The following is a 72,089-nucleotide window of genomic DNA, read 5'->3' on the forward strand; positions in this document are numbered from 1 at the left end:
GTGGTTGAAATGGCAGGGTTCAAACAGACTGTGGTTGAGGTGGCTGGGTTCAAACAGACTGTGGTTGAGGTGGCTGGGTTCAACCAGGCTGTGGTTGAAGTGGCTGGGTTCAAACAGGCTGTGGTTGAAATGGCTGGGTTTAAACAGACTGTGGTTGAGTTGGCTGGGTTCAAACAGGCTGTGGTTGAAATGGCTGGGTTCAAACAGGCTGTGGTTGAAATGGCTGGGTTCAAACAGGCTGTGGTTGAGATGGCTGGGTTCAAACAGGCTGTGGTTGAAATGGCTGGGTTCAAACAGGCTGTGGTTGAGGTAGCTGGGTTCAAACAGGCTGTGGTTGAAATGGCTGGGTTCAAACAGAATGTGGTTGAGGTGGCTGGGTTCACACATACTGTGGTTGAAGTGGCTGGGTTCAAACAGGCTGTGGTTGAAGTGGCTGGGTTCAAACAGGCTGTGGTTGAAATGGCTGGATTCACACAGACTGTGGTTGGGGTGGCTGGGTTTAAACAGACTGTGGTTGAGTTGGCTGGGTTCAAACAGGATGTGGTTGAAATGGCTGGATTCACACAGACTGTGGTTGAAGTGGCTGGGTTCAAACAGACTGTGGTTGGGGTGGCTGGGTTCAAACAGACTGTGGTTGAAGTGGCTGGGTTCAAACAGGCTGTGGTTGAAATGGCTGGATTCACACAGACTGTGGTTGGGGTGGCTGGGTTTAAGACTGTGGTTGAGTTGGCTGGGTTCAAACAGACTGTGGTTGATGATCCTCCGGGCTTTGCTGACACACCGATTGCTGTATATATCCTGGATGGAGGGAAGCTCACATCCTCTAATGCGCTCGGCTGTCCGATGTTGTTGCATCTACGGAACTAAACAGCGAAGCATCCATTTACTGTTCCAGCCCTGTTGAAGGAACCATAGTTTACAGTGATACTCCTTTCAGTACCTGCTGTTTGTCAAAGCAGAAATCAATAATGGCAATTATTTCTATAGCGTATATCTGACCATCTTTCTTTCACATGTATTCCAGACTTCATTTTCTTCCCATCCCTCTATGTGATTAATGGATATGCCCTACTGTTCTCTTTCAAACTCCCTGTGTTACTTTACCCGGCTGCCCTCGAAAAGGCGGTACAGGACCATGGCCGCAAGGACAAACAGACTGAAGCTCAGCTTCTACCCCAGGGCCATCCAGGCCCTGAACACAGCAAAGACCTAGGTTCTGGGCCCTGGACAGTCTGGACGGATTGATGGCAGCTGCTGGACTGAAAAAATCAGGTGTAGTGCTGAGGCACAAATATGTACATTTCTAGCCTGCAAACTGCGGCACTTCAAAGGAATGTGCAATAACACTATGTGCAATATGACAACCCTAGTCGTCTATCTGTACAGTATAGTATAGTGGATAGTGTACATAGCCTTTATTTATGTAAACCAGCTCCTTCCCTTCTTGTGTTTTTGTTTTGTTTTTAGTTTGTTTTTCTTTCCTAGCACCAGGGGAGCCACCCCTCCTAAATTTCGTTGTTTGGTACCTATTACTATATTACTATAGCAATGACAATAAAGACCATTCATTCATTCATTCATTACTGTACTCTAGTATGACCTTGAGTTCATACAATCATTGAAGATGTTTTCAATGTGTTGTTACCAGCTGCTTGTTTCTCTTCGGATGCCCTGACACACACACAGTTATCCAGCCTGCGTGAACGGCCTGTGTTGAATAGAACGGTGAAAGACCTTACTTCATCTGTGGCTGGCTTGGTAAACTCTTTGGGTGTCTTGAAAGACACTATATAAATGCAATCGATTATATGTTTTGTATGGCAATGATTGCATTGTGCAGTATTACTGACAATAGTCCCTAGTCATTATAAGACTACTGTGCAGAGATAATTGTATAATTGTTGATCTAGATACAGTCATCTGGCCTTCAACTATCTCTTGTGTATCTGTTGTATATTTAATCATGGACATTAAAGGCAATCAGTGTCTGCAACATAAGCACAGAGACACTGTGTGAATAGCCCCCCATGTGAACTAGGATATAAAGTACTGCAGCATTCTCGTCTTCACCGAATCCTGAATTCAACTCATGATTTTTTTTTTGCGAAAAGTGTTACGTTTATATTTTTGTTCAGTGTATATTGCTATTACCGTACTATAGACAGAGACTGAAACAAACATCACCGGTGATGGGAGTCATTCAACGCTGGAGCGGCCATTCAGTTGTTGTGCTCCAGGGTTGTTTTGATTGCACGGACGTGGACACGCCATCACAAATACATCGACACGGCTTCATCAGGAAATGTACCAACGACGTTGTCCCCACGGTCACTGTTCAGACATTCCCCAATCAAAAGCCATAGATTAGTGGCCTGGGGTGGTCCAGTGGTCCAGCACCGCGGTCTACAGTGCACACATATGCCCATGTCGGCATGGGTTCGAATCCGGCCCATGCCCTGCTGACATGACTTCTCTCTCCCTTCTTCTCCTTACTTCACTGTATCTGTCCAATAAAATGAAAAATATGAGTGGGACTGCCCCACTCAGGAAAAAAAAAAGCTTAAAAGAAAAGAGACAATTTAATTAAAAAATTAAATAAAATAAAAAAGCCATAGATGAACAGCAACACCGCATTTAACTCCAGAAGTAACTACAAGAAATCCAGATATACGACCTACGAAAAGCTATCAGACACGCTAAGAGGAAATACAGTGACAAGATAGAATCGCAATACCAGGGCACTGACAAGAGGTATGAGGCCATGGACTGCAGACGATTAGGGAGACCTGGTGGGATGTGCACTGATGCTCGAATTCCTGATGGGGTCAACACCTTTTACGTTCGGTTGGAGGGAAGCAACAAGGAGCTCCCCACAAAGGCTCCTGTTACCCGCCAGGACAATGTACTATTGATCACACTACCTGAGACACTACCTGAGACATAGGACCCACTTAAATGTACATGCTGGCCTACAAATCCACCGATGACGGCCATCGCGCTCACCCTGCACACCCTGCCCTATTCCACCTGGACTAGAGAAGTATTTTTTTCTGAGTGGGGCAGTCCCACTCATATTTTTCTTTTTTTTAACGACAGATATAGTAGAGATTATGACAGGAAGGATGGGTGAGAGAGAGAGAAGGGATGACATGACGTACCCTGCGGTACATGGTCAGCGCTTAACCCACTACGCCACCTAAGCGCCCAAAACGCTGTTAATTGACTACAGTTGAGCATTCAACACCGTAGTATCCTCCAAGCTCTTTCACCAAGCTCTTTACACCTCCCTGTGTAACTGGATCCTGGACTTCCTGACGAGCAGACCTCAGGTGGTGAGTGTTACGGTTAGTCAATGTGTTTGGACCCAGATGCAGAGCAGAACAGAATGGAAACGATGCAGGATATGATTCCAAAATAAAGGTACTCTTTATTTGAGTAAACAGTAAATAATAAACCGCACAGTAAGCGATGAAATAAACAGGGAGAAAGCAAGTCTCCTAACAAGGCAAAAGGATTAGCAATAGTCATACGATACTTATCTCCTGGGCATACGAGGAGCAATAAGGCTGCGATGAGACTAGGACAACACGCACACACACGACGCAACATAAAGTGAACAATCGACACAGAGGGAAAACACAGGGGGAACTAAATAGACCTAGACAATCACTCACAGCTGTTCACAATCACAGACAATTAGGACAGACAGAGGAACACTACACAACATAGGGGGCGCCAACGGGTCGCTCCAAGGTAGAGCGACCCCCAACCTGACAGGTGAGGGTCACAGTGGAACTACCTAGTCAGCAGCTTCAAGTTCCTCGGTGTCCACATCACTGAGGACTTAACATGGTTACATCACAACCATACAGTGATCAAGACGACACGTTAGCATTTTTGTCAGGTGGCTGAGGAAATGTGGTATGGCACCCCCATATCCTCATGAACTTCTATAGATTATCTTCCATTGTATTGTCATTGGAATGTAGTTTGGCATCTAGCCAGATGAACCAGACCAAAGACCAAATAGTGGCATGGTTGAAAAATACATTACAATGTAGACAGTGCATGGTATTACAGTATAAGGTATTACAGTGAGTATAAATAAATTGTATGAATATACATGAGATGAATCTGCATCACCAGATCTAAAGGTGGCGTCACGTGCCTTCAGCAGTGGGGAAAGTTCTTATCTGTTTGTGGATAGTGACACTGTTGACACAATGTTGATGTAATCCAGAACGAAAGAAACATAGAAGTCAAATGTCCGTGTGGTAGTCCAGAATGGCCATACTCCAGTCTGTGTTTTGAAACCGGTGCTGTAGTATAATGTCCACTCCCTCTGGCCAGATCTGAGCTGTCATCATTGTCGGTTTCACACGTTTGATGAGTGGTGTGTACTTGGGGAGTAGGAACAATGAGATGTGGTCAGATTGTCCCAGGTGGGGGAGGGGGACGGCTTTATAACCCTCAACATGTTTGGATATATACATGATCTAGAGTTTTGTCTCCTGTAGTAGCACAAGAGGCATGTTGTTGGAATTTGGGGAGTATGGTCCTTTCCAACGATAAATGCTCTGTCTGGGTGTGCAGTTTGTTGTTAGCTAATAGCAGCATGGAGTTCTTGTATTGCTAGCTCAGCATTAGCATCTGGAGGAATATGCTGCAATAACAACAGCAGCTGTAAACTCCCTAGGCAAATGCACATCTCCCGGTTGCAACACGGTGCAGCAGCTTTCAGTCACGCTGCTGCATGCTCCTGGAACAAACTCCCTGAAGAAATCAAACAGGCCCAAACCCTTAAAATATTTAAATCTGAGCTAAAAAAAAACGTCATGTTTTGCACCAGTTATGATTAAACACAAACACTTCTATCAATGTCTTTTTTTCCATTAACTATTATCTTTTTAAATTGTTTTATCTATTTACTTCTTATATTTGCTTTTATTCATTGTAATTTTTATTTTCTTATGCTCCACTTTGCTGTAATTTTAAATAATGTAAAGCACTTTGAATTGCCCCTGTTGTATGAAATGTGCTATACAAATACACTTGCCTATCACTGCCTAGTATGCTAGCTGCACTGCCTTTGACCATAAGGCTCTGCAGAGGTGAAAACAACCCAGTTGATCATGGGCTCTGAGCTCCCAGCTACAGGAGGTGCAAGAGAAAGGCTGAGAAGATCATCAGGGACTGCAGCCACCCCAGCAATGCCTTGTTCTCTCTGCTACCGTCTATCACATGGTACCAGAGTATCCAGACCCAGACCAACAGATTCTGGAACAGCTTCTATACGCAGGCCATAATCTTTAGAATACACCTTTAGTGGAGAACATTGAGCAGCTGCAGCAGCAGCAAGAGCCTGTTATCAGAGTAGCTGTATTTTGTATTCCCTAGTTGTCCTCTTATGATCAGGAGCTAGGCTAATAGAGGCCATGACTGAGAAAGCCTGGCTATAGTGGCAGCCCTGTGTCAGTGGCACGCTCCTGCGTGATCTGCTGGAGCTGCGGGACTAGTGACGGGAGCTGAGGACAACTGGCAGCTGCTGGAACCGTGGGGAATAGAATTCATTTTAGAATTCACTCAGTGACACAATAAATGGTTCCATGAAGTGATCTGGAGGAGATTAACCTTCTTGCCTCTTCCACTTCCCTGTTCATGACTAGGTCAGTGTGGGTCTAGTAGTGAGTGATGTTACTGCATGGACTACTGGCAGCCTATTGTCGCTGTCCATGGTGCTGAACCCCACCTGTCCATTAGTATTGAATCCCTAGCTGTCCAGTGCTGAACTTAATTTCACTTATTGTGTTTACTTTGTGTTTCATTATGACATATTTTATTATCTGTTATCATTGTGATCTGGAGGACACTGCAGTCCACGAGGTCATCCATGACGGGGAAAGGAATGGCACTGTCTGGGCAGCTATGTAGGCCTACATCTGATACTTGTGTGTAACATGTGTGTGTGTCTGTGACAACACCTGGTACTCTACCTGGCCTGGTGGGAAACGTCTGAGAAAGGATTGGATATAGCTTGCCTTAGCCACTATTGAGTGAATACATAGCTGTTGAACCATCCTTTGCTCTCCATATCAGATCTAGAAATGCGATTCCTTAAATGGTGAAGAGGTCTCTAAGATCTTTTGACCTCAACCCTATATAGATACATAAAAAAACAAGGAAAAACATAGCCTTGAACTAATAGAACTGGGGGAAAAATTCACATATTTAGAGCCGGTCACAAATCCGGGAAGTATTACAGTAGCTAGGTAGGTATTGGACATTCAGCACATAACATTGATTATTAGCCTATTTCCATATTAGTTGAAAATAGGTGACTGGGTCTTTTGGGGGTTTAAGAAATAGCCCCGCCTTAATATTCCACAGTCCCTATTTTTTCCCGTTATCTTTATCGCCACTGCTCCTTCCCCGTTACTGGAGGTAAACCTCGTGCGTATTGCGTAAAATCTAAATGGTGACGAGACGAGACGGATTCTCCACAGATCTCTCACAGATCTCTCATCAACGGCACCAAAGTAACAGTCTGAATCAAAGGTTTTCATGCATTTTCATGCATTTTAAAACAATGTTTTTGTGAACGTCCATGAGACCATATGACAGGTATTTTTATTTTTGCGTCGTAACTTATGCCTTGTTTTGTACACCTAGACGCGCCTGGCAATTTCGTGATGTGCAAAATGTGCCATCCACTCTGAGGAAGCGCTCAATGTCGATCTCTTTGGATAATACCCCTACCCTTAAGAGCAGTGATTCAATCAAACTTATGGCGTAAAGGTAAGTTGATCATGTTTTTTTCTGTCATCTTCACCGCGATCTAAAGCTCTGAATCTACGTGTCCATCCACTGTTAGATAAAGTGCGCCTTACTGTTTTACTAGCGGCGCATAGCCTTTTCCAAATGAGGTTTGAGATGATGGCAAGTCATTCATTTCCAATCAGTGATTCTGGCAGACGAAGTTTGAAATGATCAGAACTATTTTCTTACAGTGCGATGAGACAACCAGTGAGCCTGTTTATGATTCCATTGGCCAAGTCGTTTATTACCTCCACAACCGTGCGCTCTTCAAATGTGGGTTGATTAATCGTGCGTGACATCTTCTAGCTTTACAACCTTTACCATTACACCTAGATCAGATAAACAGAATCATTGGAGGTGATGTGTGTTTGTATTTCTGTTTGTGTGTGTGTGTGTGTGTGTGTGTGTGTGTGTGTGTGTGTGTTTGGTGTATGTGTGTGTGCGTGTGTTTAGTGTATGTGTGTGTGTGTGTGTGTGTGTGTGTGTGTTTGGTGTATGTGTGTGTGTATGTTTGGTGTATGTGTGTGAGCCGTGACTGTTCTGTGTGCGTGTGGGTGTATCACTGTCTGATTGAGTGTTTGCTTGCTCTTTTTGTTGATTTGGATGATTCTCTTCTAATGGAAATCATTTTGGCAGATTACTATAGCATTTGTTATTAGAATTTGTGCCAGATATTTTCTGGATGACCAGAGGCTGAAACATAATCCTGTGTTTTGTGTGTGTGTGTGTGTGTGTGTGTGTGTGTGTGTGTGTGTGTGTCTGTCTGTCTGTCTGCGTGTGTGTGTGTGTGTGTGTGTGTGTGTGTGTGTGTGTGTGTGTGTGCGTGTGTGTGTGTGTGTGTCTGTCTGTGAGTGTGAGTGTGAGGGTGTGTGTGTGTGTGTGTGTGTGTGTGTCTGTCTGTGAGTGTGAGTGTGAGGGTAGGGTGGCTCGCTGCTTTCCTCAGAATGGTGTTCATTCTTGTTCCTATCTGCCTTTAGGAATACTGTGGCACCAGCGTTGTTTAGTAGCCTCATTATATACATAGGGTAAACCTGCACTGTGGTTAGAGTACAAACATGATCATATAATACAAGGTGGAGGTTCTGGTCTGACCGACAGTCAGCAGTCGTGATCAAGACCATGATGATGTCGTTGATGATGATAATGTTGGTGAGGATGAGGATGAACATAATGCTGTGTTGATATTGAACAATTTTGACTGAGAAATACAATGAGCGTACCCATGTGGAAAACAACAAGAAAACCCAATCAAACCACAGATAAGTATCCTTAAATGCAAACTGTAAAGAGAGAAAAAGAGTGAAAAATAATACGCTAATTGACATACATTGTCATTGTACTGTATGAGAGGTAACCCAGATGACATCTGATTGTGGAACCAACCATGAAATGAACCATGGTTCCAAAACAGATGCAGTCCGTTGCTTAAGTAAAAAAGAGTTCAAACATGTTTTGATCTGTATCGGGTTCACATGCTCATCGACACGTGCGCACCTTGGATGTGCATGTATGCTTGTGACCTGTCTTAAATTTGGTAAAAAAACTAAACAACAACAAATGATATACATATATATTCAGATGTGGCTTGTGGGCCATTAAAAACATATCCCACAGAGAAGTACTACATTTACAGTAACAGTACATAATAGAAACCAAAATCACAGTCCGTCCAGTCTTATTGGCCCAGATGGAATACAAAGTTTTACATTTGATTCAATGGGGAAACAGGTTTTTTGGCACCAGCTGCAGTCTCCCGATGGTATCCCCAGGATTGCATTCCTGATTCAGATTAACCTTTTATGTATTCATGCAACCTAAGAGGCTGTAGGCTATGACCTGGGACCCTCAAACCGTGGTGTCACAACAACCCCAAGGCCAGCAAGCACACAATCCAGTCATGCAAAAAGAGACACTGGCAAGGCAAGGCAAGTTTATTTGTATAGCACATTTCTTACAACAGGGGCAATTCAAAGTGCATTACATACAGCATAAAAAAATTGTAAACAGATTAAAAAATGATACGAATATATATATATTATTTTTTTTCTTTGAGAGAGAGAGAGAGATAAATAAACATTTAATAAGATAATGAATAAGATAGGCCTAATAGAAATGTATAAAATGGATGGAAGTGTTAGTGTTTAATCATAACTGTTGCAAAACATGACGTTTTTTTACCTTCGATTTAAATCTTTTGAGGGGTTGGGCCTGTAAGTGCTGGTAACACACTAGTAATGACGGAGGTCATTAGGTAACAAATACTAAGCGCCCATTACCCAGAAGCAGCTGTGAGGAGCAAGTCACGTGACCAGAGTTTTATGACCTTTTAGTGAAAATGAACTGCTCTGTTGACTCTTTCTGTTGTTAGCATTGTTGCGTGTGCAAACTGTACAATCAAATCGCTTTGCATCTGTAATTACAATGTAAATACATGCTTGAGTATGCATGCTACCAGCACTTGAAAGGTGAAATGACCGTCCTTTGATGTTGTGCAGAATCCATTACCTCACTCTGAGTTGTGCGTGTTATATAGATATATGGTCTCTCTAAGGTCCTCTTCATGGCTGTGTCACTCCTCTGAAGTCCCTACTGCTGCTGTTAAATGGACTGACTTATATAATTATATATTATATATTTGGGGTTCAGTGTCTTACCCAAGGACACCTCGACATGTGGTCAGCCGGGGTTCAAACCGCCGATCTGCCGACCTTGCGATCATTAGACGCCTGCTCTACCACCCTGTTGATGGCTAGCACCACTACTGATATCCCCCTCCAGAGTCTCGCACAGACTCATGGCATATTATAAATAACAATCTTAAATGAGTACCATGTTATGTTAAACAATGAGTGTGTGACTAGTATGGCACTAGAAAGAGTCATGTCATGTTTCTTTAGTTGAGACACTGTTCTTGAAGCAATATCCAAAGCCCTGACCCTGAGGCCCCGGCCACATCGAGCGATGCTAGCCGTTAATTATGGATTGAGACAATTCGTGACGTTAGAATTATAAGGTTCTATCTCCATTTTTGTCAAAATTGAGTTTTTTACATAATCTGATCCATTAAGTGTTTATTAATGCCTGTGTGGTATTATTTTTAAAATGTTTTTGAGTTAGTAATTAATAAAATACAAAGGTTCCATCTCACAAAACATAATGGAATGTAAAAACGTTGACGCTCAATATCTCTGAACTACCCTAAACAGAGATAGAACCTTATAATTCTAAGCTCACGAATTGTTTCTCTATGGGAATCATCTGTTGACAAAGTCATCTGTTGACAAACAGACAAGGTTTGTCCGTGTCCATTTCATACATCATGGATTTTTTTTATGGACCCAAAAAAATAAGAAGGAGTTCAACTTCGTCCATTTAGTCAATTAGACACAAGATTTGGTATTGAGTTGCTAGGTTACATTGTTGAGTTGCTAGGTTGTTTCAAAAGTCACGCTTGAATTCCACATATCAAATCAGATTTCATACGTATATGTTTTTTATCGGTTTTCTGATTCAGTGTGGCCAGCTCTAACCATAGCCTAATAAACCAAACAGTGTAAACAGTGATCTAGTATTGTTTATATGAACAGAGCGATGACTCAGGCTTGTAGACTGCACAGTAGACATCCCCTTGGCAGATATCCCAGCTAGTGGCAGTTATTTATGATCTCTTGTAAATACAGTAGTTGAATCAACTTCAAAGTCTGAGTCGGGCAGTCCCACTCATATTTTTCATTTTTTATTTATTGGACAGACATAGTGAAGACAGACAAAGTAAGGAGAAGAAGGTAGAGAGGGCATGTTAGCAGGGCATGGGCCGGATTCGAACTCATGCTGACATGGGCATAAATATGTGTGCACTGTAGACTGCGGTGCTAGACCACTTTTTTAATATATATTTTATTATAAAAAATGTATCATTTACATTATTTACACATAACAATACATAGGAAGGCATCAGCCCCCTATCAACTCAAAAAAAACAATAAAACAAACACAACAATTCATTCAAAATCATAAACCAACCCTCCATCCTCCCCCACAGTTACAGAGGTGCTCCTCCCTTCCCCAAACACCTTCTCAAATGTCTCCTTCTCCACATCCATCCTTATCACCCCCACATCCCTTCTCACCAGAGCCTTAAACACATCCCACACATCCACCGCCCTCTTTTCATAATGAGCCACGTTCCTTCTCGGCCTGATCGCATACCTCCCGTGACTCAATACATAATTCAACAAATTCACATTACACCCTTTCTTCTTACCCACCACCCCAAACAACCACAACTCCTTCCAATCCATCTCCTCCACATACCCACCCCAGGCCACCAACGCGCTATAGCCTAGTTGTTTCCCTACCACATGTACGTATGTTTGGACTATAGGTCACAACAACAAGCAAAACAAAAAAGAATAATAACATACCAGTTGTGTTTGCATTAGCTGATGTTGGGAGCTCATTATAAGTTGACTGGCCAGTAATTGGTGTATTGGTGTATTGGACCTGTATCCAGTGTATTCCTTCCCCCCCAGTATGTCCCAAGCTGCTCTGGGGAGCAAGGCTGTCTGTGATACGATGGCAAAGCCAAGAGTATCCATCATGATCTAGTTACAGAGTACCATTTTCATGATATCACAACAGTATGTTCTATCCAACATCCATGGAATGTCATTTCACAGGGACAATCGGGATAATGACATATTTCTTTGTCAAAAGGCGATTTTTATATATTATGTGCTGTCATCATCGTATGCCATTGGATACATTTTTACAGTAATGCTACATTATTCTATGACCTTAGACACACACAGTATAAAGCCACAGTTGGTGGACTGGTCCTTGTGATCTTTGACCTTCTGACCATCCTACATCCCCACCATACATCTGTAGTTCTGCCAGATGTTTCTGAAGGTTTCTATCCGTCTCCTATATCTGAACAAATAAGTCCTCTGTGAAAATCCTGGCCTTATCGGCTGTTGCCAGTCCAGAGATTGATGATGCTTAAAAGCAGGGAACATTTCCCTCTCTCTATCTCCCCTGATGCACTGCCAGAGCTGGTGTGAGACAATACTCCCCCGAGAGACAACGGAAGTCCTTTAGTCACAGTTAGGCTACACAGAACAGTCACAGCTCACACGCATACACCAAACACACACACACACACACACACACACCAAACGCACGCACACACACATGCACGCACACACACGCACGCACACACACACACATATACCAAACACACAGACATACCCACATGCACACACCAAGCACACGCACGCACGCATGCACACACGCACACACACACACACACACACGTTTAGTTCTGCATGACATGATGATAAACTATCTCAGGTAAAGGACATGTAAAAGCCATTCCAGGCTCTCTGACTGAATGTCCAAATGAACGTCAGTGTACAGAGATAGACAGAACCTGTAGAACAGATTGACAGAATGAGTGAGAGAGAATGGGTTGAAAGAAGAAGAGTCGCCCTCCAGAGAATTCAAATCTCTCCTCAATTATCTCAGCGTGGAGCACATTCTGCAGGCACAGGCCCATTAAATGTGACTGTGGCGGCAGGTCTAGGAGAGAGACCGCCCCCCACACTCCCACCGCCCAACCCCTTACCTCCCCTTATAGACCTTTCATCAACTGGACTAATGAAACCTTTTTAGATGAAACCTGTGCAGGCCAATAGATGGTGGCTGACACTGACAGACCAGGGGCCTCATTTATAAAAAAAAAAGTACTTGAACGTCATCTTTGACTTTCACGTAAGCACATTTTTCTAAACGGACGTAAGCATTATTTATAAAACGGGCTGCGCTTCCTTTTATAAATACCAAATATACTTTCAATTGAACGCAGGTGAATGAGGTTTGTATTAACGCCCTGTGATAGCGGCTGAATTAAGCCAAGTGCTATAATATAGGGTAGGCGTTTGTCTGGAAGCGGGAGAGGGCAGAGAAGGGTGGCTTAACGTTTGATCATGACAACTAACCAGGCAAATGCTTATACTCAAGTTGTAAAAGAAAATCAGGGGAGGTGGTGGATTTTATCATATGAGGACAATTTTAGCATCCCTTTAGCGTCAGTGACTTCGTAACTTGGTAAAAATGTCATTGCATGTGTGCATGCCTCCTCGCCCACAGTATTTTACTCAATATGCGCAAAACTAAATGTTGAAATAGCAGTAATACCACGTTCATTGATAAAATGACATAAGGGATGGAAAGGGGGGATGGCAGTGTTAGAAGGGGGATGATTTTGACCGTTTTTATTTCAGGGGGGATGCCATCCCCCCTCATCCCCCCTCAACTTGAGTGCTGCCTATACTGTAATAATATAATGGTCTTATTCTTATCAGGTGAAAATAATAATCCATTATAATTTAGCGGGTGGCCGGGCAAGGTCCGTTGTGGAACGCACTAGGCATGTTGAAGCGGAGATAGACAGCTCCGGAGGGATATAAAGGAAGACTGAAATACAATCATAAACATCAGTTCCCTTTAAATCTTGAATTAAACTCATTTTCTCGGCTGATAACAACATCGTTAATTTTATTACGAGCCACATTCACTTTGCATGAATTACAGTATAGTCAGTGCGGCTCACATGCCTGTAATAACTCCGCATAACCAGTAGGTAATGTGCGTACGCAAGGTCAATACCCGACGTAGAGCTACGATCGTTTCCACGGTCAAATTGACTCACGTTGAAATGTTATAAATCACTACGTTGACGTAGTTTTCTACGTACGACACGGGTAAGATCAAATTTGATCCAAAGTACTTTCTATAAATGAAAGGTGTATGAGAAACTACTCTGGGAGCATTAGGACATCTACTGTATGGAGCAATTGCTGTGTTCATGTTACTGTAGCATCGGCACGCTTTAAGCATGTTCCCAGAAAACCAACCCATTGACAGCTGTCGTTGAGCTTCATCGTAATTGCTATATAATTGCTATATAATTCGACAACGACAACGACAGCCGTCAATGGGTTGGTTTTCTGGGAACATGCTTATAAGTGCTTTTAAGTGCCTATGCTACAGTAACATGAACACAGCAATGTCTATCTCCCCTTCAACATGCCTAGTGCGTTCCACAACGGACCTTGTTCTGTCAAATTCATTATGACCTTTGCTAACCTTTAGCAGAACTGTCTGAGAGTTGAGTCTAACCATGGCTAGATGATGGTTCGGGGTGTGCTCATTAAGCCTATTCCTGGACGAAAAAGAAACACCGTTGTCTCTTGTCTGAGAAACCAGCCCTGAGTGTATAGGGTATATTTATGAATTGATATCATCATTCTGTACTTCCTGATCTCGTTGAAGAGAGAATGGCTAGGATACCGTCGTGATACACCTTGTTTACTCTGCAGCCAGGTACTGTGTAGGGTACCACCTGGTTTACCCTGCAGCATGTGGATTCTAGGAGAGTAGGAGAGGAGCGAGGCTCACCGGAGACACGGCTGCTTGTTAGGATGGCGCCTCCTCTCTTAATGAGGCCTTCTGAGACTTCTTACTGTCCGCCCTCAGTGTTACCTCCCTGCCTCCTTCCTCTTCCTCCCTGCCTCCTCCCTCTGCCTTCTCCCTCCCTACTTACCTCCACACCTGCTCCCTCCTCCTCCCTACCCCACCCCCTGCTCCCTCCCTGCATCCCCCTCTTCCGACCTTCCTACCTACTCCCTCTCCCTCCTCCTTCCTCCCTCCCCTACTCCATACCTACCTCCCTCTCCCTCTCTCTGCCTTCACCCTCACCCCTCACCCCTCCCTGCTCCTCTCTCCCTCTCCCTCCCTGCTCCTCACTCCCTCTCCCTCCCTGCCCCCTCTCTCCTCTCCCTCCTGATCCCCCTCCTTCCCTACCCCCTGCTCCCTCCCCGCATCCCCCTCTTCCGACCTCCCTACCTACTCCCTCTCCCTCCTCCTTCCTCCCTCCCCCTACTCCATACCTACTCCCTCTCCCTCTCTCTGCCTTCACCCTCACCCCTCACCCCTCCCTGCTTCTCTCTCCCTCTCCCTCCCTGCTCCTCACTCCCTCTCCCTCCCTGCCCCTCTCTCCTCTCCCTTCCTGATCCCCCCTCCTTCCCTACCTCCTCCTCCCTCCCTACCCCTCTCTCTCCATCTGCCCTCACTGCACCATCTTCCTTCCTCCCTTCCTCCCTTCCCCTTTACCCTTCCTCCATGGTCCTCCTTCCTTCCCTCCCGCCCTCCCTCCCTCCCTACAGTGCAGACAGATGCTGAAGCTCAACAGCTTCCTCAACGGTCTGATCTGAATTGGTATTGTAGATAAAATCACTACAGCTACCACGTTGATTTGTTTTTGTTAGTTCCTACAATTATTGCAGGCTTGAGGCTTAGTATATGTATTTTGTCTGTTAGCTCCAAATGCTTACTGTGGAGTCTATGGACGGCTAATCTATGGTAGGTCTGACCTGACCTGAACTTGAACTATTTTTATGCAATTCATCCAGATGCCTTTTGATATTTAGTTTGTGATGACGCTTGGCATTTTTGCTTTTTCCAGTATTGCCTTCTTACACAATCTGCCATACAACACAATAACACGTACAACAGCATTTGTGTACAACCGTATCGCGCAAGATAGAGGCTCAACACTACTGCAACCTCCCACGCTATATCGGGAAGGATAGCGGTTGAATACAGTTGCAGTAATAACACTTTTATCTAGATCGTTTTATTCACTGTCTTTTTATATTGTTAAATGTTTATCTATTTATTTTCTCTATATATGTATCTATTCTTCGTGAGCTTAGAATGATAAGGTTCTATCTCCGTTTAGGGTAGTTCAGAGATATTGAGCGTCAACGTTTTTACATTCCATTATGTTTGGTGAGATGAAACCTTTGTATTTGATTAATTACTAACCAAAAAAAATCAACATTTTAAAAAACCACACAGACATTAATAAACACCTAATGGATCAGATTATGTAAAAAAACTATATTTTTTACAAAAATGGAGATAGAACCTTATAATTCTAACGTCACGTCTTGTTATTGCTATGTAAAGCACTTTGAGTTGCCCCTGTTGTATGCTATACACATTAACTTGCCTTGCCTTTACTGTCAGTGCAGTGCAATTAGCACGCTGAGAACACAAACCACTGTTCAGAAACCTCAGACTATAGACGATTACATGTCATCACACCACTCAGAATGTATGATGATATGTAGAGGCTGTTTAGTGACACCCACTGTTGAGGGTGATATTGACAGACTGGCAGATCAAAAGTAATTCTGTATAATGTTCTGAATCGCTCGAGACAGGCTTTTCCTCTGCCCAGAGAGAGAGGGGTTATTCCATAGCCGTATCTATCCATCTGCCTACATGAATCTCATTTTCTGATTACACAGGATAAAATTATTCTTGGATCCAAACACACTATCACGGCCATATGGTTCTGGACCTTGAAAGGCAGGCTGCAATAGCAAGTCCTCCCTGTAGCTTGGGGATGAGGAATGTACAATTATGATCGCCATAGAAACAACACGCCCCTGTCCTTATGCGGCAGACAACAGTTTTCGTGTGGTTAATGTAGCATATCGAACCTGGGCTTCTCAGCCTCCATCTCTGATTGACACAGTCAATTATCTTTCTCTCCCTCTCTCTCTTTCTCTCTCTCTCTCTCTGTCTCTCTCTCTCTCTGTCTCTCTCTCTCTCTCTGTGTCTCTCTGTCTCTCGCTCTCTCTCTCTCTCTCTCTGTCTCTCTCTCTCTCTCTCTCTCTGTCTCTCTCTCTCTCTCTGTCTCTCCCTCTCTCTCTCTCTCTCTGTCTCTCTCTCTCTTTCTCTCTCTCTCTCTCTCTGTCTCTCTCTCTCTCTCTCTCTGTCTCTCTCTCTCTCTGTCTCTCTCTCTCTGTCTCTCTCTCTCTCTCTGTCTCTCTCTCTGTCTCTCTCTCTCTCTCTGTCTCTCTCTCTCTCTCTCTCTGTCTCTCTCTCTCTCTCTGTCTATCTCTCTCTCTCTCTGTCTCTCTCTCTCTCTGTCTCTCTCTCTCTCTCTGTCTCTCTCTCTCTCTCTCTCTGTCTCTCTCTCTCTCTGTCTCTCTCTCTCTGTCTCTCTCTCTCTCTCTCTCTGTCTCTCTCTCTCTCTCTCTGTCTCTCTCTCTCTCTCTCTCTCTCTCTCTCTCTCTCTCTCTCTCTCTCTCTCTCTCTCTCTCTCTCTCTCTCTCTCTCCTTTCATCACATCAATGTTGTTTACCATTGTTCTTCTCCGGGAGAAGATCCAACAATAAATACATGCAAATATAGGAGGGTTGATATGGGAAGCATTCGTTGTGATAACTATGTGGAGAAATAATTGCAAGGAGGAGATCAAGAAGACACAGTAATTGCTACTGTGTGATTTTGAGTTGTATTTTCAGCACAGTGAGCTCTAACCACCAGGCCAAGAAAATGGCTGCATAACGACGTCCTACTGGGCATGATGTCTAAGAGGACAAAAGATTACATTTTCTGAGAGGAATCTCAGATAGGCATTGACTTGCCTCCATCAATTGTTTTTGACCTGCCTAATTAGAGGCACGAGGCAGAAACCTAATTTAGAAAAATCCTCTATCTCACAGTAGAATCAGGCACTTTAGTTCTTATTGACAGACCGGTAGCTATCAGGTGGTGGGTTCTACTATCCTGGACTCAGATAGTAGGAGTAAGTTGGAGCTGCTTAATGAGAGCTGATAATGGGAATTTCGGCTACGGTGAAACCTCTGTTGGTTTTTAAAGGGTTAAATCTACGGGCTACAAACTCTATTCATATTTTTCTTTGTATTGAGATAGAGACGATAGAGATTTGACAGGAAGGATGAGTGAGAGAGACTAGAAGGGATGACATGCAGGATATGTCTGCGGCTGGAATCAAACTGGGAACCCTGCGGTTACATGGGCAACGCATTAGTGTGTTACGCCACCAAGCGCCCCACAAACTCTATTAGGTTGACTTAACCTATGTGTAATAAGCCTCAAATATACAGTAAACTGCTTGCACACACTTCAGTTCAACATTTATAATATCTGTGCCTTTGTATGGGGGGATGGCAGCTACAGTAGCCCTACAGTACACATCTGTACACATCCGTCATGTTGGCTAACAATATCTGCTGTCCAGCCCAGAAGCATGTAGGGGTAAAGACTGTTAGCTCCAGTAGACCTGTGAGGAAAGGCAGTCCAAACAGCAGTTCATAGGACAGCAGTGAGAACATGAAACAAGGAATCGGAACAGGTGACTAGATGAGATCGGACAGCACAGGGATTCTACACGGAGGGTAGAGGCACACACACATGCAAGCACAGGCACACACACGCACACACACACACACACACACACACACACACACATCGTGATTCACAAGCTTGGGCCCTAGGGGCAAGCTTTCACATTGGCAGGAGAATCCCTCAACAAACCTCTGTCTCCACTGCTTCTACTTCTACTGCTGAGTCCAACTAAACGTACTCATGTACACGGCACACTGCGCACTGCATAATCCCCCCCCCCCCCCCACACACACACACACACACACACACACACACACACACACACACACACACACACACACACACACACACACATTGACGCAGACCAGAAGCTGTGTCCATAATGGATTATGTGATCTGTTTTTTCAGGGACCCCTCCTCTGCCTTCGTCACTCACAGCTAATGGATGTCCTTACCCAGTATGCCTACTACAACAACAACAACAACAACAGCCTCTACGACGACAATGACACGGGCGGCTTCAACGACACGGAGCGCGAGCAGAAGCACCCGTACAACTACTACGCCATGCTCCTGACGCTGCTCATCTTCGTCATCGTCTTCGGCAACGTCCTGGTGTGTATCGCCGTGTCCAGGGAGAAGTCCCTGCAGACCACCACCAACTACCTGATCGTCAGCCTGGCTGTGGCCGACCTGCTGGTGGCTACGCTGGTCATGCCCTGGGTGGTCTACCTGGAGGTAGGACTCCTAAACACACACACGCACACACACACACACACACACACACACACACACACACACACATACGTAATGGAGGTGATGCCCCCGGCCTTGGGAAGACATACAATCCCCTTAGTTTGTATTTCCATCCGTAACAAAACAAAATCGCATTTGTGATTTATCATCATGAGGTGTGATCCGACCACAAGTACCCTTTCTAAGGAAGTGTCCTCAGTCCAGTGAGGAAGGAGAGAGGGAGGGTAAGGAAGAAGAGAGGGAGGGTAAGGACATCCAAGGAAGCCCCTGAGGTTAACTGCTGAGTCGGGCAGCAGCAACTGTGTGCACAGGTCATTAGAAGGAACTCACAGAAGAACACATACAAACACCCTTTCTGTTTTCCTCTCACACACACACGTCCGTTTTCGAGCCGCTGCCTCCTCCCCCTCGCCGCCTGACACACACACACACACACACACACACACACACACACAAAGACAGACACACATACACACACACACACACAAAGACCGATACACATACAGACACACACACACACAAAGACAGACACACATACAGACACACACACACACACACATACTCCAACTTCCTCTTCTGGAGGGACAAACGGGAGGAGAGGGACCCAGGTATCTCTGGTCTGGGCTGGGGGAGAGGCCGGGTCCACTCGGTTGGCCACACCCGGCCATCACCGGGGAAACAGATGATAGCAGGTTATCTCACAACGTTATTTCAAATACTGCCGGTATCCGGTGCTCACCCTCTACCTCACTGCTTTTCGGACCCCCCACACACTCCCTTCCTGGCTGTCTCCCTTTTCCGTGCGTCCGCCACGAGGCACAGGTGCACCGAGGCACAGGTGCACCAAGGCACAGGTGCTTGGCTAACGGGGGGCATCTGAGCACAGGGGGGGGGTAGTATCTCACCGCTATGCACCGCTGTCCAGGACCCTGAAGGGCTGTCGTTCTCCGGTCGGGGCACTTCAATTTAACACGAGGACAGCCGTGCCTATTTCACCTACTCTCAGCACCGCCTCGGGGGTCAAATGACCATAGTCTTTAGAATGGGAAGCTGCTACTTATACACAAAGACCACTAGTTGGCACCTCTGGTAAATTAGCCTGCCTCCTATACAGAACAACTGCAAAATAGCTTTATACTTAGTCAGCTTATCCTGATGTGATTTTGAAAATGTAAGGATACTGGTTGGTAGAACGCACATATCTAGGAAAAGTCATGAAAGGCCAGTGACGCGAGAGTGGCCATCTGAGACAGTAGAGTAACAATACTCCTGTCATGTGTGCCTCATTCTGACCATCTAGCTATCACATGACACGATAGAATCTTTAGTCAGACTGAGCCATGTGACCAGGGCTGTGGTTCTCAACCAGGTCCTCGGGGACAGACACTAGCCATACCACACAAAGGTTCGATTCCACAACCAACACATCTGATTCAACTAGTCAGGGGAAAGGAAAGGAGCACCACTGGGACTCTAGTCTCTAGTAGTCCAAAAAACCCTCCACACACACGCACGCACGCACACACGCAGGCACACTCACACACACACACATGTTTGGGAGGCCTCCCTGACATATTACAGGACAGCAAGGACAGTAGTGGATCAGTCCCCGCTTAATGAGTTAAGGATATACCCAATGAGATTTGATGGTTTTGGTCACAAGATAAAAGAGTTGATGGAGTGACTGTGTTTGTAGGCTGTGTTGTATGTGAATGTAACCTGTAATTGTTGTACTATTATGATTTTATGATATACCAAATATAGTGTAATGAAGAACTATGGGGGGGGGGGGGGGTGGAAGGGGTGTTATCGCCATGGGTGGGGGGGGGGGGGGGTTACTCGTGTGTTTATAGTGGGGGGGGTAAGATAAAGAAAAAAAAGTCACAATACAGTAAATAAAAACTAGGTCATTCAGCGAGGGTATGACTTTGATAAGACGACCACTGGGAGACACCAGGTCCCCAGGGTAACGCTGACGAACACTGTGAAGATATTACAAACATCATGAATGGATCCACAACATCAAAACAAACGAACGGTCTAACAGCAGAGAAACCCCAGGAGAGATTCAGTAGAAAAGCATCTCAAAGGCAATGACAGTCTCAAGCTAATTTACCCCCCCCCCCTTCCCGGGGGCCGACACTGGTGAATAATTCTTATCCCAATAATGATCTTGTAACGTGGCTTTCAAGACTGCTGTGAGGCGTATGTTGGGTAAAAGCAGGTACGGTTAAATCAATGACCAGTGACATTTGGCATAGAGAGCTGAACAGAGCCTTGGGCTAACAGCACAATCAGCCTCCTTCTTCTTACCAGCCAATCGATAAGCGGCAGGAAGTGGGCGTGTATCGTAACGACCCCTCTCTCTCATCCTATTGTACTGTTCTGTGTTCTGGTGTTATGTCTGCTGACCGCTAGTCTCTGGCCAGTGACGTGAGAGTGGCTATCTGAGACAGTAGTGTAACAATACTCCTGTCTGTCTCCTGTGTGTCTCATTCTGACCATCTAAGCTATCACATGACACTATAGAATCTTTAGTCCGACTCAGGGACAGACACTAGCCATAACACACAAAGGTTTGATTCCCACAACCAACACATCTGATTCAACTAGTCAGGGGGAAAGGAAGGAGCACCACTGGGACTCTTGTCTCTAGTAGTCTCACGCACACACGCAGGCACACTCACACAAACACACACGTTTGGGAGGCCATGTTTGACATCAAACAGGACAGCAAGATCAGTAGTGGATTAGTACACTCATAATGAGTTAAGGATATACCCAATGAGATTCGATGGTTTTGTTTATCACAAATCCTTTTTCAGGTTGTCTTCCAGTCTAACAGAGTATACAGGCATGACGAAGCCTCACAAATGTCTCCAATTAAAAACCTTGCTTTTTCTTCTGCAGCAGTTGCAACAGCTTGGCAGAATGACAACCATTGTTATTGTTAGCTTGAGAATAAATGCCTTCATGTAAATGCCTTCAAGTGAAGCTGGTCGGATCTGCACGTATTTGTGTCGGATAAATCACACTTTCCAAACATTGTCAGCGGGGGGGAAAGATGTGGGATTACATTCTGACACGCCCAAAATAAACACATTGATACATTTATGCATAAACATGCAGTTTTCTTTTTCTAGGTTATGTTAGCAATTTTACTTTTTTTTTTCAATTTCACGGTGAGACCCTGCGGATCTGTCTTTGAGGTGGCTCTTCTCGAGCTCCAGTTGAATCTACACAGCTTCTCTGAGAAACATGCCGTGCCGTGATTTGTCACAGTTTGTCACAGTAGCTGGACGGCAGCTGACTTGCCCTTTGTTCATTAAATGCTAAATTAGCATTTAATTCTGAATATCTTCACATCCAGTGGACCTGATAGCGTGTTAATGTGGGGGATTGAGAGCGTACTTCTGGCAGATGACCCCGGGGTCGTCGTGTTGTTGACTGGCTTTGGCGCGCAGCTGGGAGGACGTGCAGCCTCTCTACCCAGCGTCTCTACTGCGCTTATATCCTCTCTTCCCTTCCCTTCTTATCTCTTCTGTTCTATTCTGTTCTCTTCTGTTCTCTTATCTCCCCTCCCCTCCCTCTTACCTCACAATCTTATATTCTTCTCTTATACATTTCCTTACAGTTTAGAGAGAATGGTATCCCATTTAAATGTCAAAAAATAGAACCTCAGTGCGAATAAGAAGATACGCTGCCGTCAACATTAACATAACAATCGGATTTTTTGCTGTGACTGTTTCATTTTAACTTCATTGCCAGCAAGGCTGTTGCTATACTAACTCTGCCAAATCATTCATGTATGTGTCAGCCACTCTAACATGGTGTGAATAGAATGCTTCTGTGAAGACAGAACTACGATCTGTAGATGTTAGACTGGCCTACTAGTTAAGGGTGCTGTGAATAGGCTAGTGTGATATAGAATATAGAGGCAGCTGTGTATGTGTGTGTGTGTGTGTGTGTGTGTGTGTGTGCGTGCGTGCGTGCGTGCGTGCGTGCGTGCGTGTGTGCGTGCGTGCGTGCGTGCATGCGTGCGCGCGTGCACTTGCGTGCTTGCGAGAGTGCTTCTCATCAAGACTGTCATTTAGTTATTTAATCAGTGCCAACCAGTGCAGTACGACATCAGACATGAGAGACACATGGCCTCTTCAAGTCGTCTGTTAAATCAGAAGCCACAGCCTGAAGACAGAGATCAGTCAAAGACAGCTCGCTGAGCCTCGTACTGGCAGCTTGCCAGCCTCTGAAAGGCGGGGGTGAGAAGTAAAGATCACTGTGGCTTGACTCCTCTTCTGACAAAAAGATTAGCCTCCCCCGTCTCGGTAGTGATGTAGGGGATGTAGAGCGTAGAGGTGTGCCCTGTGACTACCAATAGGCTCATCAGCTACCTAAGGGACACAGACGGATGTGGCTGGGTGTTGAAAATCTTGAATGATTGATTTTGATGGAAGAGAGAAGAGTCAGATGTCGAGAATAATGGAGTGGTTGAAAGAGCGACGGAACAGCTGAGTGGGTGAGAACACATGCAGTGTGTGTCCATCAGGTACATAAGGTGGAATGGTATTCCATCCGCTTCCAGCTGAAGCACTGTAAACACTGATGAACTCACCTGTTAGCTCTCTAGCTCTCGGGCAGTAAACATACTGTAGGACCTTCATAATGCTAAGTAATGCTTTGTTTTACTGTTCTTCTATTACTGGTATCTATTTGGTTACTGTTTACGAGGAAACCAGTCAGAGTATTTAACAGTTAGTTCTGTCTTACAATCTGTAATGACTGTACGTGAGTTAGTATTAGGTAACAATGCTGTAATCGCTCTGATACCATCGTTCTTAGTATAAGGATGAGTGTACAGTACTAGTTTAACGTTTCGACACACCTTCTCATTCAACGATTTTTAAAATTATTTTCTACATTGTAGATTAATACTGAAGACAGAAAGAAAAGAAAGAACAGAAGAAAAGTAGATTCAATTATGTAATAAACAAACCTAACCCTAAACAAAAAAGTTTAAAAAAAAACAGAATATGTTTTAGATTTTAGATTCTTCGAAGTAGCCACCTTTAGCTTTGATGACAGCTTTGCACACTCTTTTTTTTTTGTAATCAATTATTTATTACAAAACAGTACACATGAAAAACTCACAATTATAACACCAAACTAAATAAGTGTCTGTCCTGACTTTTCTTTCTTTATCTTACCCCCCCACTATAAACACACGAGTAACCCCCCCCCCCCCCCCCATGGCGATAACATCCCTTCCACCCCCCCCCCCCCCCCCCCCCCCCCCATAGTTCTTCATTACACTATATTTGGTATATCATAAAATCATAATAGTACAACAATTACAGGTTACATTCACATACAACACAGCCTACAAACACAGTCACTCCATCAACTCTTTTATCTTTTGTATTGCAGAGGTCCATGTTTGAATTGTCCTTTCTTTAGCTCCATGTATTCTGGCTATAGATTGTTCCATGTAGAGTATGTCCAGGAAATACAGCAGCCATTGTTTACGCGTAAGAGTATGTGGAGGGTTCCATCGTAATGAAAACAGTTTTTGGGACCAGCAAATAAAACACGAGACATGGAGGCTGACAGATCCAATGATGAAGTATCATTCAAAATCAACAACAATCTCGGACAACAAGGTATATGGATCCCCAATAGGTTAGACAAAGTGGAAGATATTAGTTTCCAAAATGCCGCCACCCCAGGACATTCCCAGTACATGTGTGAAAAGGAGCCCACATGTCCGAGTGAACACAGATCACACATTGGGGAGGGTATGATTTTCATGAGGTGGCGTCTTCTCTGAGTGAGGTATAACCTGTGTAAGAAGTTAAAGTGAATAAGCTTATGATTAGGATTTTTAGATGTGATATCCAGATTGTCCCAAACAGTCATCCAATCAATTTCCCCATCAGAAAAATCAAGGTCTCTCTCCCATACCTGGTGGACAAACAAGAGGTTTACAGGAAGCTTCTAGTAAACGAGTGTAGAATTTAGAGACCAAAGCCCTTGTCTGTACTCCCACATCTAACATCGTGTGAAGCTCATGGGTATATATATATATATATATATATATATAGAGAGAGAGAGAGAGAGAGAGAGAGAGAGAGAGAGAGAGAGAGAGAGAGAGAGAGAGAGAGAGAGAGAGAGAGAGAGAGAGAGAGAGAGAGAGAGAGAGAGAGAGAGAGAGAGAGAGATTGTCTCGAGGGAACACCATATGCGCGCATGGAAGATCTAAGTTAAAAAAATGAGAACCCTAGTCAATTGTAGGTCATAAGCAAATCATTAAACATTCTAAGACCCTCATCATTAGAAATTTCAGAAAGAACATCACCTTTATCACTCCATTGGGGATATGAAAAGGGAACTTTTCCTGTTAGAAGAGTGAAACTGTGGAAGATAGGAGTATGGGTGTGCCACTTAAACTGAGAGTGTGTAGCCTTCTCTACAGCAAGCCAAACTGATAAAAGAGAGGACATTATAGGGCCCAGCTTAGATTTGGATTGTTTAGTAGATAGACCTGAGTACACTAATCCTGGACTAAAAAGCTTCTTCAATGGAGATTTTACATTGAAAGTGTGATTTAGTCCAGGACTAGGCTTAAGCCTTGTCTGTGAAACCGGCCCCAAGTCTTGTAAGCGGTGAGGGGAAGCCAAATTTTCCTCTATCGCTCGCCATGAAACCGATGCATTACGATCTAACCAGGTTGATAAAGGGCGCAGCACAAAAATACATTTTAAAATTGGGGACAGCCAGTCCTCAATCCTGTCTGCTGCGCTGTAGAGTGGATTGTTTTAAGCGAGGGCGCTTGCCTTTCCAAATACATTTTGATATAAGACTATGGATCTTGTCCCAGTAACCATTGGGAGGTGAGATTGGCAACATATTGGAATAAAAATGTACCCTGGGAAGAACATCCATTTTGACAATGTTGACACGTGCTTGTAGGGAGTGTGGATGAAGTGACCATCTATTCATGTCTGCCTCCACTCTGCTTAAGATGCCTTGGAAGTTTTTGGAATTTACAACTGAATACAGAGAGGGAAAGATATCTACCCCAAGGTATCTAAAAGACTTAACGACTGGAATGTGAGATGGTAGGGTAGATGGATCAAGAGAAGTACTGAGAGACATGAATGAAGACTTGGACCAATTGATCTTGTAGCCTGACAGAGTGCCAAACTCTTCAAAAGTGTCCAACACTCTGGGAATGGATGCTGGAGCCTTATCCATATTATAACAGAATATCGTCGGCGAATAATGAAATGTGGTGTGATGTATTACAAAACTTGATAGAGGAGATAGCTGAGGGGTTTGAATACAAAACTTTGATCAATTTAGTGAAGTCTGAACCGAAGCCAAATGTGTCTAGTACCAGCCACAGATTCCCATTCCAGCCTATCAAAAGCTTTTTCAGCATCTAATGATAGGACTGCACATGGAGACTTAATATCCTGAGGGAAGTGGAGTACATGGAGCAATCTACGAATATTGCTTGGCGAGTTTTTATGAAGCCTGTTTGGTCATGATGAACAAGTTTGGTCATATGCACGTCAAGTCATGTGTGTGTGTGTGTGTGTGTGTGTGTGTGTGTGTGTGTGTGTGTGTGTGTGTGTGTGTGCGCGTGTGTGTGTGTGTGTGTGTGTGTGTGTCAGTGGAAAAGGAAACTTTTAACACCGCCTAGCATTCTCGTCTCTAGAATACATGGGTGAAAACCACCAAAAAAAGCAAAAGGTGGCTACTTTGAAGAATCTAAATATATGAAACATATTCGACTGGTACTGTATTATCTAACAGCCATGGGCCTATAAGATAAAGTGTTTCTCCATCTCGTCTTCCAGGTGGTGGGAGAGTGGCGCTTCAGTAAGATCCACTGTGACATCTTCGTCACTCTGGATGTGATGATGTGTACCGCCAGCATCTTCAACCTGTGTGCCATCAGCATCGACCGGTGAGTTCCTTGCTCTGACCGGGCACCTCACACACGCTCCACTATTGAGCTACACAATTATAATCTTTACATATAGATTCAGGAAAATGGATGTAGCTCCTCATTTGAGTTGTAGTCTTAAAAGCCTACGGAGAACTTCTGGCTCCTTCTGTTGAATAGCAAGACCGTTATTCCTTATGACTTCATTACCCCATTGGTATTTTAGAAGAAGAAAAGAACATAACCATAATGCTAACGCTAACCCTATCCCTAAAACTATGTTATATCGGCATTGTTTCTTGGTGTCGTTGTAAATCGGTCCTAACAGAAAATGGTATGGTGCGGCAATATCTAAATCCAAACATTGTTTAAACCTATGTAAAAGGATGTTGATTCACTTCACAACCACAATCAAATCAATTCACAACCATAAAGAGATGGTGGAATATAACTGTGGGACCATGTTAAAACCAAACTTTGCACAGTAGAAAGTGGTAACACTCTCATGCCACTTTGTAACGTTGTAACGTTTGTAACTTTGTTTCTTATGGCAGTGGACAGTCAGTATCAAGCCATCTCACAGTTGAAAATAATAGTTAAAAATGTCCTATTTACATCAATACAGGTTTTCTAAAAATCTGCATTTGGTGGTCATCACACAACAGTGATGTTTTCTACAATAATTGGTAGTCATGATCCAACATTGTAACAAGGGTGCCCATTAATTCCTAACCAAAGGGAAATAAAAATGTATATATTTATTTTATGACACTGTTTGGTATTCAAACCCACAACCTTTTGGTTTGTAGTACATTGTTCTGTCCGGAATGTTGAGTTCAGATTGTGTATCAGAGAAATTAGAAACTCAGGGAAATACTTTCCTTCAGGTTGTAAAGACATTCTGTAACACAGAGAATAGTTGAACATTTTGAACATTTGTATGAAGAAACATGTTTTCTTGTTGTAATAGCCTTTTCAGCATGGTACATCTGTAGAAGTCAATCAATGCTAGAGTTAACTGACACACTAAATACTGTAGAAGTGCTCAGGGCAATTTATAGCAAAGGGCAGATGTGGAGTCTTCCCAAAATGTAGTCGTCAGTGTCATTTATAATCTGCACTGACCTAGTGGTGCACAAAATAAGGAATCCAAAATGAGGACATCAAAAAGTGAGTGCAGTGAATTCAAATGTACAATATAATCCTGGTTGTAAAATGCTAAATATAATCCTGATGATATAATCCTGTTCTTTTGTGCCTAAACATCCATTTGGTTGGGAAGTTCATGTTCACATTATCCAACTGCACTTATAACACCTTAGGGTTAGGGTTCCAAAGCGCTTTACAATGGTCTTTCATTCACCCATTCACACTCCAATGGCGGCAAGCTACCATGCAAGGCGCCACCGGCCCGCTCATTTGGGAGCAATTTGGGGTTCAGTGTCTTGCCCAAGGACACCTCGACGTGTGGCCAGCCGGGTTTCAAACCGCCGATCTGCCAACCTTGCGATCGTTAGACGCCGGCTCTACCTCCTGAGCCACAGCCACCCCTGCAGCTGCGTTTGCATTTTGATATTTAAAAAAATGTTCAAAATCAAAACTCTCACAACGTTACAGCATCAGTTTGGTTAGTTTTTGACTGTGGCATAATCTAAAATGCCCATGAGGTATTCTCTGTGTGACGTGTTTCATTTTACATTATTTTCCACTTGGCTGCTTTTTAGTGTCGCCCAAATGCATTTACAGAGCAACATTCATAATGGTCTTATGGGTACTTGATTCAAAAGGGTCGTTTACATTTTTATTGTTGTCATTTGTATTTTGATACAACATTTCCCTCTTCACATATGTATAAAGAATATTGTACATAATATATATTTAATATATTTCTTTTTCCATTTATGTTTTTTTATTATTTCCTTCACAACCATCCAAGAATTCAGTTCAATGCGTTTTACAGATGGGTTTTCATACACACACAAAACACAGCAAAAAGAGCATAACAAATGCGGGCAACATAACAAATGAGGCAAACAGATCATGGTAACTGAAAACACAACAGCAGGTACAAATAAACAGCAAGTGCAAATAAGAGGAATTGTAAGAGCTAAATTAACGTTAAGAATTATTTTTTAAATAATAATAATCCTAATATATATATATATATATACATGTATATATGAATATTTAATTAACTCTACACTGTCTCCAAGGAGAATACATATTCCCAAACACAGAATATGTTTGCAAATAGATAACATCCATACATGTTTCATGAATTAAATCCATGCTTATGAAAAAATGTACCGTTAAAGTAAACTGCTTTAGTTGCATTAGGTGTTTTGTAGCTAAAGGCTAGGAGATCAATGAGAGGGTGTCTGGAAGAGTCTTCCTCTTCCTGGGGATCTGAGCCCAGGAACTAATAAGGTCAGTCGGGCAGCCGGGGGTGAGTTGATAAGGTGCCTCCTGAGGTCTGATGGGAGATTAGAGATGGAGGTCATTCCTCTCATGCTACATACTATCTACATCCCTGTCCAGAAACATATCTCAGCATCTAGCCTCTACTACCTATGAACTTGTGAGAAGACTTGTTTATCTTTCTTATTATAATAAGAAATTCCACCAAACCTAGGCCAAGATGGGGCTATTGCCATATTGATATAGATAACCTGTGCAATAGGATGGCATGATCAACAATATCGATTCTTATCCAGAAATATCACGATGTAATTTATAACTGGGGAAGCAGTTATAACACCTAAAAACTGACTGGTTTACATTTCTCACCCCCTTTATGACGAGGGAGTACATTGGCTGCCTCCCACACTTTGGGAATGGTACAGGAAAGAATTAACAAGTTAAAAATATGAGCGAGAGGTTCAACTATTAATAGGCCAGAGAGCTGCAGGAGATACAGATCAAGCATGTCGACCACTGTAGACATTTGAACATCAATCTAACACAACTCATCACTTCCTTGGTAGAGACACAACAGATGGAGAATATAGAGACATCGTTGACCAGAGGGACAACTATTAGACTATCAGTCTTAACAGGATTATATACTGTAAGTAGTAATACTGTGAGTAGAACCTAAAGGGATGATTTGGAAATCAGCGGCACAACATGAGACATGAGAACAGGTTTGCTGTCATACCTCAATGTCCAGTCAGATGGACAGATGCTCGAATAGAAGAGCAAGAGATGGATTCAGATACTCTTCAGGTCACATGAACAAAAAAAAACAAAAAAAAGCTTCTTTGTTTAAACCAATGAATTTTGTCGCAGACAACGACCTGCATTAGGGTTGACTTGTATATAGGGTTACAGGGTTAACTTGTAAAATGTCATCCTGTCTTCCAGTTCTTCTAAACCAACTGTGCATTATCTCATTTTATGCACCCAGATTGTGGAATGCACTGCCAGTTTACATTAGGGATGCAACCTCAGCACATTATGTTCAAGTCAAGACTAAAAACCCATCTTTTTAATATTGCCTTTAAATGACTAAATAATGAAATGATGATTATATAATGATTAAAGCACTTTGAGCTGCAACGTTTGCAGGAAAAGCGCTATACAAATAAAGTTATTATTATTATTATTATTATTATTATGATTATTATATTGTTGTTCCTCTTCTCTGACAGCTATACAGCGGTCGCCATGCCAATGCTCTATAACACACGCTACAGCTCCAAACGCAGAGTCACGGTCATGATCTCAGTCGTCTGGGTGCTGTCCTTCGCCATATCCTGTCCTCTGTTGTTTGGCCTCAATAACACAGGTGAGAGAACACAGGTAACAGGTGAGAAATAGAATAGCACAGGTGAGAGCACAGGCCTGTAACAAGACTGGTAAGATGAGGCCTTCTTGAACAGCCAACATGATTTCTTCACAGACACTTATGGCTCTAAGCTTGAATACCAATGAATATGAATGTGTTCTTTCATAGTTTTCATGTATGTCTTCAGTATTAATCTACAATATAGAAAAATATTATATAAATCAAGAAAAACCATTGAATGAGAAGGTGTGTCCAAACCTTTGACTGGTACTGTATAGTAGTATTGTGTTTGCTGTGTTTTCCAGCCACCCGGGACGACTCTATGTGTGTGATAGCGAACCCTGCCTTCGTGGTCTACTCCTCCATCGTGTCCTTCTACGTTCCCTTCATCATCACCCTGCTGGTGTACGTGCAGATATACGTGGTCCTCCGTAAGCGCAGGAAACGGGTCAACACCAAGCGCTCCTGTCAGGCACAGGCAGCAGACCATGACCTGAACACCACGCTGAAGGTGAGCAACGCTTGTAATGACCTACGTGTTAGCTTAGCAGGCTAACATAGGAGAAGGGTCAACAACGTATTTTTGTCAGGGAGTCGACTACGAACTGGGCGCCACTTTGATGGGGATGAAGGTTACTGTTTACTTACTTACCAGGTTGACTTGACATACAGGAGACCCTGGTTCAAATCCAGTCTGCCTCAAAAGTAGTTTTGAGGGGTGCTTAGGTGGCGTAGTGGATTAAGCACTGACCATGTACTGCAGGGCTCCAGCCGCATATCCTGCATGTCATCCCTTCTCTCTCTCTCACCCATCCTTCCTGTCATAATATCTACTATATCTGTCATTAAAAAGAAAAATATGAATGGGACTGCCCCACTCAGAAAACAATTACAAAAAAATAAATAAATGTCGTTTTGAGGGAGTGTGCAATTGGCATGCTGACTCCAGGAATGCCCACCAGAGCTGTTGCCTGTGACATTGAATATTCATTTCTCTATCATAAGCCGTTTCCAATTCCAATTCCAATTCTCGGAAACGCCTTTGGGAGACGGCTTATGGTAGAGAAATGAATATTCAATATCACAGGCAACAGCTCTGGTCGACATTCCTGCCAATTGCACGCTCACTCAAAACTTGTGACATCTGTGGCATTGTGCTGTGTGATAAAACTGCACATTTTAGAGTGGCCTTTTATTGTGACCAGCCTAAGGCACATCTGTACAATAATCATGCTGTCTAGTCAGCATCTGGATATGCCACACCTGTCAGGTGGAAGTTGTATCTTCTAAACACAGATTTAAACAAATTTGAGAGAAATAGGCCTTTTGTGTACATAGAAAAAAGTATTAGGTCTTTGATTTCAACTCATGATGAATTGGAGCCTTAACAACCACAACCACACTGATATTATGCCTTAACAACCATAACAACACTGACATTATGCCTTAACAACCACAACCACACTGATATTATGCCTTAACAACCATAACAACACTGATATTATGCCTTAACAACCACAACCACACTGATATTATGCCTTAACAACCATAACAACACTGACATTATGCCTTAACAACCACAGCCATACTGATATTATGCCTTAACAACCACAGCCATACTGATATTATGCCTTAACAACCACACTGATATTATGCCTTAACAACCACACTGATATTATGCCTTAACAACCATACTGATATTATGCCTTAACAACCACAACCACACTGATATTATGCCTTAACAGCCATACTGATATTATGCCTTAACAGCCTTACTGATAGTATGCCTTAACAACCACAACCATACTGATATTATGCCTTAACAACCACAACCACACTGATATTATGCCTTAACAACCACAAGCATACTGATATTATGCCTTAACAACCACAACCACACTGATATTATGCCTTAAGGACCTGAATCCCAAAGCGAGCCACTGAGGGACAGTATCAAAGTAGATGATCTGTTGGTTCTGTTTCCTCATGGCACAAGGCTGACTGTTCAATGCCCCGTATATTTACATTTCCATTTTTATTAAATGATAAACCCCATGGCATGGTTTTGGGACATCAACAATCTGTTCGCAACTATCTCAAATTGTATATGGCATAGTTGTCAAGCCTTTGAAAAACTGATACACTTTATGGTTTATATTAACCATTTTAAGTCATTTGTGTGTCAGGCAGACTAATTAATACCCTTCTCTTTGAAGTATTTGCCTCTTTTATTTTTGTGCAAAGCTGTGGTGAGTTGGTTAAACGTTTGTATTGATCATACAACTCCATAGACATTGGTTAGTTAGCTTATGTGACATGGTTTTACTGTCCTTGTTCATTAATAAAGATAATACCCTACTTAGGGTAGGAATATTGGCTTTTTTTTCTCTATCAGTATAGGAATTTTCTCTCAGTATATTGGATTCATATTAGATGTTATTGATGTTAGAATTTAAAGGAAATACAAACGCGTAAACCCAATATAATTGGCTGTTTGTTTATTGCTATTCGGGTTTATTGTTAATTCACTCTGTCCCACTGTGCTCTCCGAGCCCAATAAAGTATCAATCTACTGTATCTAATGCAAAACCGCCAATAAGCGTCTCCAATAAATGTCTGTCTCCAATAATAGCCGGACCAGTAATGGCATTGAAGGTCAACGTGCCTATCCCTAATAAACGGCAGGTCAAAATTAATTGGAGGGTAACATAATGACTGCCGGTCTCATATATATACAGTAATAGCTTTCCTCCAATACTCGCTGGGTGCACTCCGTGGTTAGGGCAAATAATGTCTGTTTGTCCGTCTTTCTGTCTGTCTGTCTGTCTGTCTGTCTGTCTGTCTGTCTGTCCGTCTGTTTGTCTGTCTGTCCATCTGTCTGCCTGTCTGTCTGTCATCTGTCTGTCCGTCCGTCTGTCTGTCATCTGTCTGTCCGTCTGTCTGTCTGTCTGTCTGTCTGTCTGTCAGTCCATCTGTCTGTCCATCTATCTAGATATTTATTGCTATGTTCATAGCTGTGCAGTGTATGTAAGCTGGGTGTATGCAAGGCAATAACTGTGGTCTGCTTTGCCATGCTAGGTTGCAATCCAATAACTGTGTGCTTGGTTGCCATGTTTGTCCTGGGTTGTGGTACAGTGACTATGTGCTGGGTTGCCATGTTGACAGGGTCTTCCCTGTTGTTGTTGTTGTTGTTGTTGTTGTCGTTGTTGTTGTTTTTGCAGGAGAAGTGCACTCAAGATGTGAGGCTGTGCACTGTGATCGTGAAATCTAATGGGAGCTTTCCTGTCAACAAGAAAAAAGTGGTGTGTCAAATATTTGCTCTGCTATTTGTAACCGATAACTCTCCAGGGGGGAATGGGTTTCTTTTCAAAGGAGTTAACCAGGTGCCACCTGTAAAGTTTTTAGATGTTACATTTCCCAGTAGACAGGATATAAAAGTTACATTTAATGCTACTAACCCTACCAAACTGTAACTATAACGTTTGAATGATTGTCAATGTCACATTGTTGTTGTGGTCTGATGGGCTTTTACACGGATTCTCTCCATGCTTTTGTCTGTCAGCAGATCTTCATCAAAGAAGTAGCCAATGAGGGAGATGAAATGGAGTTGGACGAGCTGACCAATGGCAAACCTAAGAAACAGAAGAGTGTGGACCTCCCTGCTGCCAACCACCAGCCGCCCCCACACATCAAATCCAACACCGCCAGCCCCAGCAACACCCCTCCCACCCCCCCCACCCCGACCGAGGTCAGGGAGCTGAAGCCAGAGAAGAACGGGGACACCAACGATGTGCTAGTGGAGGTACCCAAACTAGCCAAAGCTTTCCAGACCCAGGCCTTACCTAATGGCAAAACCCAGACGTCAGTCAAGACGTCAGTAATGAGCAAGAGGAAGATCTCCCAGCAGAAGGAGAAGAAAGCCACACAGATGTTGGCCATAGTCCTGGGTGAGTGCTGACCCTCTGTGGTGGCTAAACCGTCGCACTTAATCCTGTGTGCTAACTAAATGCCCAACCTATAGTTGCTCATATCATATACACCAAATCATCTCCAGCCTCCAGTTGGCTCACAGCAACTCCTCCCCAGGTCCTGTATACATTTATGATTACATTTATTATGTAATATTATATTAATATTATTACATTTATTATGTAATATGATATTAATAATAGTGTTATTACATTTATTATGTAATGCCATTGGTCTATACCACTTCCACACCATGTATACAATACATAGACCCCCCCCCCCCATTTCAATGTAGCTGATATCTCAAGCTTTAGTCTGACAGTTTTTCTGGCTGCCTAATGTGAGTATTTTGGTATTTCCTGCTAATCCTTGGGTAAATTTGAGAATAATAGCTCCGGGGCACCAGACAGGGCGGACACGGGTTTTCATTAGTGTCAAGGAGACGGACGTTTGTTAAAGTGACAAAGTTAAAGTCAGGGTTAAGGGGATTCCATCTCATATATAATTCTCTCTCTCTCTCTCTCTCTCTCTGGTGTTATTGTCTCCTCTGTTCAGGTGTCTTCATTATATGCTGGCTGCCGTTCTTCATCACTCACATCCTGAACACCCACTGCACCAGCTGCAAGGTTCCTGCGGAGATGTACAACGCGTTCACCTGGTTGGGATATGTGAACAGTGCCATAAACCCGATAATATACACCACCTTCAACATTGAGTTCAGGAAGGCTTTCATCAAGATCCTGCATTGCTAAGATTGGACCGGGAAGAAGAGGACCGTTACTTACAGAATATACCTCACCCCCCCGGAGGTCAGCAGCATAATGTGTAAGCCTCATTGATGCTCTCAGACCGAGCAACAGACTTCGTGAACGGCGAACGAACGGCGCGTTGAAAGACACAGACTTAAGTGGAGTTTTTGTGGAGTTTTAGTTCTCCTGAATGAATGTATACAAGATAATGTCTGTATCAATGAACTGTTTCTTGAAAAATGTAAACATTGTTCTAAACCATATTGTGCTTGTCACACATGAGCCATCTGATGTACAGAACACACAGGACAGGCTGGCGACAGCTAGCCACATATATATAATCTGTCTTTATCATGATGTGTTATTGACGATGGCGAAACTCTGCAGATAGCATCTAGGCGACAATTAATCAGTGTTCATCTCAGTATTAAACCTGATTACATTGAACTATAAGCTCTTCAGCTTTTAATCAATCATAGAAAGGAATGTGTGTTAAATAGAAATGAAAAACATTGCCTCGTGGTTTCTCTATGGCCTATTTGGTAAGAAAGACAGCCACACATTTGCTATGTTATTCCAAACTGAATTATTATTATTCATATACATATTCATATTATTCTTAGTATTCTTATTATAACGATGATGATGATGATGATGGTGATGATGATGATGACGATTGTTATTATTATTATTATCATTATTATTATTATAATTATTGTTTGCTGTAGATGCTTTTTCTAAACACATTAAATGTGATTAAATGCCTGCAATGAAAATATGACGCTTGTTACATTGCTCCTTTACATTACTTCTCATGAAATGTATGTTTGACAAGAAAATACAAACAATGTCCAATAAATTAAATGCGACATAACACCGTACCATATGGGTTTCCTTGCTCTTCAGGATTGCAAATGGTCACACAGTACGTAGAACACATAGTAGTACCTATAGTACCTGAATAAAAGTATGTCTATATTCTCCATTGTGAAACAATCACAGACTATACTCCATATCAACTAGACTCCGGCCTCTCAGGCTCTAGGCTGTGTTTGGTCGATGTAGGAGGATAGCTTGATGTACTAGCTCCATCTCCCAGGACATTAGGATGTCGTTAGCCCCACGGCAACCCTGACCAGAGTGTGGTTAGACACTGTAGTAGAGCAAAGCTAAAGCCAAAGCCACGCACATTTAGACACACGTTTACACACACACACACACACACACACACACACACACACACACACAGACACAGACACACACACTCTTACACACACTCACACTCACACTCACACACACACACACACACACACACACACACATGCACACGTGCACAACCACACACACACACACACACACTCACACACACGCGCACACACACACACACACACACACACACACACACATAGCTTAACATACACAGACAACTACACAGGGTTGACAAACACACACACACTCACACACACACGCACACACACACACACACACACACACACACACACACACACACACACAGCTTAACATACACAGACAACTACACAGGGTTGACAAACACACACACACACACGCACACACACAAACACACACACACACACACACACACACATAGCTTAACATACACAGACAACTACACAGGGTTGACAACCACACACACACACAGTGCATACACACACATAGATGCACACACACACACACACACACACACGCAGCATGTCTGCACACACCATTGATCTAGGGAGGTCATAATCCACTACTCATTGATATATTCTCTAACTCTATCTCTCCATGGAGCCCCCCCTGCCTGGGACCTGCACCATCTACTGCTGTCACTCATCACAACACCTTGTGTAGAGGATTCTTAATAATCCAAATAGTCTCGTGTAGTAGGTAGTAGTAGGTGGTAGTAGTCTAGTAGGTTCCAACAAACAGTTCCAAAATAGAAAAGTGACGCGTGTATAAAAATAAACACATTCTTTCATTTCCTCAAAATAAATCATCAGTATTATCCGTTTCTACCGATCCTGTCGGCTACCGTCGTTTCCGTGAAGTTATTTTGCTCCCACCAACATTACCTTTCCTGTCCCCTTATATCCCCAATATCCATTCATCCTGACCACAAGGGGGAAATGACCACAAGGAAAAATCTGAATATAAACTTAGATCATAAGGAAAAATCTGAATATAAACTTGATCATAATTAAATTAAGACAATCAATATCACAAGTCAAAAAGACAACATTAATATTAGAAAATGAACATAAATAACATGTAGGACTTAAATGGCTCCTATACCATGTGAGAGAAGATTGTAATCAGAATTCCATGGCAAACTGAACTGGTGCTGAACCTACTATGCTAGCATCAGGACTGTAACCTACAACAATACAGAATATTGTACAGTAGCCATGAACAAACTAAGATGTAAGTTTGATGCTGCAGTACGTATCCTTCAACCAGCAGTCTCCTGTGCTGTTACTTCCTAAAGGAATGGTTCAGTAGTAGCCTTGAGCCTTAAGTAGCCTTAAGTAGCCTTAAGTAGCCTTGAGAACCGATGGTTCAGGCTAAAAGACAGGATTCAGATGTTAACTAAATGTATTTGAAATTACAGCACTGTTGAAATGACATAATTTGCAAAAGTTGACAGTGCGACAAAACTCGCACGCCGTGTGCTTTGTCCCATTCAAAACGAATGGAATCGAATGTTCGCGGTGCGATTAAAATCGGGGCCGTGTGCATTGGGATGAGATTTTCTCATAGACTTCCATTCAAACTTCAAAATCGAATGTTGTGGTGGTGCAACAAAAATTGCACGCCGTGTGCATTGGCCTTATAGGCTACTCCTCAGAGAAACTTCCAACAATGTTTAGTAGCAGCTATATAATAAATGAACCTGCACATGTTTTTTTTATTGTGATTGCAGACAACATAGTTTTACAGTAATATGCAATGATTTGTTATCGCATATAATATACCTCCCAGATTTCATCAGGATACCGGCAACTTTTTAGTTCACAGCTAATAATCAGTCCACAGTCAATGAGGACAACTCAGAGTAAGATGATATTTCACATGAACATAAAAAAAGGGGTGCTTAGGTGGCGTAGCGGGTTAAGCGCTGACCATGTAACCGCAGGGCCTCCGGTTCGATTCCGGCCGGGGACATATACTGCATGTCATCCCTCCTCTCTCTCTCACCCATCCTTCCTGTCTAAATTTCACTGGACTGCCCCACTCAGCAAAAAAAAAAAAAAGAACATGAAAATAAGCTGAACCATCCCTTCCAGCAGGTCACCAGGACCCTCATTCAGACCGCTCTCACTCACTGTTCAACCGCCTCTCTCTCAACAAGTACCAGTATGTTCAACAACGGAAATATACCACATGGTCATATCCTGTCACATTCAGTTTTTTAACCGCAAATGCATTCATTCATTCAACCCAAATGACTGTAGCCACCACACTTCACCCTCCACTTTTTCAGCTGCCAGCATCTTTTTGGATCCCAAATGAACCACTTCCATGTCGGGCCCTCTCAGTCGGCATGTGAGTGTTCTCTCAGTCGTGATTCCCACAGTCCTGATGAGACAAAGAGTGGGGTCAGCTGTAGTTCAGGAGCAGGAAGTAGAGCCGGCGTCTAATGATTGCAAGGTCGGCAGAGCGGTGGTTCGAACTCCAGCTGGCCACATGTCGAGGTGTCCTTGGGCAAGACACTGAATCCCAAATTGCTCCCAATGAGCGGGCCAGCACCTTGCATGGTAGCTTGCCGCCATTGGTGTGTGAATGAGTGAATGAGAGGCCATTGTAAAGCTCTTTGGAATAAGGCACTATATGTCAGTCCATTTACCATTTACAGAGAGCCAACAGAATTACATATTACAGTATGTATAATATTTGCGTTATCGACTGTGACATTGATGAAAGGTGCATGAATATCGAATGGAAGCCTGACAGGTGCTAACCTAGAGGAACAATTGCAAACTGGGTAATCTGCACAGAATTATATAATCAATGTTTGCTAGGCCTCGTTCTGAAGCATCTGTCTCCTTCCAGCAGTCCTCTCCTCTGATTTCTAAAGGGTGCGCTTCCTTCACACTAACGCCACGGGCTCGCCTGGCCCCGTGACTGACATGTTTAAATATAGTAACGGTGGTGGAGAGTGGAGAGAGAGCAAGAGTGTGAGTGTGTGTGTGTGTGTGTGTGTGTGTGTCTCTCTGTGTGTGTGTGTGTGTGTGTGTGTGTGTGTGTGTGTCAGGGTTTCCGTTAGAAAAATGTGGTGCCGGTCAACGTGTCCGGGAAGATTTCAATTTGTCGGACAAACGGGAAAAATTCCGGTCATCATATTAGAATATAATATAGGTGTTTGTCGCGGTGATTAGCTGTTGTGTAGCCTATATAGGCCATTTAATGTCCATTTCTCATCCGATACGATTAGATCGCGAACTATATAATAATAGGCTTTCATGATTCGCATGCGCTATGGCATAATATGTCCAGGGCTGCACGCGCGCCACACTGGGCAGCCTAGTCACCTTTGCTACTTTGAATTACGACTGTAGGCTACTTTAAGATGTTTATTTCAATTGCATTAATGGGATTTGAGTATGTAATTGGTAATTTTAAGTATGCCTAGTTTAGCTTTTGATGGCTATTTGAAAGGACTGCATCGATCGATCAATGAACGGACATTACGTTAACTGAAGTGTGTTAAATAGTTTCACGACAGTAATATAAGTTTTTTATATTCTCTTTCCAGTTTTACCCTTTTTATCAATAAAACAACGTAATTTCTATAACCACGTCTCGCTGATTGGGAAGGCATTAAGTCTAGCTGCCTGTCAAATCATACTTTCTCGGACTCGGGAGTATGAGAATGGGGAGGATGTATCGGGGGGGATACACACCCGTGGACTATTTCACCTTAGTGGCACAAATTAAACTCTAACACTATAGATAGACTAAAATGATGGACACCGACTAAATAACTGAGTGGGGGAAGACAGGTCTCAAATGTGAAACAATTATAACATTTAATACATAAAGATAAAACATACACAAATATATAACATTGATATCCCTAAACTCAAATGTAGTGTGGTATTGTCAACCTAATCTAATCAATCCTAATCTAATGGTACCAGTAGCCCAGGTTGTCGATAGTAGCGCACTACTCCCGTAGTACTTCTCCCGACTCAGGGCTGGAACGGGCACGGCAGGCTCAATCAATGAACGGGGTTGAGATGGCCGCTAGCGTCCTTTACTAGCCGCATCTCACGGCCCTCAGTGGTCATTCACTGTGCTCTAGCACATCCAAAACACGCAGAACAATAACCTTGACTCCGGTCACTGCAGTCGTTTTATTTAGACTAGATCAAACTAAATTACGGTAACTGACTAAACTACGGTACTCGCGTCGTTGAGAGACAGGGTTGCCAGATGGGGCGGGTTACCGCCGAATGGGCTACTGTGTTTAGCGGTTATTTTCACCGGACAATATGACCGAAGAGGTTTAAATATGTCAGACTTCAACAGATTTTATCGGACAAAGACCGGTAATTACCGGTTAACGGAAACCCTGGTGTGTGTGTGTGTGTGTGTGTGTGTGCGTGCGTGCGTGCGTGTGTGTGTGTGTGTGTGTGTGTGTGTGTGTGTGTGTGTGACACGACCACAATGGGGACAAATGAACTGAACCTTGATGACGCCCTTTCCTGCATTATTGAAAATGTCCCAGACCCTGGCTGTGATCAGGCCATGAAAGCCTTTTAATGAAGTTGATGTCAGAGCCTTCAGTGTGATTGTTATATCATCAGCTGTTGCCATTTACCCCCAGCATGGCCGTGTGTCTGGGAGCCTACGAGGGTGGAGCAGAGTGGAGTGGGGAGTAATGACTCCGGTAGATTGTTTTTCAGCGCCCTGGTTAATTACACTACCACAACCTAGTGAGAATCCTACAGGGTACTCTGCCTGTGTTTTGATCACAGAATATCCCCTTTTTCTGTTTAAGAGAAGACCTTGGATCTATTGTGTGGCCTCACAGCTGTAATGATTTTAATCTGTTTTATCTAACTTTTTTTTTTTTCAACCAATAAGTCCCATTTAGGTTTATGTTGAATGATGTTTACCTGAACATATATGTTATTACAGTATTATTGTATATTCCACTATAGATAGAGATTACTTACATTAAAGGGAAATAAAGGAAAGATAGAAAGCTAGAAAAAACTAAACCAAAGACATTCTGAGAACAATATAAACTACTTCAAAACTCCAAGGACAGTAGAAAAGTAAGTATTTTACAGTACAGTTAGGTGAGGGTATGGTTTTTATTTTATGTAACAGATATGGAGTAAAGTATGTCCTATGTATACAATTAAAATGGATGACCTGGGGGTTGGGATTTCTGAATGAATTGCCAGTTTAAACTGTTGTGTGCTATAGTCTCTTTCCACACTCTGTCAATGTGTAGTGGTTTTAAAGAAGCCGTAACCAGGATAGAGTAAAGAGCTGAGACCTGACCCCTGGATCTGGTGAGTGCTATGTGAAATTGATGTGTGCCTAGTGAGCTATTCCAGGGTACCCTGTAAGTGTGCATTGCTGTGCATAACTGAAGATAAAAAAAGAGGAGGTAGGCTACCCGGTAAATTAAAGCGTCTCTGAATGTCTTGGAATGAGCGGAGACCCTCAGCCCAGATCAGAGAGTGTATGAACTCCATTGTTACTCCACTGGGGAAATAAGATTGGAAGCCCTCCCAACTGGAGAACAGTATTGTGAAAGTAAGGTGAATGGAAGTACCAGTTAGGTGAAATTTTGCTGAACTTTTCTGCGCAACGCCAAACTGAGATTAAACTTCAATCCCAATTCACCCCTAGCCCTTCGTTTTCACCCCTATGGCTCGATTTGCGCGTTCACGTTTAGGGCGAGGGCTGTCTCAATTCATATTTCATCGAGGGCTAGGGGTAGTAAGGGGGAGGGCTAACTATTACTTCGTTTCGAGCGATTCCAGGACCACACTAGCTTCGAAGGGCTAACGGTATGCTACCCCTTGATACCAGGATGCATTGCGAATCATCTACAAATATAAAATCCTCAATTTTGGCCGCCATTGGCTACAATCTGTAATTTGGCTCTACAAGTGTTAATGTCATTTTATGAAGTTTTTATATGTTTTCAGGCGAGAAAGTAACCATATATATTCACAAAATGTGTCCAGTTTATCAAAATAACCCGTTTATCCTATACTACGGAGGATGTTATCATAGTGTTGTTAGCATAGTGTTCGCGAATGCTATGCTATGTTGTGATATCATGTACTAGTTTTCACTGAATAAATCGCGATTTCTTTCAAAGAAGGTAGCAGGTGTTTATGTCCATGTCAAGGAGAAGGTACGTTATGACAGTAGTGTGTTTAGGACATAAGTTAAGGATATCAGTGTTGTACTTTAGCCTGTGGAGACGCGATGGCATTAGCTCCACACGGATTTAACATTAACAGTAGTCATAGACACTTGTAGTAGTAGTTGTTGTATAACAAGGTGAATAGTGAGTTAACATGTTTATTAGTTGTATCCCTTCCTTGTTGTAAAACGTGTTGTTGTTGAACATGTCTGTGACTGAAATAGACTAGATACTACGGAGGATGTTATCATAGTGTTTGCGATGCTAACGGCCGCCATCTTTGCTATCTCCTCCGGTCACAGATGTGAGAATTCGCCGGCAACACAACGCGTCACCCGTACCGCGTCTAAACCACTGTTGATGACGTAGGCGCCGTGAAGGGCTGTCCCAATTCATAGGGCTTAGATTTCAAGGGGTAGGGCTTGTGACGTATTCGAAGGCCTTGCCTTCGAATCGAGTGACACTCGAAAACGAGCCATAGGGGTAGAAAAGGGAATTGGGATTGGGAGGCAAATTTCAATATAGACTGTGGAGATCCAATCCCCCTTCACTTTTCTGCCTCTGGAGGGTTAAGAATTTTAGTCTGAAAATCTGCACTACTACCACTGAATGCCTCAGCTAGACAGCTAGATATGCTATCATAGCTATATAGTGATAAAAAGTGCTATTCGAGACGATCAAAGGCTTTCTCAGCATCTAGTGAGAGAATAGCATTTGATGAGTCAGTAGTGTTCGAAGAGTCAATGATATGGAGAAGGCGGCGGACATTGTCTGGGGCAAGGCGACTTTTAATAAAGCCTGTTTGGTCTTCATGTACTAAAGTGGTCATAAGTGGTTCCAGTCGAGAGGCTAGAACTTTGGCATAGAGCTTAATATCTGTATTTAAAATTGACAAACTTCAGTCACTAGAGTCCTTCCCCTTTTTAAGAGCAAAGAAACTATAGCTATATTATTGTTTTTAGAGAACGAGACATTTTTGATTGCAGAATGAATCATTCCCAACAAAAGAGGGCCAACTTGGGGCAAAAAGGCCAGATATAACTCAAGTGGTAAACCGTCTAACCCTGGTGACTTGCCTTTATTCATACTTAAAAGAGCTTTGTGGCGTTCAGACACAGTACTAGGAGAATCTAAATCACAGGAGTCATCCTGGGAAAGCTGGGGGAGCTGAAAGGGGTTCATAAAGGAACTACAGGCTTGCTCATTATAATCTATCTAATTAATTAATCTAATCTATTTAATTGAGGAGATGTTTGCCAGTTGTTCGTTGGTTTTACATTTTGATGCTAATAAATGGATTGCCTGTGCAAGCAATAATTTTTTGTCTAGTTCTATGAATGAGGAAGTCAGCTCTATGTCTGAGTAAATGGTTAAGATCTTTAATTAAAACTTCTCTCTTAAGAACTAGCTCACGGGTGACATGCTGTGTCATACTAATCTCCAGTTCAGCAATTTTCTTTTCCAAATATTGAATATATTTTAATCTGGATTTGTGTAGATTAGAGGCAAAACCAATTGTTTTATCCCCAATGAACCCCATCACAGCATCCCAGATTCCCAGACAATACCGGGATTGTGCACAGATGGCTTATTAATTACAATAAACTAATCTAGTTGTTCCTCCATTTACTTTAGGAATGATTAATTCTGCAAAAGTTGAAGAAAAACTATTTTGTTCTTCTATCACAGAGACTGCCAATGGCCCCGGGCCTGAGCTAGATTACTCTTCCTGCTACAACTGGTGAACTGATGATTCACTTGCTTAGTCAAATGTATAGATTGTAAGACGCTTTGGAATAAGGGAATGCCTGTGAATGCCTCACAGTTTAAACCCAGAGCCCGGTGCATGAGTGGGTAGCAGGGCCGTATGAGCTTCGCCTGCCGATCTCGGGAGATTTTCTTGACTCTTGGAGGATACGGTCTCTGTCTGTGAAGCGAAGGAATTTAATGATCATGGTCCTGGGAGGAGATGAAGAAGCTTGAGGAGACCCGGTGCGGTGAGCCCGCATGATCTACAGCGGCTTGTCAACCAGAGAAGGGAACCATTCCGGGATGTTGGCAGTAAGGTAGGATACCGCATTCCCCGATTCTCCTCCCTCCTTTAGATAGATCCTTCGCAGGTTGTCCCTTCTGTTCCTATCCTAGAAGGATGCCAGTTTGGATTCGAGCTGAACTAGGGTTAGGTGCTGTGTTGTGAAGTAGTGGCCTCGAATTCCTTTACACACTCATGTTTTCGGACATGTTAAGTAACTAGTGTTTTTTCTTGTTTTTGTTTTGTTTTTTCTTGTTTTTGTTTTGTTTTTTGTTGTTATAACTATTTCTTTTTTCACATGTTCGAAATAAAGCTTTCATTCATTCATTCATTCATTCATGTAGCTTGGAGGTGATAGTGCGCTGGGTATTAATCTACTCAGCGTGTTTGGTCAGGGTTGCTTCCATGATTCCCAGCTGGGTCTCCAGCCGGTCGAATCGATCGTTAGAGTTCTTCTCCGCTATATTGAAATATATTTTTAGTGTAGCCTCGAGAGTGGCCACTGTGAGGAGGTTCTCTGGGTTTTCGTCGTCGTCCGTCGGCATCTTTATTTCTGCGCGTTGGGCCAGGCATTGCGGAAAGCAATAAACAAGCTAATAAACTTACAACTAATGCAGTTTAGTGTAGGATTTCGTAGCAGAAAAATAGAAACGTTTGCTCAAACAAACTAAAGGGAGAGGTGCTGCGAGACTTCTACTCCGCCATCTTGTTCACGTCACATACACCTCCGACACTTGTTTTATATGTGGGCCCAATCCCAATTCACCCCTAGCCCTTCGTTTTCACCCCTATGGCTCGATTTGCGCGTTCACGTTTAGGGCGAGGGCTGTCTCAATTCATATTTCGTCGAGGGCTAGGGGTAAGGGGGAGGGCTAACTATTACTTCGTTTCGAGGGATTTCAGGACCAGACTAGCTTCGAAGGGCTAACGGTACGCTACCCCTTGATACCAGGATGCATTGCGAATCATCTACAGAAATCTTATGTCGCTCTATTCAATGCGGAAATGTCATTTTACTTTCTCTGTAATTACTTATTAATAAAGATTTGAAAAATTATGATAACCATCGTATTGTCTTAGTTTAATGTCATTACAATGCATTATAGACCTTTTATTTATAACAAGCTTAACCCAAAAATCGCTTTTATGTCGGTGCTGTGTCTAACGTTACAGTAACGCAACGCTGCATGACAGTCGAGCATTTCAGAGATTACAGTCATAAATCAATTATTACCTGTGGCGTTTGACAGCGGATGATGGTACACATATGTAAAGTTATCTATCAAACGTTCATCTGACTACAGGGGGAATGTCCCTGTAATTCGTAATTGTAAGTTTTGGGATTTTCCTTTAGCAACGTTGATGGAATAGCCCCAAAGTTGTTAACAGTTAATTAACGTTGTTGTTTTTATTGTGCTGTTGGGGTATTCCATCAACTTTGCTAAAGGAAAGTCCTTATTTTGGGGATTTTCCTTTAGCAACGTTGATGGAATAGCCCCAAAGTTGTTAACAGTTAATTAACCTTGTTGTTTTTATTGTGCTGTTCGGGGGGTATTCCATCAACTTTGCTAAAGGAAAGTCCTTATTTTTGGGATTTTCCTTTAGCAACATTGATGGAATAGCCCCCATGATACTTACATTTGTTGTTGTTGTTGTTGTTGTTGTTGTTGGACTACTAAAGTATTTGTTTCAAACCAATTGTTGGTGGATTCATTATGAGCATTAATAACAGATTGTCTTATATAATCAAACCACATTTTCCCATTTAGCTAGCAGTTAGTTCACTGTAAAAATCCTAAAATTGTAAGACAAATATTTTTGTAATATTTTTTTTATTTGAAGAAATCACACAATTAAGACATAAAACAGATTGAAACAAGCCTAAAATGGTATCAACATGGCTAACATACAATTATACATTTCTGGGTCACAAACAGCATTGTACTATGGTGCTTGCACATGGCCCGAAACCAAGGCAGCCAGTCTGTCCCTTGTAGCATTCCCAGAGGTCTCGTTACCTGCTAGGGGCTCACCGGGAGGTTGGGGGTCAAACATGTCCTGTGCATCTGGATCTAGCTCCAGCATGTCTCCATTATCGAGACACACATTGTGCAAAAAGGCACAGGACGCAACTACCACAGGTGCAAATATTGGTTTAACCTCCAAGGCTTTGAACAGGGTAGATCTCCATCTGGTCTTCATCATTCCAAAAGCCCTTTCTACAATGCTGCGGCCTCTGGAATGATAATTATTGAAGCGCCCCTGTATTTGTCCAATAACGGGATCCTTGTATGGTGTGATGAGGCAGATTGGTGTGTCCAAACAGGGATAGCCACCATCACCCAGAAGCATGTAACCCCTGGGAGGGTACTGTCTGGTCCTGTAAAAGGTACTGTTCTTCATGATGCGTGTGTCATGAACCGACCCCGGGTAGCCTACAAAGATGTCAAGGAATCTACCCTTCGAATCACAAATTGCCTGCATGTTAATAGAAAAGAATCCTTTGTAATTTAAATAGTCAATTCGGTGTAGTAGAGGGGGTTTGATCCTGATATGGCAGCCATCTATTGCACCCACAACGTTGTTGAAGGCAGGGCTTCCTGATAGCAGGGCAAATCCTTGCCCAACAGCATGAAGCTCTCCTGCCGGTGGGAGAGAGATGGCTCGCTTGAGGTTGTTCCAAATGTGCTGTGCAACTCTGTGGATGATGCGGTGGACTGTGGCTTTTGGCACATTGAAGACACGGCATGTAACCTGATAGGACAGTCCATGAGCCAGCCAGTACACATAAATGAGGACTTCCATCTGATTTCCCCAGCCATGATCCTGTTCCCTCTGTAGGAGCCTCTGCAGACCATGCATGGCTCTTCTGCTGAGGCGGTAGTCCTTTCTCAGGTCAGCCTCTACATCCAACCATAAACGCAGGATGGGCAGGTCCTGACTCAGCTTGCAGTATCTCATAGGATGACCAGTCTGTAAAAGGAAATACGTTCACATTCCTTAGTCTGAATAGGAAAGATTTTACTGCAGGACATTTCTCCATTCCCCATCCCCCAAGCCATTTCCCCCATCCCCCCAAACCAAACACATATGGAAAAAACACGTTAATAGCACGATAGCATTAATTACCACGTAATTACGCCATGTACGCATTGTACTGCACACAGATCATCACACAAATCAATAATACAAAAAGTAAAAGGTCGGTTACTCGTTGAGACAACATTTACATGAATAACCACTATACTAGCATGTTTGTGTTGCTTGGTTAAAAACTTTTTTGCAGTCTATCGTACATACCCAAAACTGTTCCATCAGTCCCATCAGTATTGTGGCGCGTCGAAGACGTCGATTTCTCCGGTGTGTTGATAATAAACGAAAAAAGATGCTTATAGCACACGCAACAGAAATAAACACAGCTGTAGGCATTGCGAGATGTGAGACGGCAACACAACGCGCAACGATGTGAGACGGCAACACAACGCGTCACCCGTACCGCGTCAAACCACTGTTGATGACGTAGGCGCCGTGAAGGGCTGTCCCAATTCAAAGGGCTGAGATTTGAAGGGGTAGGGCTTGTGACGTATTCGAAGGCAAGGCCTTCGAATCGAGTGACACTCGAAAACGAGCCATAGGGGTAGAAAAGGGAATTGGGATTGGCCCATGGTCTGGTGACACGGTCTGGTGAAAAGGTCCGCATGCCAGCAATTCTCAAGTTGCGCAAATGACCAAAAAGCTTATTGAAATGTTTTCATTGGTTTAAATGTTGAAGAGCCCACTCATTATAACAAACAACAGTTTTAGGAGCACTAAATACTACATTACATTATTTCAATGTATGACACATAATTTGAAAGCTTACAATCTGCATTTTCATAATCAGTAAAAAAAAAATATATAATAATGAAATGGCCTTGCCCTGCTTGGGGACTTTTTCACCAGACCCTGTTACATATTCATCCACTCGTTTTCATCATAAAACACACCATTTGCAATCGTTTATCCTATAATGGATGGAGTGTTCTTATTCTTTTTTGCTATTTGTATAAACAATTAAAATGATGACTTTGTACCTTGCGCTTTACATGTTCTTGCACTTAGTTGTACAGTATTTATTCATAATATCCACTCATATTGGTACTGAGTATTGTCGTGTTGTCGTCTTGTTGTTGTATGTACTGTAGCTTGTTTAGTATGGTTGAATACCAAATCATGTTCCTAGTGCACTGCACATGGTGAATAAAGTTGAATTGAATTATGTCTCTGACATGTGTCCTGTGGGATCTGGGAACTTCCTATGTTTTTAGCAAACACTCTTCCCTCACTTCCATGGTGAGATGGGAACCATTCAAGTCTTCCATTATTTGACGTGAAAGTCACACTCTCAGGCTGTGAGGAAAGTTTACTTCTACATTGCCCTTGGTCTCAAACACCTCTTTCCCAATCTAACCCTCATGGTAAAATAGGCCTTCTAACACCTCACTGACTGAAACCCATTTGCTCATGTTTGAAGAGAGAGGATACTGTTCTGTTGTGTAGGACTCTATGTGTGACCCGTGTCATTATGCTCCATGCCTGTGTGAGTGTGTGTGCGGATATGAGGGAGGAAGAGAGATGAACGTGGAGTGACAGGAAAGAGAGAACAACAGGGATGTTTTTTTGTGGGCAAGAAAACATCAAAGCCTACTAATTTTAGCTACCCGGTCAAATTGACACAGAACAACATCTATGTAGCCTAAATGTGTAATACTCTTTTATAATAATATGAACAAGTGTACATTTTTAGGGGGGGATAAGTGCAATACCCCTACCTAGAGGACTAGAGGATGTCTCTTGCTGAAGAAATAAAGTGCAATAGCATTTCAGTAATGTCAATTTGACCAGGAAGAAGGACCCTGAACTTCCTATGGATGTTGTTTTTCTTTTCTTAAAAGCCTTTTCCACTTTTCTTACAGTTATTAGAGGGGCCAAATGCAACCAGCATCTAGCAAGAAAAAACATCTCTTACTGTCTCAGGAAAGCTTTGTCTGTCGGGGTCAGGAGAGAAACTACTAGCCATGTGCAGCATGTGGTTGATGATGGAGTTAATATAATTTCTAAATGTTTGGAGTAGGAAGTGTAGGAAGTAGGAGGTTCCATCTCTGACGTCTGGGAGAGGGAAAAAAAAGTATAAATAAAAAGGATATAAAAGGTATCCTGTCTCAAACTAAATACCAGATTATATCAGATTGGTAGGCACTCATTCTGTTTAATGCAGCAGATTGGTAAAGCTCCTCTCCTCAAAGCAAAATCTGAACTGAACTAATCTCCACGACAACGACACCAACTATCCTCTATACTGTCACAGCTGGGATGGCCCCCTTGGATGGGCTGGTTGATTCTGATGGTTCCCAGGGCTTTGGGACACTCACTCCTCCTCAAGGGAGCAACCTTTTAACGCTCGGTGCATCAGGCCAAATGGATGGGATCGCCATGACGATGCAGCACACCAATGGGATGTCGGGAAGTGTTACCACATACAGCACCGGTGTTTCACCGAGCCCAGACGTGCCTGAGGGGCCTCTGGGACCAGGTTTCAAGCCAGTCATATCTTTGGTAGGAGAGTTGACCTTTATCGCTCTGATAGTGTTGATTTTTGTGTCAAGACAAAGTATAGCTACTAAGGTGCTAAACCTTGCTAACCTGGCACTGTTAGTGTCTCTTTTTATGTTGAATGAGAAAACATTAGTATGGGAGGTGATTTTACCTGTTGCTTTATACGGATCAGAGCTGCCATTTGTAGGATGTGAAATACATGTCTGCAATACCATTGTATTAATGACACTTTTATGTAGTAATCTCGGGGGTCATGAGATGATATATCTGGGAAGTGCTTCTGTCATCATTTTAATTATTATTAGTTATGTAATATACAAGGGAGGCAAGTTAATTCAGAGGTTACGGGATGGTCGGAGGAAGGATAGAATAAAAAAAGGCGCAATTAGGAAATTAGTGGGAATGTTAATACTGGGTCCTATTGGGGTGACATTAGGATATTTTGAATTACCAGCACACTTCATAATGGAAGCTTTTGTTGTCATTGTCTGGTATGAGGAGAGATATAGAATGCAGAATGGACCAAATGTTCTACCAGTTCCTTCTACATCCGGGGCTTTTCCACCACGTGGTGCCAATGTCATTCAAATTGCTACAATATCAGCTAACGGTAAGATTGTACAGAATGTGATTAGAAAATAAATATGTAGTAGTCTATAGTAGTTATACTAGTCTAATAGTTTTAGGTCAAAAACAGTTAGTGATAGGTTAGATTAATTAGTGGCAAGAGTAATCAAGCCCCAATACTTCTTAGATAAAGTGGGGTTTCCTCAGAATGATGATGGATATACAGTATACAGTGCTAGTAAGTATTCACCCCCCTGGACTTTTTTATTCCATACATTTGTATAAACTAAGCTTCCTCAGCTTAACATACAGCAGCATGTACTGGGGGAAAAACGTTTTATAAAAAAACATGGACAAAGGACAGAATCTACCCAGAAGGTACAGATCTCATCAGAGGCTGCCTCAAGCCCCAATTTTAGAATGAATGTTTCAGACTTACCCCACCCGAACCAGAGGAGAAACGAGCAGCAGTTCAGTGAGGTTCCTGTTCCTGTATTGACTGGGTATGGTGGCTCTGTGAAAGAATTACAAGACCCAACTGCACCGTCGTATAAACCATCTTCTCATCTTCTGCACCGCTGACCATCAGTGACCGGAGGAAGCGCATTGGACGGCGAGAATGGTACCACCAAACTTTTGAGACCAGAGAGAAGTCAAGGTCAGGGAAAGAGCAACGCTGAGGCCTTGACTGGGGGTCTGCTGGTCTTGACTGGGGGTCTGCTGGTCTTGACTGGGGGTCTGCTGGTATTGACAGGGGGTCTGCAAGTCTGCAGGTCTGCTCCTCCAGCCTGTCCAGGACACAGGAACACAGCCAACACCCCCCACCCCCTCCCCCGCCCCACCTCTCGCCAGGTCCTATACATTGTTTTGAGGAACGAGTTAGAAGTGAGCTTTGACACACACACACACACACATACAGCTGCTCTATGAGGAATGAAGATGAAGATTAACTGATTCCTTTGAACTGAATTGATTTGATTATGGCATTGGAAATATTAACTCAAATTGACAAACTATTGGAGTTGATTGATTATCGAACCAAAGGACAGATTCATTTGAAAAGCCTTGTAAAGGTATGCAATTACGTGTGTTGGTATTGAGAGGAACTCCATATATGGACATAATGCCTTCTGTCTGCAATAACGCATTAAGTGATGTATTGTTATTTTTACTGATTGTGCTTTTGTTTTACTTTTTATTTAGCTATTTATTCAGGGGGTTTTTCATTTTTGTTTTTCTTCTTGGAATGTAGTGTCTTGGAATACTGAAAAAAGGTCTATACTAAATAAATGCATTATTATTATTATTATTATTATTATTATTATTATTATTATACATGAATGGTCACATGATTATAAAATGTTCTAGAAAGATGAGGTGGACTCAGAATCAGAATCAGAAGACTTTATTGCCATGACATGTAAACATGTTAGGAATTTGGTTTGGGACAGTGGAGCACGGTTTTCAGCAGGACAGGTGCAAGACAGGACAAGACAGTGCAAACCAACATCATAGTGCAAGAGTCATACATAATATAAATATAAGAAGTGCAAAGATAAAGTGTTAAAGTGTTCATGTCCAGACAGTCCAAAGCTCTCTGGGTGGGGGTGGAGGGAGGGTAGATAGATAGGGGTCAGGTCAGGGGGGGGGGGGGAGCCGGATGACTAATAAAGTTAGTGGGCAAAGCTAAAGCCCCTTAGAATGAGTATATAAGAGACCTAAATGATCTATGAATGAATGAATGGTCTTTATTGTCATTGCTATAGTACAGGTACCAAACAACGAAATTTAGGAGGGGTGGCTCCCCTGGTGCTAGGAAAGAAAAACAAACTAAAAAAACACAAGAAGGGAAGGAGCTGGTTTACATAAATAAAGGCTATGTACACTATCCACTATACTATACTGTACAGATAGACGACTAGGGTTGTCATATTGCACATAGTGTTATTGCACATTCATTTGAAGTGTCGCAGTTTGCAGGCTAGAAATGTACATATTTGTGCCTCAGCACTACACCTGATTTTTTTTTCAGTCCAGCAGCTGCCATCAATCCGTCCAGACTGTCCAGGGCCCAGAACATAGGTCTTTGCTGTGTTCAGGGCCTGGATGGCCCTGGGGTAGAAGCTGTTCTTCAGTCTGTTTGTCCTTGCGGCCATGGTCCTGTACCGCCTTTTCGAGGGCAGCCGGGTAAAGTGTTCGTACCCAGGGTGGGTTGGGTCTCTAGGAAGAGAAGAAGAAAGGCGAAGACCCACTACCTTGAACAACAAGGCGGCTGCATCTGAGCCCATCTCATCTGAGCCCATCTCATCTGAGCCCATCTCATCATGACAGACCTGACCTTCATCTCTTCATATTACTTTTTAGCTGTGATTTTCATACACGGTTAGTTTCAATATAATATACGTTTTAAGATTCAAGCAAGATGGGAGCAAGATTATTTTGTGGGAAGGTACGATCAAACTTTGTTCTTGTCATTAAATCTGTGCTTCTCATTATCTCATTATTGTATGAGGCAAATAACATTGTATTTGGGCCTAAAACAATGTTAGTTAGAGGTGTTGAAGATGTTATGACTGTTGCTTATGTTAACTGTCGACTGCTCTGCCTGTTGTTTATTATGTTTATGTAATATCGTAATAATAACTGGATCTACTCTGCTTCTTTGTGATTTTGAATAAACTTTGATTTATATGGAGACAACACTGGATACGAATTGTATCTGGAATAAATGTATATATATATATATATATATATATATATATATACAGTATATATATATATTATAATGGAATAAATGGGCTCATGTGGTGTTTAAACTTATGAAAGACATAGAGTAATCGTATAGGAAATAAAAATGATATGGTTGTTATGGAGAAATGTACACAGAGACTATGGGAAGTAATATCTAAAGCAAATAGCATGAATGTCACGGGTGGGATGGTTCATGCTGGGTACAGGCCTCTAAACCCAGAAGTGTCTGAGACGCCTATGGGACCAAGTTTCAAGCCAGTCATATCGAGAGTTGACCTTTATAGCTGTGCAAGTGTAATAAGGATAGAGTTAAATGCTGAATGCTGTTATTCAACCTAAAGTAAAGGCTCCCAATTGTTTAGAAGATCCAGGGTTGAGCAGCCTTGTCCAGGCCAATACGAGTGAGAGACATAACGGGCCCCACGCTGTCAGACAGGGTTCATGTTATCAAGGAAGCAACTTTTATTGTGGGAATGGTCACATATATAGGATCAGCTGGCTCAATCATTCATGTCACACAGCTGGTGTCAATCAATCAATTATGCCCCACTCACACTGGGATAGGGATGACTGGAGAGCACGCTCATATCAACACCCCCACTTGCTCTCACCTGACCAATCTAAGATGGAGAGAAAAATAAACAAATCAGTAACATCAGTAGCCTACAATTTCCATAACACTCTTTGGGGCTGTCATTCCATCAATCAAACAAACAAAAGCTGGCACTGATATTGTTCCTCTCCTGTGAAACAAGAATATACATCATCATCATCATCATCATCATCATCATCATCATCATCATTTACAAACAGTCTTCAGTTTTTCACTGGTATTCTCTTATAACACTTTGAAAAAATAAAGCAAGAAAACAAAAACAAAAATTGACCGCTTGGTCATTACTCACACTGATGTGGTTTCTCTCCCAAACATAACCTTTGTGAACCTAACCAATTTGTCCTTAGTTACTGGTTTGGTAAACACATCAGCCACCATTTGATCTGTGGGACAATATTGCAAACAGATCTGTCCATTCAGTACTGTAGACCTGATGAAATGGTACTTTATATCTATGTGTTTGCATCTTTGTCTGCGGACTGGGTTCTTAGCTAATGAAATCGTTCCGATTGTCCTCATGGACAATGGGTGGTGCATACTTACATGCATCCATATGTGTCAACAGTTGAGTCAGGTGTAAACACTCTTGGGTGGTTGCAGCTAATGCCATGTACTCCGCCTCACATGTGGACAACGCCACCGTTGGTTGCTTTTTGGTCTTCCATGAGACAAATGGACCATTCTCATGTAGACTAACACAGTAACCTGTTGTGCTACGACGGTCTGTGACATCTGCTGCCCAGTCAGCATCACTGAAAGCCTGTAATCTCAAATCAGAGTTACACCTTTTGTAACACAACACTTTATCACTGGTGTAAGTAAGAACCTCAATAAATGTTTGGCAGTGGCCCAATGCTCCTCGGTTGGTTTGGTAAAATACTGGGACAGTTTACTCACTATGAAACAAAGATCTGGCCTAGTACACATAGTCAGGTAGATGAGGCTACCGACCACCTCTCTGTACCGAGTGACATCACTCATTAATCCTGCCCCTTCAGTGTAATTGAGTGTCTGCTCACAAGGTGTCGATCTGGGTTTACAGTTCTGCATGTCAAACCTCTCTAGCATGTTCTTTACACACTGCTTTTGTGACATTGTTACACATCCATCACACTGTTCAAAATCGATTCCCAGGAAATGTGTCAATTTGCCCATATCTTTCATCTGAAATTTCTTTGAGAGCATCTCTTTTACAACATTCAGTGCATTCTCGTTACTGGCAGCAATAACCAAATCATCGACCCATATAATCATGATCACTTTCTCATGTTCCGTTTCTTTAGTATATACACAATGATCTGCAGGGTTTTGCACAAACTCATTCACCATTAGATAGTCATGTAATAAATGGTTCCAATTTCGGCCAGACTGTTTTAGACCATATAGTGACTTCTCTAGTTTACACACCACTGTCTCTGTGCCAGATGTCTGCTCATAACCCTCTGGCTGTTCCATGTATATCTCACAATCTATCGGTGCATGAAGATAGGCATTTTTAACATCCATTTGATGTAAAATCAAATTCTCCTGTGCTGCTTTTTGCATCAACACTCGAACACTGGTTAAATCGGCTGTGGGAGAAAAGGTCTCTTCATAGTCAACACCCCTTCTCTAACTGTAGCCTTTTGCAACATATCGTGCTTTGTATTTTTCTGAACCATCTGCATTTTTCTTGATTGTATACACCCATCTACCCCCCACTGCAACTTTGCCCTGGGGTAAGTTAGTCAAAGTAAACGTACCATTCTCTCTCAATGATTGCATTTCGTCGTCCATAGCACTGACCCATTCTCTAGACTTGGGTGACTTCACTGCATCACTGTAGGTCAAAGGTACGTTACACAACATTTTGTAGCAGTAATCAATGTTTACCTGTGCCTGGTCCTGACTTCCTACTTCATATACACGGTCCCCAAAATAATCTGGTCTCTTCCTCTCCCTGGGAGGATAGCGTGGAGACTCCTGTTTCTCCCTAGTCTGCACCTGTTCGGGCCTGGTCACAGGAATATGCTCTTGAGCAGTCTTTGGACTCACGTCCCTTTGCTTAGTCGTGCTGGCCCTTTGTGGCACATCACAGTCCTCATCATCTATTGATATCTCAGTCTGTGTCTGCTGCTCACCCATCGTCTTTGGCATAAATCTGACCAGTCTGTGCTTCCTCACCTTTCCACTGTCAGGATAGAAAACCAGGTAAGCTGGGCTTTTCTTGTCATGCCCTACAAAGAAGCCCTTCTCACTCCTTGGGTCTAGCTTTTTCTTATCCTGTTTGTAGGCATAACACACCGTTCCAAACTTCTGCATCCTAGACATATTGGGACGTCTCCCTGTCAGCATCATGTAAGGTGTCTGTTTTGTGCGATTGTTAAAACACCTATTTCTCACTACAGATGCAGTCTGTACTGCATAAGGCCATAACACCTTGGGTAGCTTGCTCTCTAATAACATGCATCGAGCCATGTCAAAGAGAGTCCTAAACTGGTGTTCTGCAGTGCCATTCTGATGTGGCGAATATGGAGATGATGTCTCATGTCTGATACCATTTCTTCTCAGTAGCCCTTGGTACTCTTTCCCTGTAAATTCAGTACCATTATCTGACCTGATACGTCTGATCCTTCCATACGAGGCGGTGTCAGCTATGAACTGCTCTGTCGCCTGTACAGTATCACTCTTGTGCTTAAGAAAGTAGAAAAACACAGTACTAGTATAGATCATACATCTGTGAACGAAAGTGCAAATCTATGTCCATCTATGGACACTGGGTCAATTGGACCCGCTAGGTCTGTGTGCACCAACTCTAGAGCATTTTTGGCCCTTCTATCAGGCTTCCTGTTGAAGCTCTGTACAAACTTTCCCAGAGTGCACACTTCACAGTTCAGGTTAGCCTTATCAATGTTTCCCTTAATTGCTCATGGATGTGAAATGCAGTACCGTCTCTGTGCTGTAGGATGTCTTCTCCTGTTCTGAAGATCACAGTTGCCCCAGTGTCTGTGGCTGCTCTCACAGAGAAGATGTCCTGGGGGAATGAGGGGATGTACAGCGCCCCTTGCAGTGTTGTAGTCAGTCGCCTCCCTCGGCTGTCCATCAAGCACACCTCCGCATCTCCTCTGCGCTCTGCGACCCCGCCAGCTCCTCATGCCGTCCGCCAGCTCCACGCAGTGCGTCTCAGCCTGGAAACCGTCATCGAACACCTTGAACCTGGCCAGGTCGGTGATAATATGCGCAGTCGCACCGGTGTCCACCATCAGGCCCCTCGTAACACTGCGTCCTGGCTTGTCCTTAGCCAGAAACGCATAAGTGTTGTCATGACCACTCACTTGCTCGGACACCCCTCGCGTCGTCCTGGTCCGGTCTCCTTTTGCAGGCGGCTCCTTGATGTGTGGAGCTCCTACAGTGGTTACACCACACCTTGCATCGACAGGTCCTTTTGATATGTCCCTTTTGGCCACATTTGTAGCACACAATGTCTGTTCGCTGTGCGCTCTGGCTACGTGCGCTTCGGGCGTTCTGGGCACCCCGGTCAGACAGGCCTTGGGCTCGCATAACATTGTCCTCCGACGCCGTTACGCGCATTTTCTCAGTGTCCTCAAAACTCCTGAGCTTAGTTTTAAACTCAGAAAAAGGCATGGTCTCGTCACTCTGTGTGACATGTAGGGGTGTAACGGATCACGGATAATCCGTGATCCGTTCGGATCGCCCTCCACGGTTCGGAACGCATGTGTACCGCGGATCAATAGCAAAAAAAAAAAAAAAACACACAACACCAGGGGAGCCACCCCTCCTAAATTTCGTTGTTTGGTACCTGTACTGTAGCAATGACAATAAAGACCATTCATTCATTCAAATGTAACCGGTAGAAAAACAATCATGTGCGCTTTATTCTCACTCTCTGCATGCGTACTGAGTTGACAACAACATTCATTCACTCATCTCTGTCCCACTTATATCACGTCATATCACCCGCTAAGCAGCCTGGGTGATTGTGTAAACACACAAAAAAGTACTCTGTTACGTACTCACTCCACGTGAAGCTGGGAATCCACAGCAACAAGTATCATGGCGAGTGCTAGCAACGTTGGCGAACTGGAAAGGCCTCCCTCGTCATTGAAATCACATGTATGGGAGCACTTTGGCTTCCCTGTTACTTATAATAATGATGGAAGGAGGGAGGTCGATAAGAAAGTTACGGTGTGTACCCCAGGGTTTCCGTTAACCGGTAATTCCCGGACTTTGTCCGGTAAAAGTTGTGGAAGTCCGACAAATTGAAAACTCGTCAGACAAAATGTCCGGTGAAAATAATTCCCTCTAAGCACAATTTGAATACAATTCGCTAAAGTTCACATTTTGTATTCAAATTGGCTTCGGGCCACCATTCTCAGCTGAGCACCAAACACACACACACCCACACACACCCAACACTGCCCGAGAGAGAAGGACCCGCCCCCTCCAGCCAGCCTATAGGCTAACCAAAGGGGGCGGGTCCTTCTCTCTCGGGCAGTGCCGCGCGTGCACGAGTGTGTGTGTGTCCGGTGCCCAGCTGAAAATGGTGGCCCAAGCGGAAAGCCTTAACTTTATGTGACGGTCGGGATTATTACCGCCGCCTTGTAGGGGTTACAAAGTACTTAGTCTGGGGAGGACTGAGTGGGACAGGATCTAGGTCCCCCACGCCCAATACCTATGGCCTCAATGTTCAGGTGAGTGAGCAAGTTGTTTCCTGTTTAGTAGCTTGGGTTAACGTCAACCTCTTAGACGGGGTAAAGTGGGCTTTAGTAGGTGGCCGTGAAAAGTGTGTGCAGGGTGTGCGAGGTAAGTGCCGAACTGACCTGACACCACCCCCTACTTTACCTAGGTCTAGCTAAACAGGTGAGGCGCCCCTACCCCCAGGTAAGTAAATGAAATGGGAAATTACAGCTGTTATTCCATTCAAATGTTTACTCAAAAATAAACACAGAGCTTATGGAAAATTATCCAAACACAAAACGGTTAACATTTGGGTCAATAAATTCAATATTACCATGTATTAGCAGTCACACAGAGAGTCTAGCAGTCTCACAGAGAGTCTAGCAGTCTCACAGAGAGTCTAGCAGTCTCACAGAGAGTCTAGCAGTCTCACAGAGAGTCTAGCAGTCACACAGAGAGTCTAGCAGTCACACAGAGAGTCTAGCAGTCTCACAGAGAGTCTAGCAGTCTCACAGAGGGTACATTTAACAACATCAGTCTGAATGAGCAGTCCTTTTCTCCCAGTGTGGGTTTGTGCGCGTTCGAGCGTTAGTCCGTTCAGTTCACAGTTCTGTTCGTCCGCGCACAGTATGCGTGGTTGGCCAGTGCTAATGGCAAGGTGTAGTGCAGAGATTACCCATCCAGCAGAGATCGCACGTCAAGGGTGTCTGATGGCTGGCAGGGCAACTCCGAGAAACCTCGCTGAACCCACGCCTCACTGGCGCACGCTTCTCCTCTGTACAGGACAATGAACACCAACCACGTGTAGCTCCTTTCTCTCGCAGTTCACACACGGGGTGGGGGAGGGGTGAGCTGGCGCACGCTTCACCTCTCGATACCGACGACGTTCAGGCCCGCTCTTCCCAAACAAAACACTCGCAAATCAACGTATCCCGTACTTTGTATGACCACTCGGCAATATCTTCTTATCAAAACTATATACTTGCAAAGAGCCCACACCGCTACCACTCCGTCCACGTTGCTCGTTTCAACTCACTGCTCCTCTCTCAAGCACACCTGCGCGTTCACACCTGCGCGTTCATGTGAGCTCGTCTTAAAGGCGCAGCATATATTTGTACCCGCTACATTCCCCCCTGCGAAACCCTGCCATGCCATCCAACATCCAAATGACGATGCGACCTCAGTAAAAGAAGAAATAAAAATACAACATGTCACTCCATACGACAGTACCCACAGGTAGGTTCACAACACAGGTAACATTTCAACCAGTACATAAGGATGCCTCAGAAGAGCTGAAAACAATAAAACACGGCATCATAACACTTTTCACTCCTCAATACCTAAAAACATGGACATGCATGAAGGTAAGTAGAAAACATTTGCAATCGCACAAATTATTTCAAAACATAATCACTCCTGAATCTACAGGGAATTCTACCCCTGGTCTGTCTTTGAGACCGTCTGGGTTCAGCCACACTCTCACTTTCACTCCCTGCATCTGACCCACCCATAGTTCCCAGCTCCTCAACTACTTCTCTAATACCCAGGCCTGTGTTTGTGTGGGGCATGTGTGTAGTGGCAGGGATGCATATGAAGTCAGGGCAGCCTGTGTCAATGTCAGGGTCGGTGTCCTTACTGGACGGGTGCCTCTCCGTAGGCGAGGCGAACCCTCTCCGTAGGCGAGGCGAGCCCTCTCCGTAGGCGAGGCGAGCCCTCTCCGTAGGCGAGGCGAACCCTCTCCGTAGGCGAGGCGAGCCCTCTCCGTAGGCGAGGCGAGCCCTCTCCGTAGGCGAGGCGAGCCCTCTCCGTAGGCGAGGCGAACCCTCTCCGTAGGCGAGGCGAGCCCTCTCCGTAGGCGAGGCGAGCCCTCTCCGTAGGCGAGGCGAGCCCTCTCCGTAGTCGAGGCGAACCCTCTCCGTAGGCGAGGCGAGCCCTCTCCGTAGGCGAGGCGAGCCCTCTCCGTAGGCGAGGCGAACCCTCTCCGTAGGCGAGGCGAGCCCTCTCCGTAGGCGAGGCGAGCCCTCTCCGTAGACGAGGCGAGCCCTCTCCGTAGGCGAGGCGAGCCCTCTCCGTAGGCGAGGCGAACCCTCTCCGTAGGCGAGGCGAGCCCTCTCCGTAGGCGAGGCGAGCCCTCTCCGTAGTCGAGGCGAACCCTCCAGGATGCGCTCGCTGAGTGGGGGAATGATGACTGTCTCTCTGCCTGCCACTTTAACATATCCTATTCGGTCACTCTGTCCGAGGGACCCTGCCTCTTTTCTGATGTTCGCTTGCACCCTGTGGACCTTAGCCTCTGTTTCCCGATACTTATTCATCTTCTTCATGCCGTCCGTGGCAACGAAAAGATCCTTCAGTTCACTTAGAACATTCATTCCCAGGATACCTGGGAGGCCTCTCATCTCTTCCACATCTGGGCTTTCATCTTTAAGGACAAAGACACACTTCCTGCCAACGGTCTTCCCCATGCACTCTACCTCCGCCTCCAGGCATCCAAGGACGGGAATTTCGAGGCCATTGGCAGCGGCGAGCTGGACCCAGTTGGCTGAGGACAACGCCGACTTCCCAAAGTACTCTCTGAAGTAAGATTCCCGGATTGTGGTCACCTCTGAGCCTGTGTCCAACAGGCAGTCAGTCTTCACGCCTGCTATCTTCACTTCAACGACCAAGCAGTTTCCAAAGGCACTTACACTTGAGGCTTGAGAAGTGTTACAGGGCTGCCTTGCCAGGTGACTTCTAATTGCAGGGGTACCTGGACTCTGGCGCATCGCCCCTCCGGGGTCGTTTCCTGCAGGCCCAGATGGCCCATCCCTTCTGAGTGGAGGACGTGCTATGCCCATAGCTCCCCTGTTCAGAGGACAGTGTCTGCTGGTATGTCCTGGCTCATTGCACGTGTAGCAGATGAACTGCCCATCTTCGTTTTTCAAAGGGGGGCTTCTTGCCCTCTCGCCTTTCCCTTGTGTCATGCCAGTGCCACTGTGGCCCATCATCTGGAACAGTTCATCTTGACGGATGGCTAACTTTTGTATTGCTTCATACAACATCTCCATTGTCAACTGCGAAGCAGGTTCGTCGGTAGCCCTGGTAGCATTAATGGCACCTTTGGCACGGGAACTGCTTTGCGCACTATCAGACCCCTGAACCTCTTCCTCCTCAGACCATGAGATGGCGTCTTGCATTAGCTCAGCAAAAGTAAGACTCTCCTTTTCCTTCAGTCTCCTCTTGATCTCTCTTCTTAAGATATCATCTCGAAGCCCAAGAGCAAGCTGTTCTTTCAGCATTCCGTCTGAATCAGGGACACGCTTGGCATCTCTACGACAAATTCGCATTAGCTTTTCTTGAATGTCATAGGCGTAAGAACGTATGGTCTCTCCTGCCAACTGCTTGCGGTCATAGAATTCTTTGAGCCGGGTGCCTAAAGGGACTTTGTCACCATAAGTCTTACGCAGTGCTTCAAATATGGTCTCTGCATCCTTAGCTTTGTCTGCCATATACTTGACTGTGAGTTTGGCTTCGTTTTGAAGATGCTGCTTGATGAACTCGGCTTGGTCCTCTATAGGGACCTTCATGATTTGAAGGGCAGATTTAATTGATGTGATCCATTCTTCAATATCTACATCACCTTGTTTACCACTGAAATCTGAAATCTTGCGGTCTCTGGGGATATACACAATAGATGCAGGGGGCTTTTCTTTCTGCTGATCTATGACTGCTTTAGCTAATGCCAGAGCTTCTCTTTGCTCGCTTCTAGCTTGTATCAGGGCCTCAGCTTGGTCATTGAACCTCTCCATCATCCTCTCAAATTGCTTCTTAAGTTCCTCTAATTCTGCCATGGCTTCCACTTAAAAATGGTTGCTTATTCTATCCTGTTCGTGACGCCAATTGTGACGGTCGGGATTATTACCGCCGCCTTGTAGGGGTTACAAAGTACTTAGTCTGGGGAGGACTGAGTGGGACAGGATCTAGGTCCCCCACGCCCAATACCTATGGCCTCAATGTTCAGGTGAGTGAGCAAGTTGTTTCCTGTTTAGTAGCTTGGGTTAACGTCAACCTCTTAGACGGGGTAAAGTGGGCTTTAGTAGGTGGCCGTGAAAAGTGTGTGCAGGGTGTGCGAGGTAAGTGCCGAACTGACCTGACACCACCCCCTACTTTACCTAGGTCTAGCTAAACAGGTGAGGCGCCCCTACCCCCAGGTAAGTAAATGAAATGGGAAATTACAGCTGTTATTCCATTCAAATGTTTACTCAAAAATAAACACAGAGCTTATGGAAAATTATCCAAACACAAAACGGTTAACATTTGGGTCAATAAATTCAATATTACCATGTATTAGCAGTCACACAGAGAGTCTAGCAGTCTCACAGAGAGTCTAGCAGTCTCACAGAGAGTCTAGCAGTCTCACAGAGAGTCTAGCAGTCTCACAGAGAGTCTAGCAGTCACACAGAGAGTCTAGCAGTCACACAGAGAGTCTAGCAGTCTCACAGAGAGTCTAGCAGTCTCACAGAGGGTACATTTAACAACATCAGTCTGAATGAGCAGTCCTTTTCTCCCAGTGTGGGTTTGTGCGCGTTCGAGCGTTAGTCCGTTCAGTTCACAGTTCTGTTCGTCCGCGCACAGTATGCGTGGTTGGCCAGTGCTAATGGCAAGGTGTAGTGCAGAGATTACCCATCCAGCAGAGATCGCACGTCAAGGGTGTCTGATGGCTGGCAGGGCAACTCCGAGAAACCTCGCTGAACCCACGCCTCACTGGCGCACGCTTCTCCTCTGTACAGGACAATGAACACCAACCACGTGTAGCTCCTTTCTCTCGCAGTTCACACACGGGGTGGGGGAGGGGTGAGCTGGCGCACGCTTCACCTCTCGATACCGACGACGTTCAGGCCCGCTCTTCCCAAACAAAACACTCGCAAATCAACGTATCCCGTACTTTGTATGACCACTCGGCAATATCTTCTTATCAAAACTATATACTTGCAAAGAGCCCACACCGCTACCACTCCGTCCACGTTGCTCGTTTCAACTCACTGCTCCTCTCTCAAGCACACCTGCGCGTTCACACCTGCGCGTTCATGTGAGCTCGTCTTAAAGGCGCAGCATATATTTGTACCCGCTACATTTATCGCACAATAACAAGGATAACAAACGAAACGGACAACATTTACACTAAGATGGAGACAAACTTCAGCGATATGATCTAACAGCCGGTCTTCAGGACGACATACAGACCCGTATGAGCTTACAGGGCTATCTCCTAAGTATGATTTGACAGGCTAACGAAATGCCTTCCCACCCAGCGAGACCTGGGGGGTGTTCCATCAACGTCGCCAAAGGAAAACCTAGGCCTACTTCGCCAAGTCCCGCGAGACTCGGGTAAAAAAAAAGGGTAAAACTGGAAAGAGAAAATAGAAAACTCACATTAATCCCAAACAATTTAACAAACTTCAGTTAACGTAATGTGGAGTCCGTTCATTGATCGATGCTGTCTGTTCAGTTCCCAGTGAGGCGCCCGTTCAGCGCTGGACATAATGGCATAGCGCGCATGCGAATCATGTTATATTATATAGCTCGCATCTAATCGTATCGGATGAGAAATAGACATTAAATGGCATATATATAGGCCGCTACACAACAGTAATCACCGCGACAAACATCTATATTAGATTTGAAGAAAAAAAATTATTATTATTTTTTTATTATTTTTTATTATATTTTAATATGATGACCGGAATAATTCACGTTTGTCCGGTAAATCGAAATCTTCCAGGACACGATGTCCGGCGGCAAATTTTTCTAACGGAAACCCTGGTGTACCCTCACGTTGCCATGATGGCAAGACGCTACCTGGCTGTGCCGGCTACTTCAGTTCCTAGCGAGAGGGTGTTCTCCACAGCAGGAGACATAGTGACTGCAAATAGGTCTGCCCTCTCCCCAGACAATGTGGACATCCTCAACTTTTTGAAAATGAATATGAAGTTATAAGCTTGAGGCTGCTTTGCTTTATTTACTTTTTCTTACCATGTTTAAAGGATTTCACTTTATTATTTAGGTAAAGTTAGGTTTCACTTGGCAACCAGATTGCAGCAGTGATGTTATATATATATATATATGTTGTTATATATTTATGTTGTTATATATAGATGTTATATATATATCAGTTTTGACATCTTGAATGTTGTTTTTTTGTTTCACACATTAAAAGTGGTGTTTTTACAGAATTCAAGGAAAATGTTGTTTTTATAAAAATAAAAAAATGTTTTGTGTTGATCCGAAAAATGATCCGATCCGTGACTCAAAATCCGTGACACGATCCGATCCGTGAGTTAGGTGATCCGTTACACCCCTAGTGACATGTATCGCAAAGGGTTTAAATGACTCGGGCAGTCCTTTCCCACAAGTAGGCTATCACTCAAAGTCTCATCTGCATTCCTCAGTGCAGTTATTGCCCTTTCTGCACGAATGATATAGTCGGTCACTGTTTCACTGTTAGACTTTTGCAGTGTGGTCAACTCTGTATAGAGACTTATAACCCTTGGCTTCCCTGAACCCGCATAATAATTGCGCAATATCTCTAGGGCTTTTCGTCCGTCATCTGGTGCGTCTCGCATTATGGGCGACAAACTTTTGTCATCTAGAAACTGAATGAGCTCTCCGTAAATCTCTGCATTTTTCTCCTCATCTTCTCTCAACTCCTGAGCCGAAGCTGTTAAGGGAAGGTCTGTTTTGAGAGTGTCTTTCAGTTTCTGTAGCCGGAGATGGCCCATGAACTTTGTTTCCCACGGTTCGTACCTTTCCTCATCTCCGTCAAAAGCTAGTCGAGACCAACGCGAACTTTTTTCCGGTTGTCTCGCCATGGTAGCACTCTGGGCCCAATCATGCCCCACTCACACTGGGATAGGGATGACTGGAGAGCACACTCATGTCAACAGAGATGAAGGGGGGTGGGGAATGAGGTGACAGGGAGAACTACAGGGACGTTTATTTTGAGCAAGAACACAACAACACCTACCCACTTTAGCTGTTTTGATGTACCTAGAGGATTAGATGAAAACATAATGGAAATTCAGTGATGGGTCAATTTGACCCGCAACCTTGTTGGAGGTTGTGACAGCCATGGGTAGAAATAATGTAGTTCTTCTTTTCCACTGCTACTGTGTTATGTCTGAGTCTTCAGAGGTTAGAATGACCTCATCTCTGTACCCTGCCACACACAGCCCACACAGAGACCAAACACAAAATCACTCAAGCTAGCACTTTTCAATGCCAGATCCATAGCTAATAAGTCTCTCTTAATCGATGACTTGATTAGCTCCTATGAACTTGACTTCTTACTTGTCACTGAAACTTGGTTAGACAAAGATAACAAGGCACCAATTCTTATTGAGTCAGCACCTCCCCAATTTTAGAACCATAGATTGGAGGTGGATTCGCCTCCTTTTGCAGAGAAAGTTTTAACTGAAAACAGACATCGTTCTGAGAATTTTTTGCATTTGAATATCTTTCAGTTGTTTTTAAATGCTCCCCTAGAATTCTCTTCATCATGTTATACAGACCACCCTACTAGCAAGTCTTCAGAGGTCCCAAATGCAACCTCAAGCTATTCCCCTTATGGTACCGTATTAGGAAAGCTCTTGTCCTCATGTAAAAACAATGTTTCTATAGCCATGCAATTATGTCCACCTGGCACTTTCTTAGGATGGCAAAGCAGCAAAGCGTCTGTGGAGTCGGAGACATAATAATTTGTACCGGTAATAATTTATCCCTCCAAGGCCAGGATCAATCAAAATCATAAGAGGCGGATCCGGTGTGTGTGGGCCTGGGGACTGGCTAGGAGCTGTGGTTTGTTATTAATTGTGTGGGGAGTGCGGAGGAGGGTTGGAGCGTTCCCTGAGCATGCAGGTCATAATCACATGCTCGGTGAGACGAGCCGCCTGTCCCCTCCTCGGAGGCGGGGTGTGAGAGGAGAATTAGAGTGGGCCAGCTGAGCCTCTGGCAGCCGCTGTGTTTGGTTTTCTAATGTGTTAATAAAACTGTTCCAGCAGGCCTGCAGACTGAGCTGCCCCCCACATCAACACACGCACACACACACACACACACACACACACGCACGCACGCACGCACGCACACACACACACACACACACACACACACACACGCACACACACACACACACACACACGTACACACACACACACGCACACACACACGCACACACACAGACACACACACACACACACACACGCACACACACACACACACACACACACACACACACACACACACACACATCAAAACACCAAAGTCACCACTCTACTCTTTTATGCATTCATATTTTACACATATAAATCAACAGTGTCAGGTACCTGAGCTGAGCACTGTGCGTCGGCTCTGTTGTTGTTGTTGTTGTTGTTGGTTTCTCCTGCTGAGCTGATAGGCAGACAGGACCCACACCAAACACAGGAAGTGCTCTTTTTAAGATGTAAACAATGCTACTAATCTGGAATTTCTTGCTAAATGTTTTAGTTATCTGTCTCCATTATCTTATTTGGATGATGTGCGAGACCTCAATATCAATTAGACTACAGCTAGACTACAGCTCAGCATTCAACACAATAATCCCCTCCAGACTCTGCAGCAAGCTCATGGGGACCTAGGCATCAACCCCAACCTACGCAACTGGATCCTCGATTTCCTGACGGACAGGAAACAGGTGGTGAGAATGGGCTCTAAGACCTCCGCCCCCCCTGACCATCAGCACAGGAGCCCCCCAAGGCGTTGTTCTTAGCCCTCTCCTCTACTCCCTGTACACTCACGACTACATGGCCACCCACAGCTCCAACATGGTAATCAAGTTCGCCGACGACACGACAGCGATTAGCCTGATGATGACGGTCTACAGAAGTGAGGTTGTCCGTCTGGCCCAGTACAGCCAGGCAAATAACCTCGCTCTCAATGCCGACAAGACAAAAGAACTGGTGGTGGACATCAGGAAAAAGAGGCAGGCACAAGACCCCATCACTATCAATGGGTCTGCTATAGAGAGGGTAAACAGCATCAAGTTCCTGGGGGTTCACATCACCAACAACCTCGCCTGGGAGGTACACACCAACCAAGTGGTGAAAGAAGCACACCGCCGCCTCTTCCATCTCAGGCAGCTGAAAAAGTTCGGCTTAGGGTCCAAGATACTGGGGGCCTTCTTCAGAGGCACAACCGAGAGCATCCTGACGGGTTGCATCACTGCCTGGTACGGGGAACTGCACTGCCCTAAACAGCAAAGCGCTGCACAGGGTAGTGTGGACAGCCGAGAAGATCAGAGGTTGTGTGCTACCCTCCATCCAGGACATCTACAGCGACTGGTGTGTCAGTAAGGCCTTCAGGATTATCAAGGACCCCCAGCCATCCGAATCGGAAATTGTTCGAACTGGTGTTGTGTCTGAGTGACACAACTTCCTGTGTCAAATCTGTGATGGATTGCTCTGGTCCTAATCTGTATCCGTGATGGATTGCTCTTTTTCTGACAGTCGTTGTTCAGCAAAGCCACGTTGAAGTATACGCTACGAGTGTGTCGTGTGTTCATAATTACAAACACAACAGATACTTTCTGCATTAGACTTGGTTTGGGTGTCACCCACCCACTGACATCTGATAAACTTTGCAGATGGCCACACCTGGTCAGAAAGGCACTCAAATCAGAAACTCAGAAATCTGCTCTGGCTGTACACTTACCCAACTAGAACAATGAAATTGACTCATGCTTGCTGTTATAGGCCTATAATTGACAACTGGGTGTGGGATCTCGAGCCAGCCCCAACTTGTTTTTATTCTAATTGATTTTCCATTGATCTGAGTCTCAAATCCTCAAGGGAACAGCTACTCTACACACTCTCTATGTGAGCAAAAGTGCACATTCTTTTCTGCTCCGACTTGAAATCTTGTCCCATAAGGAGACTAATTATAACCATGAGTGCCTATGCAATAAAGGAGATTATGAGAATACTTAAAGTAATACTAAAACTGGAGAGCATGATGCCCGTACAGATAAAAGGCACTCATGGCTGTATTGAGTCGCCAACTCCAACAAGCTGAAGTCACGACGACCTATCTCCGTCCAGGATAGGGTTTCTGGGGGGAGCTATTAGTGCACAGTGATCCATAGAATAGAATAGAATAAATATTGAATGAGATGGAGGAAGGACAATTTTGGCACAAACAGTAAACTGTTTTTGGAAAACAATCATTTAAAGAGACATGCTTTAAATGTGCACTTATTAGTGTGCTTGCTGTATTGTAGCAAGCAGCACTATTATGTTATTGCTCACATGTATTTATTAAGTGTGCTTCCAAATTAATAGTTTTGACCTGAGGGCCGTTTGTTTGAGAGCTAGCAAAAGACAAAACACCAGAAACACTGTCACTCAAAATCGGAACATACAGTATAAGCCTAAAGATTAATAGTTTTTACTTGTGGGCCATTTGTTTGAGAGTTAGCCGAAGCCAAAACAAGATAGCTTACAGCAGTTGCTATGGCAATCCCCAAATCCACACAAACACAAACACAAACACACACCCGAACCCCACAACTCCGCCCCTGGGTGAGCTGGAGACATGCTGTGGATGCAGGGGGGTGACCCACACACACACTGACATACACACACACACACACAGACACACACACACACACCCCACAACTCGGCCCCTGACACGCGGTCTCCGCCAGGGGGTGCAGGGGGTGGCCCACTGACCTGCCCCCTACTGGCTGTGAGGGGCAAGCACACTTCCCAATTTCCACAGAAATTGTACCTCTCTATATTGTTTTTATGTTTATAGATATTTTGATGTGCTGTAATCATAAATACCTTCTTGATTTCTTATGAATAAAAATTATCATAAACAGGTGCTTAAGTGGTGTAGCCCACTAAGGCGTATTATCATATTCAATTCCGGCCATCAACATATCCTGCATGTCATCGCCCCTCTCTCTCACCGATGCTTCCTGTCAATCAACAATCAACATTTTAAAAATACATAGAACCAAAGTAGGCCTACCTCATAACGATCAAGGGCACAGCATCTTAAAGTAGCAAGTACTACTCCGGGAGGAGAGACAGAATGCTCAGTTTAAAAAGCGTGCTTGAATTTGAACTTTGCTATTTGAAACCCAATCTTCTCTAGGGTCTCCTTTGGAGAGTGTGACTGCAGGGAAGACCCATACATGTTCAGATACATAAGAGGGAGACAGAGGGAGTTCTCTTCCAGGAAAATGGAGCATTTACCCTATGCTGAACTGTAGTTCACTGTAGTACACTGGAGATGATGATGAGAAACAGAGGGGAAAATCTCAGGGAGCATAGGGATTAAACGGAGGATGTTATGTTCACGGTTATCAAGGCTGAGATGGCAAGGGAAAACTGTTTTCCGCATCATCACTCTGAAAAAAATAGATCCCCTTGGAGACCAGAGGGAGATCACTCTCAATCAATTACCCCAGTGAGGACCAGAGGTGCCCTGGCAGATGCCTGTTGAGTCTGCTGAAGACGCAGCCACACCTGGGTTTGAGTGCAATAAGGCTAAAATATATCATACTATATCAACTGTGTAGCCACAATCATAACCTGAATATTCATAATATACAACAACATCTTGGTCAAGTGCCATTATAATATAAAGGATCAGCTGGAAGTTTGTTTAAATTTGTATAAACATTAGCATTAATATCAGCATAATGAATCTACTTAGTCTTAATGTTCTGTAACAACAAGACAGAACAGGTTCATGTTTTATATTGTATATATTGTGTTGTAATGACTTGCCTCTGTTTGGCCTCTTGGCCAGGTCATCATTACAAATGAGAATCGGTTCTCAATTGACCTACTTTTTTAAATGAAGGTTAAATAAAAAATGTAATAAACAGTTCTATAAACTCCTGTTGTTGACTTCCTGTGATGCAATGTCCTCCATTGCTGGTGTGTTGCTGCGGAGGCTGGCATTAGCTACATCTTTACGGCTCATTAAATTGCTTTAGGCATTCTGCAAACCCAATTACAGCCTGATGGAGGGTCTCAGAGGCGACAGACAGGGGGTGTGAGAGGTCGGGTGGGGCCGCCTTTTTACACGCCTGCGATTAGATGCTGAAAATTAGATTCATTTGTCAGCTCAGCTGTCAGTGGATAGGGATGGCACACTGCTTTGTGTAGAACACTAAGTCAACATCCTTAAACAGGGCGGACCGGCAGCTACCTAGGACCCCCATATGTGATATAACAAATATTTATTAATACAAATAAATAATAATGTTTCAGTGGGCTGACCAGGGCCCTATTCCACGAAGCGTGATTAGAGCTAATTCAGACTTGTTTTGATAATTCGCGATAATTTCAGATGGAGTTCCGTTCCATATTATTGAATGTGGAATGTCATAGGTGTTTGAGTTGCCAAAACGGTCTTTGTACATAGCTTTAGTGTTGCGTAGCACTCTTTGGGGGAGGGAAATTGGGCCCTAAGTGTTGTATTGTTGTGGAGTGAAAAGTGGGTGTCAATTGAACACAAAAGCGGTTTCAGTTGTTTGAGGAATTCATGAAGCTCCACCTTATCCACACCTCCCCCCTCTGTCTTCATGTACTTTGTGGGGGGGCCACTCGCCGAAGCGCACCTCTAGGGCCATCAGGACATCGGGGCCAGCCCTGCCCTTGAACAACAAAGTAAACACTCAAACAATCTGAAACGCCTGTCTACGCCTGTCTAAGCCTGTCTAAGCCTGTCTACGCCTGTCTAAGCCTGTCTAAGCCTGTGTAAGCCTGTCTAAGCCTGTCTAAGCCCAGAGGCGTTTATGGATGGAGACGTGACACGTTCTAGTCTTTTGGTCCACATATCGGCAACCAATCAAAATGTTCAATGACTTTTCTTTTGAAACACAGAACTATGTTCCAACATTGTTGAGAATCACAACACAAACTCACTAGTCAAGCCAAACTGCAACGCAATGGATTCGGTGAGTAATCCCCACTGCTACCTAGTTAACTACAACACTACTTTACATTGTTAGCAGGCTCACAAAACAAGCTGTGTTAGTTGACTAGCGATGTGTCATTGATTTTCAACAACGCTGAAATGTATTCACATTTTTCGAAAGGAAAAGTCAGATCATTACATCAGATTCCGATATGAAGACCAAAGCATTAGAACTTGTCACATTTATCAAACTCTATGATCAGGG

At 43.8% G+C, this 72,089-nt stretch overlaps 2 protein-coding genes across 2 annotated transcripts in view; one reads left to right on the plus strand and one right to left on the minus strand.

Moving 5' to 3' along the window:
• Positions 1 to 387, minus strand: part of LOC308173889 (retinol dehydrogenase 11-like) — a gene marked incomplete at both ends in the record, with an annotated part of 30,612 nt that extends 30,225 nt beyond the window's left edge. Inside the window, one exon of the mRNA XM_080548942.1 lies at positions 60 to 387. Coding sequence (XP_080405068.1) covers positions 60 to 387 — 328 coding nt within the window. The remainder of the gene's footprint in view (positions 1 to 59) is intronic.
• Positions 388 to 18,480: 18,093 nt separating this feature from the next.
• drd2a (dopamine receptor D2a) lies at positions 18,481 to 35,257 on the plus strand (the record flags this gene model as incomplete). The annotated part of the gene is made up of 7 exons (XM_080548798.1): positions 18,481 to 18,783; positions 26,661 to 26,770; positions 30,400 to 30,536; positions 30,842 to 31,047; positions 33,758 to 33,838; positions 34,102 to 34,483; positions 35,061 to 35,257. Exons 1-7 carry the CDS (start codon positions 18,487 to 18,489, stop codon positions 35,255 to 35,257), a joined length of 1,410 nt encoding a protein of 469 aa, XP_080404924.1. The 5' UTR covers positions 18,481 to 18,486.
• Between the last annotated feature and the right edge of the window lie 36,832 nt (positions 35,258 to 72,089).

Source organism: Nansenia antarctica (genome assembly GCF_963989245.1).
Source record: "Nansenia antarctica genome assembly, chromosome: 19".
Classification (NCBI taxonomy): domain Eukaryota; kingdom Metazoa; phylum Chordata; class Actinopteri; order Argentiniformes; family Microstomatidae; genus Nansenia; species Nansenia antarctica.